Source organism: Rhinolophus hipposideros, assembly GCF_964194185.1.
Source record: "Rhinolophus hipposideros genome assembly, chromosome: 22".
In the NCBI taxonomy this organism is placed as follows: Eukaryota; Metazoa; Chordata; class Mammalia; order Chiroptera; family Rhinolophidae; genus Rhinolophus; species Rhinolophus hipposideros.
In genome coordinates, this window is record NC_138068.1 from 25,838,660 (window position 1) to 25,910,584 (window position 71,925).

The 71,925-nt window shown below is 46.1% G+C and overlaps 1 protein-coding gene across 2 annotated transcripts; it reads right to left on the minus strand.

Annotated features, from left to right (window-relative positions):
* Nucleotides 1-4,264: 4,264 nt before the first annotated feature.
* ADRA1D (adrenoceptor alpha 1D) lies at nt 4,265-31,932 on the minus strand. 2 transcript variants are annotated; one of them, XR_013992271.1, is made up of 3 exons: nt 30,304-31,932; nt 9,096-10,441; nt 4,265-4,315 (listed from the first exon to the last, which is right to left on the minus strand). XR_013992271.1 is itself a non-coding variant. In XM_081033709.1 (2 exons), exons 1-2 carry the CDS (start codon nt 31,418-31,420, stop codon nt 9,840-9,842), a joined length of 1,719 nt encoding a protein of 572 aa, XP_080889835.1. In that variant the 5' UTR covers nt 31,421-31,932; the 3' UTR covers nt 8,977-9,839. The 2 variants fall into 2 exon arrangements, 1 of the variants encoding a protein (XP_080889835.1); XM_081033709.1 differs by lacking the exon at nt 4,265-4,315 and having other exon boundaries at nt 8,977-10,441.
* Nucleotides 31,933-71,925: the final 39,993 nt, after the last annotated feature.

Sequence of the window (71,925 nt, forward strand, 5' to 3'; positions counted from 1 at the left end):
TAGAGTATCACTTATTTTTAATTCTTAACAGTAAAGACCTTTGCCCCCAAGATGAGATATTTTCTTTATTAATTTGTTCATTCACTTATTCTTTTGATCATTCCCCAGACTTTTAGTGATTTTCTTTTGCATGCCAGCCTCTGTGCTAAAAAAGTTTAATTACGCTTCAATAAATAAGTCTAGACAATAAATAAATAAATAAATAAATAAATAAATAAATAAATAAGAAATGAACTTATTTTGTTCCCCAAATGAAGCTGGACTGTATGGTTTAAATTTTTTGATGTTTGTTTTATGGCCCAGGATAGAGTCCATCTTGGTAAATGATCTATGGTGCTTGCAAAGGGTATGCATTCTGCTATTGTTGGGTAGAGTGTTCTATAGGTGTTGATTATACCTGTTGGTTGATGGTGGTGTTGATTTCTTTTATATCCATGCTGTCTAGTTCTACCAGTTGTTGACAGGATAGTGTTGAAGTGTCCAACCGTAATTGTGTATTTATTTATCCTTTTAGTTTCATCATTTTTTTTATCAGTAGACTTTAAAAGAAGTTTTAGACTTATAGAAATAGTAAGTATATAGACCCCTCCCCCATTTTCCCTATTATTAACATCTTACATTAATATGGTGCATTTGTAAAAACTAATGAACCAATATTGGAACATTATTACTAACTAAAGTCCACAGTTTATTCAGATTTCCTTAGTTTTTATTTAATGTCCTTTTTCTTTCCAGAATTCCATCCGGGATACCATATTATGTTGAGTTATCATGTTTCCTTAGGTTTGTTCCCTCTTAGTTGTGACATTTTCTCAGCTTCTCCTTGTTTTTTATTCCAAGTAATAAAAATAGTATTCTATGTTTTAAAATAATTCTTAAAGTTTTATATATTTAGATCTTTAGTGGACTTGTGGTAGGAGGCAGGGATCCAGGTTTATGCTTATTCCTCATTGTTGACTGGTTATCCCAATGTTACTTGGATGATTTCCCTTTCCCCACTGATTTAAAGTGGCATCTAGTGATTATTGCTGGGAAATAGGAATGATGCCAATTTTTGAATATTAATTTAGACTTGGCTAAATTGCAAACTCTTTTATTAGTTTGAATTATTTATCAGTCACTTTTCTTGGGTGTTCTAGGTAGATCACATTACTTGCGAAGTTTGATAGTCATGTTTCTTCACTGTCAATATGCCTATTATTTCTTTTTCCTTTTTTCTTGTTGTGTTAAATATAACTACTGGTACAGTGTTGAGTAAAAGAGTGATATGGGTATCGTAGCCTTGTTCCTAACTTTAATGGGAATGTTTCTAAAGTTTCTAATAAGTATGCTGTTTGCTCTAAGTTTCTGGTGGGTACCTTTTATCAGGTTAAAGAAATTCCCTTCTATATTTAGTTTGTAAGTGTTTTATTAAGAATGAATATTGAATTTTATCAAATGCACTTTCTTCATCTATTGGGATGATCATAAGGTTTTTCTTCTTTTATCTGTTAATGTGTTAATTACATTGATAAAATTTTCCTTGTATTTTGGGGGCAGTCTTTGCCTTAGCTTAGGCTAGGTTCTGCTCTGACAGCAAACAACCCCAAATCTTAGTGAATTACAACAGAAGTTTATTTCTTGCTCATGTCACATGAACACAGAGGATTGATTCCATGACTTATTAATTTTAGTACCCACATTGATGGAGCATCTCATGGTAGATGGCAAAGAGAAATACTGGAACATCTTAATGTTTCTGCTCAGAAGTAGCATGTGTTACTTCTATCCACATTTCATTGGTCAAATCAAGTCAATGCCTGAGCTTAATGTCAGTGAATAAGCAGGCATACACTCCTCCTGCAGAAAGTGCCTCGCAGGTTGGGGCAGTGAATGTTTTGTCAATAATATAATCTATCACACTGGTCATGATATACTCTTATTTTAATGTGTTGCTGGATCTCATGTGCATGTATTTATTTAGGCTTTTGCATCTATGTTCACAAGTGACCTAATATTTTTTCTTGGGCTTTTTCCCCTCTCTCTTTGGCTTTTAAAATAATTTGGGTAGATTTACATCTTTTTACTATATACATTGAATAAGTATGTATAAAATGTTAATTATCTGTTTCCTAGAAATTTAAAGAACTTAATGCATTTTTTGGCAGGGAGGGGGAGGAGTAGATATTTGACTATTGTTTTAATTTCTTTTAATGTTAATACTCTGAAGATTTTTTGCTTTCGGGGGTGAGATACGATTTTGGCAATTTATATTTTATTAGAAAATTGGCCTTTCCATGTTGGTTTAAACATTTACTGGTCTAACATTGTTCACAGTATTCTCCTTTGTGACTTTATATATATTCAATTTTTGTTTCAAATTTGTTCTTTTTCATTGTATTTACATTGATTGGGTTTTGTCGGAGGGTCCTTTTTTAAAGAAGAGTTCATGCATATTTGGGAATATCTACCTTTTTCCTGTATGTATGAGTAACACCCTATTTAACTTAGAAAACCAGCCTCTCCTTAGAGCTCCCTCTACTCTTCAAAGTACATGTACAACAGGATCTCATTTGATTCTTACAAGAAAAGTGTGAGCTGGGCCCCAGTGACAGCAGGAAACCTAGGCTACAGGAATGGCTAGTTTAGTCTGGGCCAGTGCTCGTTCTAGCTCACAGCAAGCACTAAACTGGTATTGCAGTATGAGAGGTGATGGCAAAAGTGACCTCAGTTCTCCACTCCTTCCTGTGACTGCATGCTTTGACATATGACCTTACCTGTCCTCACACTAAAGAGGTTGTTGTGGGCTAAATTATGTCGCTCCTCCCCCAATTCATATGTTGAAGTCCTAATCCAGCCTCCGTGAGATAGACTGGAAGATTATTCAGCAAATATTCAATCACTTCTCTTTTCTTCTGGGAGAAGAGTATATTTTCCTGCCCCACTGACTTTGGGCTTGACCATCTCAGTTGTTTGAATAGTTGTGATGTAATATGAGCAGAAGCGTTAAACATGCTTGTACAGTTGGGTTTGGCATCTTATGTACTTTCCATTTGTCTCGAGAAGAACATATCCCTGATAAATGATGTTTCAAGGAGAATATGGAGAAAGTGGGAATAGATCTGAGCCCATAGAAGCCTAGAATCAAACCTAGGACCTGCAGACAGACGCATAAGCAAGAAATACAAATGTTGCTCCTGTGAACTGTGAATTTAGGGGTGGTTTGTTTTATAGCATTGTCACAGAAATAGCTGATTGACACACCTCTGTTTGGGGGTGTCACCCAGCCCAAGAGGGATATTTCTGAGCATTAGTGATAGAGTGAGTGATGGACCCATAGACAGGGAAACCACTCAGGGTACAAGGGTGGCTCAGTCCCAGCAGAGGGACCTGGCAGGAATGGGCCAAGGGATTCAGGTCTGAGGAGGATGCATTTCGTGGCTGGGCTCTGGCTCAAGGAGCTGGAGGAGACAGAAACCATCGGGCATTCTTTTAGTTCTGTTCTATCAGACTGAAGAAAATCCTCTTTGCCCCCCTACTGCCCAGTTCTCAGATAATGAGGAAGAACTTTGTTCTAAAAATTCAGAGCTGCTGACTATTCCTTTTTCATCAAATGGAGCACCTGAGAAACTATAGTGTCCTACTCTGCTCTCAAGGTCCCTTCTGACTCCAGATCCACAAGCCTGGATAGTCCAGCGAAATAGAGTCTTTCCTGACAGTAGAAAGTTACTTCAGGGAATTGGGAGGATGGGGCCATTACTGTGTCCTCAGCTACTCAGAAAGCAGTTGTCGGGCAGTAGGACAGTGGCTGGAGGTTAGATGACTGGGCAGACTCTTCTTGGAGTTAAGGGTGGGGAATGTAGCGGGGGGTCTGCAGTGGAGAGGGTAAAGCCTTTCTTTACCCACCTCCAAGTCAGGGTGTGTTTGACGTGGAGGCAAAACTGTGGCAGGGCCTCTGAGTCCGTCTTTTAATGCAGCTTCCCCAGCTCTGGAGTCCCCATTGTTTGCAAACGGTTGGTTGATATCCTTACTCTTCAGATCTGTTTTGAATTTCTATCCTCTTTTTAGGTCTTTGTTGGTGTTTGAAGGGGAGGGGTTTTATAAAGGGCTTGGCGGGGTGTCATCTTAAGTTGAAAGTACCTGTCCTTGATGACAAAACAAAAGGACTTTCCTACCCCAGTAGCACGTATGAGCTTCAGTATTGAGTCAGGAGGGAATTTGTGTGTGGACAACCAGAGTCAGCTCTATATGTTTTACCAAAGTAAATCTGAGGTAGGGGAGATGGTGTTGGTGCTGGAAATGTGGGTTTGAGACATGGTTGCTCCTATGGGTGGCACTGGAAGAAAGAACAGAAAAAAGAAGGAAAGAAAAGAAACCTGAGAATAGAACTTCAGGAAATGCCTAAATTTAGGGGGACGTGGGAGAAGGGAAAGAAACAAAATCTTTCCTGAAGTGATAAGGGCGTCTAATACGGCAGGCAGTTTTTGATGGTAGCTTGGGAATGCTGAGCATGGGTGGCTCATGTATATGCCACCTCCAAAATCTCCAGAATCTAGCTCTTCTCATCCTTTATCTCCATCCTCATGGCCAATGGCCAAGTCTCCACCACCTCTTGCCTGGATTGTTGCAGTCACCACTCTCTAACTGGGCGCCTGCTTCTGCTTTGGTCTCTTTCACTCTCACACATGACAGCCAGAGTGACCCTATTCACCCAAAGTCAGGTCCTGTCACTTCTCAAGCCCTCCTAAGGGCCCACCTCATTCAGCGGGAAACCCAGAGTCCTGCCATGATTTACACAGCCTCGTACACTTTGGCTGCCATCACCTCCTACATCTGACATCTTCATCCTCTACTCCCTTGATCTGCCTTATCTGCTCTGGCTACAAAAGGCTGGGATCGAAGCATGAGCCATTTGGATGAGAGGATGGAGTGCACCAGGCTATGGGCTTGGTCCCCAAGTCACGGCTCCACATCCCTGTGTATTTTGCCCATTTCCATGGCACGTCTTTCTTCGTGTTGAATAGCCCATGTTTAAGCAGCTGTTGATCAGCTTCCTTATGACTTGCAGCTGTAGAGTCAACAGATCCAGCATGCTGGGGAGATCAATCATTACCTGCCCCGCCCCTCTTCCGTCTAGGAAAAGCACTCCACCCACAGACACTGGTATCCAGACAGCTGGGTTTTGTACTGCACGATCTGTCCCATTCCCATCTGCCAGCCCAGCTGTGCTGACTGGTCCCCAAATTAGACAATCCATAGGCTCGCCTGTGACCAACCTATGTGGCTTTGTTCAAAGATGAGTGGGACCTGCATGGGTCCCTCTCTCTCTCTTCTCTCTCTCTCTCTCTCTCTCTCTCTCTCTCTCTCTCTCTCTCTCTCAGGAATGGGAATTGGGACTCTTTCTTTGGTTTCTGACAGGACAGAAAGAGTTGGACACAGATATCATGGTGGAGTCACATGAATGAGAACCCTTGGAAGGAACGTCCACGGGTGTCACGGGTGAGGCCTGGAGCTACATTTCTCCCTTTGGCTCCTGGCTCTGAAAGCTCAGCCTGTTGTGGCCCCAGTTCCTGGACATATTCTTGATTCCAAATTCTTCCTGTAATTTCCACTTCATTCTCCCCCAGAGCCCCAGACAAGACCAATTTGAGAATGTAGGCGGGATCCTGTTCAGAATTCCCTTTGATTTCCCTGTTCCTGCTAAGGGGAGGGGGAATGGGGTGTTGGCGAGGAGAAAAATGACAGCCTGGATGGACAGGAGAATGAGTGCAGCCAGTCTTTCCAAAGGCCTCACATCCAGCACCACCTGGGTCCACCGGGATTGCCAGAGAACTATTCCAAGCGGAGAGGCTGCGGGACCGGTTTAGCCTTTACAAGCATCTGGTTTTGTGCTTTGCTGGAGTTATAAGAAGAAGAAAAAAAAAAGAAATAAAGAAAGAAAATTCTTTCCAAGTAGACCATGAACATGTAACCCCCTGGGGGTGTAATAGGATGGGAATAGAAACAGGGTCAGGAGGGCACTAAGGAGTCTGAGCTCTGACAGGTCACTGAGCGGAGGGCCACGGAGGTTCCGAACGTTTCCTCAGGACCTATCAGCATCTGGAGCAGTGGCGGTGAGGAAGGACCTGCAAGGGATGGGGCTTCAGGTGGGAGGGTTTGCTGGGCTGGGAGACATGTGGAGCAAGTGTCCCTGCTGAAGTCCAGGGCACAGCTGGCTCTCTGGCTGGGGGAGCATGGAACCTCTAGCCCTTTGAGGATTGGTGGGACGAGCTGGGGTGACGGTCTCACAATGATGGTGGTGTTGAGCCAGCTACCGGGGGGCACTGGGGTAGTGTCCCAGGGAGAGGTCCCTGGATCCACAGATCCAGTACTTAATGAACATGTACGTCCAGTCCTGAGCAGCCCTGGGGACAGAGAGCCCTCTCCGCCTGGTGGACACAGATATGGGTCCTATCAGTGGACTCTAAGTGAGGGTGACCTTGGTATGTGAGCTACCAGGGATGCTGAGGGACATTCAGGGCTTAGGTCTGGGCAGGGGATCTAGGAAGGGGGTCTTGGGAAGATGATGGAGTATGGAGAGGATGGGCAGCTCAGGGCCTCAGGGAGCCTGAAGCCCCAGCATCAGTGGCCTTGTCGTTTCCACATGAAATAGAGGAGATGGCTTTGCAGGTGATTGGGCTTGTATTTGCAGTGCTGGGGGTCACCCAGGGGGATAATGAACACACATTTGGAGCTAGACAGACACTTGGGAGCCATTTATGTACGAGACTGAGATGATTTGGAGTGGATGAGATTGTGTGGAGAGTTGAGAAAAGGAAAAAGAAAACCCTGGGGGACATTTAAGGACAGAGAGAGGCGCTTGCGCAGGAGTCGGAGAGAGAATGTGTGGTCAGGGGACCAGAAGAGATCCCAGGGGCGTGGCTCGGGCAGGGAGAGGAACATTTCAGGAAGCAGGAGTGGCCACCAGTGTGGACTGCGGCAGAGACAGAGGGGAGGAGATCGGGGAAATGTAATGTCCCAGGTGACTTGCAAAACCAGCCCTGTGGGATGCCGGGGACAGAGGTCCCGAAAAGAGTGTGGGAAGCAAGGCAAGATGGGTGGCAAGAGCCCGGCTTGAGAGGGAGGGTGGACTAGAGCCGGAAGTTTTGGGTAGGAAGCAGGAATGAGGCTTTCTAAGGATGGGGGGGTGGGGCGTGGTGGCAATTGGGCAAATGCCAATGAATTTGGAGGCTTGCTTTTGTCTCTGTCACATCTCACAGGACCATCATCTTCCCACTAACAAACTCCTTTAGGCCTCACCCCATTTCTTGAGGATTGTGCAAAGGAACTCCTACTCCCATTTTGATGGGCGCTGGGAGTCTTCCTTATTCCCCCAGTCACCTTGACATTTCATAGATACTTCCTAGAGACAACAGCCCCATTTTTATATGCACTTCAGGGACACTCTTTAATGAGATCAGTAGGCCAGGCTGCGGGGCTGGGAAAGCCAAGGACCCAGGAAATGGTGCAGTGAATGCACTTCTTCCAAATTCCCCCAAATCACTTGCAAGCCCAGAAGGGCTGCTACTATTCCTTCCATTCCTCTTGGCCACTCTATGACTTGTTGGCAGGTCCTGAGACCAAGGTCAGCAGCTCAGTGCTTTATTGATGATTAGAAAAAGGCCCCTGGATGCCCTGGCCGTGGCATGGCCTCTCTGGGGACTCTGCAGCCCTCCTCCATCTCCTGAAGGCTCTGCATCTGGTATGGGGGGTACAGGAGGCGGCAGCTGTGTGCAGAGGGCCCCTGTGCAGGAGACAGAGACTGAGGCTTGAACAGCAGACATGTTTTGATGACTGATGACTGCGCCTAGAGAAAGTACTGGGCAAGCTGCCAGCACTGCCTGCCTCCGCACCCGCTGTTATAGAGGGCAGAGAGGCCCCCCGAAAATCCTCCTGATGAAGACTCCCTTGCTCCCTTGCCCCTCTTGTTGACCTCCTGTGGGTTCAACTGTCCTGGCCTGTGGGAACCAACATTCACCCTGCTCAGGGACTCTCCCCTGCCGCTGAACCCCTTCTCAGGAACCCAATGTTTAATCCTCTGACATGGGGGTCTGCCCCCCTCACTAATCTGATTTGACCGACAGCCCCCACTTCTGTGAGACCACAGGGGCTGTCCCCTAGAGTCCCCAGCTTTAGGGTGGACAATGTGCTGCAAAGTGGGGCCCTCTTTGGGGTGTGCCACATGTTTCCACACCTGCCTTAAACTGCCCTTCCTGTTCCCTGGGGGGATGCCAGGCCAGAAGTCCAGGACCTGTTAAAGACTCAGGTGAAATGGCAGTTCCCGAGCCCCGACATGGGCTGCCTTTTTACCCTGTAAAATTGGGATGAGGGGTCTGAAATTGTAGTGACCTTTTAAACAGACTCCCAGTACACGATGAAAATTTTGGCTCGAAACACTGGCCCATGTTGGCTCCCGCAGCTGGACCTTCCGGTTTTGGAACACTCCCACTCCAAACACCTCACAGTTTTGTCTAATCAGCCCTGCTTCTGAGGGTCCTGTTTCTGGGCCACAGTTACCACTCTCACGCTGGTTGGATGTACGTGATTGATACTATACAGCTGAAGACTGAACTACCTGTAGTCTCCTGAAGTGTTGGTCATTTTACTCAAAGCTAACAAACATGGTTCCCAGGTAGGTATTCTCTCCCTCACCATGTACATCTGTCTACTCGGGCTTGTATAGTTTTTGTTGTCATGTTGCACCCATTCAACTGATGGCTGCCTTCCTCGTTGAGGCCTTCAGAACAATTACAGATACATCTGGGGAGACTGACAAAGTGTAAATTTGTGCTTATGATTCCTCTTTGGTTCCCAAGACTAATCATGTGAATTTTAAAAGCCAACAACCCTCCCTCCCCCAAGTCCTTTGGTCATGCCGAAAATCCCAAAGGACAGCAGCCATCAGTTAAAAAGATAGTTACGTTGAAACTGGAATGGTGAACACATACCCAATCTATCCTGTTGTGGGCCTTTAGTACTTGAAGAATTTTAGAAAAAGAAAAAAAAGTAGTTCTTTACGGGTTATAAGCTAAAGAGGGACAGTTTGCACAGTTTGGACAAAATAGAAGTACTCTTACCAATAAATATGTCTCAAAATGACAAATAAAGCTCTCCCCATTTGATGGCTCTGGATCCCAGCAAGAGGTGACAGGCACAGGCACAATGAGCTATGTACAGAGTGTAAACAGTAAGGCCCCTGGGGGACGTAATAAAGGCAGGGCCAGGTGACGCGGTGTGCATGGAGGACCATCTGTACCGGGGACTGGGCCAAGGATAAATACAACAGGCTTGTAGGAGGGTCATCCAATCTGCCACCAAAGCTTATGGGTGGCCGTGGCAGGCCCTCTGGGTTCCTCCAGTTGGCAGTAAGGAGCAATTATGTTCATTGAGAAGCCTTAGTCCCAATGGCTTTTTGCTAGGGAGGCAGCCATGCAGTGCCTCTATGCCACTTCCTCCGAGAGGAGGGGCAGGCCTGCCTTGGCCATACTTGGGGCTGTCTACCCAGGGTTCAGGGAAAGGATGGGGCAGTGTTTCTCAAACAGGGATTGTGAGCAAATGGCCCCACGGAGTCTGCAGCCCCTCCCTCAGAAAGGAGGAGCTCCGGGCAACTGTGTCCAAGAGGGGGGCCCAGAACTTTCCACCCTTTCAGGGCGCCATTCCCGCTTCAGTTCCTCGGGGCTGCCAGAGAGCAGTTGTCCTAATCATTTTCGAGTCCCTGATCCGCACCGGCCTCTTGACCAAAGCCAGCCTCCCTTCCAGCCCTCACCCGCATCCCATTGTATACCCCTCCTCCAGCCACACCCCGGCCTAGCTCGGGGTCCTTAAATATCAGTCTCCCGGAGGTTGCCATAGTCCGCCAGCTCGTAGGCCTGGCAGGTGGCGCCCTCGACCACTTCGTGGGGGACGCCTAGCGACACAGCCTCCACCTCCGAGCGCAGGGCGCACGCGGCTTCTGCGCGCTGCGCGCTCCCGGCGCGGATCTTGTGCGACAGGCTGGAGACCTTGGCACGCAGCTGGGTGGTGGGTCTCCGGAAGGGCCCCAGCAGCCTCCACTCGCGAAAGGCGCAAGGTGGCTTTCGGCGGCCGGCGACGGGAGCTTGCGACTCGGGTGTGCCTGGGGAGCGTGGGGCCGAGGGCGCGGTGAGGACCAGCGGGGCACCGGGGGGCGCGGCGACCGGGCCGGGGGCGCAGTCGAGGCGAGGGCCTCCAGCCGAGGCCCGCCAGTGGTGGCCATAGACGCGCCAGAGGGGGCGGCGGCGCCGGCGACGCCTGCACTGGCAGCGCAGGAGGCGGAGGAAGGCACGCTTGAACTCGCGGCTGGAGCAGGGGTAGATGAGCGGGTTCACGCAGCTGTTGAAGTAGCCGAGCCAGAAGATCACCTTGAAGACACTCTCCGAGGGCTTCAGCTGCGGGAACAGGGAGCCTGCAGGAAGAAAAGACCTACGTGGATTAGATGCTCTGGAAAGAGGAGGAGGCCCGGGCAGCCCCTGGGTGCAAAGGGGCGACCCTCCCCGCTCTCCAGGGGCCCTGGCTGAGTTATCAACTAGCTCTCAAGGTGTCTGTCCTTAAGGGGTTCCTGATATAATTTGCTGGTGTCCATGAACTTGGATGGGGGAAAAATAGTCATCTTCAGTTTTACTTACATCTACCTGAAATTGATCATGTCCCTCAATGATGAGTGTAGGCAACAAAGCAGAGTAGAATTAGGCAAAACTATACGAAACCATCGTTTTTGTAGCTCAAAACGGGTGCAACATTAGCAGGTTCGTAAGGTTCAACCTAATATAGCAGCAGGTCCTGTAGATAGTTGCAGATGTGGCAAAAGAATTGTCTATGCTCTTCACTGTTCAGAGATGATGGTCCTTAGAACGCACCACTAGATCTTATTTCATGCTTTAACTTAGAAGCACATTTATTACTACATCAAATTTCATCTAAAAATATTTTGACAAAGAGTTTCAATGAAATAGATTTCAGTTGCAGTCCTTTGTTTTGTATTTTATTTTGTGCCTTTGAAAGGATGACACTGAGAAGGGATCCTAAGTAGTCCCCAGTACAAAAAGGGATAAAGACCCTGAATTAAATGTTGAGAAAGGCTTGCCCATGCCAAGCATTGCACTGGGCTCACATCAAACAGCCCTGCTCCCTTGCTAGCAATGTGGATCGAATATCATGGGAACACAGGTGGGGTGGGGAGCTTCCAGGGGTCTTAGAGGATGGACAGGAGCCAACCAGAATGAGGAGGGGGAGAGGGACAGATGGGCAAGAGGATCACAAGTCTGGGACCTGGGAGTGTCGTATAGGATGTGCTCAGAAAATTTCACTGGGACAGATGGTGAAAGGCCATAAATTCTGGGAAGTTCGCCTTTTAGTCTGTGGCAGTTAGGAGCCAAGGATATTTTTAAGCAGGAGAGAGATAGTGCCTAGAATGAAACCTCAATAAACACAATATCCATGGCTGTGGGAATGCAGGACAGTGGGGATGTCTCAGTGGAAGTGGTCAGGGAAGTCTTCTGGGATGGCTTTAGGGAGAACTGCCAGGCAGGAGGGGGCGGGGGCACTGGGATCTGAGCTGTGCCAGGAAGACCTTCCTCCTCACAAACCTTTCCCCTGCCATTTCCACCATGAACTGGAAAGGAGTCATGTCTCCAAAAGCACCTGGCAAAATGCAAAGGCATTATTTAAGAAGCGGAGGTCATCTCAGCCCCATTCATCCTCAGCCAGTAGCAGGGGTAGAGGGTAGGTGGCAGGAGTGTCCCATGCTGGGCAGAAGCTGCAAGTGCCCAAGAGGCTGAACAGGCCAGGGGTTGGGGTCCTTGGCAAAACATGGGACCTGCTCTTCCCTTGTCCCCTAAGAAATAACGGGGTCCCCTACTGAGGGGGCAGAGGAACCATGCCTTCCTCTTTGATCTGCATATCACCCATCTCCCCCTATATAGAGAATTCCTGGTGCTAAGAGACACCCTGGAGGAAAAGGAAGGTCATGCAACATTGTGTGGCACAAGCCATTCAAACCTTAGTCACACAGTCCTGAACAAGTTATTTTGCCGGTCATCTACGTCTCACCTTTTTGTGAAATAAAGACAATAATATTTCTCTGGCAGGGATTTTGTGAAGATTCATAAATTTCAGGGTCTAGCACTTGACAGGTTCTTAAGAAATACTGCTGTCTATTCACTTCTCCTCTCCTTATTTCTGTGGCTTTTGAGAGAGGAGACCTCAGACCTGGAAGGGACCCACTTCCTACCTCTGGAGAGTGGCCAGAAACAGAAACAGAGACCTGGTGGGTTTGGGGGAGGCTGGTCATCAGTTAGGGTGTGTTGAGGAGATGATATCCCTTGAAAAAGAAGTTGGGCAGTTGTCCCTGGAATGTGGGGGCCACCAGGGTTGACCTCAGCCTCCAGGAAGGAGGCCTTCTGAACAGCATCTCTCAACGGCTGCAAAGTAAGACAGAGTGCTGAAAATAACTTTCTGACTCAGCCCACAGGTTTTTATATTTAGCCCAAATGACAAATCAGCGGACTATGCTTTCAGTGACGAGCCTGAAGCCGGCCAAAGGGCAATGTTATCAGTACAGTTTTGATTCAGATTAGTGGGCGACATGGCACATTGTATGGTCTGGGCCTTGTTGTAAACATTAACACTCGAATTTATGCTCAGCCAACCTATTGGGAAGCCTGCTGCCAGCTGGGAATTCCTTACACACAAAGGAGCTGGGATTCAAACAGCTTTTCAGCCCCCAAATTTTCTACTGTGTCCTGCTGATGTTCTGTCTTACTTTGGGCTCCCCCAGAAGCAGACCCTGAGACAAAGATTTAAGTACAAGCTGTTAATTTGGGAGGTAAATGAAACACCAGTAGTGGAGTGGGAAAAAGACAGGGAAGAGAAGGAAGCCGATAAAAGGTGTGCTATTGGAGTTGTCACCACTGGGGGTAACTGGGGTTTAATACCTCCCTGGGGAGCTCTGGGAGAAGGTGAAGAACAGGAACTTCAGAGTAATCTGCCCCCTAGTGGGGTGAGGCAGGTGGGATATCTATACACCCACTCCCATCAGTCATTAATTTTCCACACCTCCTGCCTGCTGCATGGATAGACAAGGAGGCAAAGAAAGCCCCTGGGGCTAAGTGACAAAGGCAGGTGCTGGGGTGGAAGTTAGCCCACTAGTACAGTAAGGGAGATGGGTGAGGCACCAACAGCATCTGCCAGAACTTTGTTTCATTTGCTCTCTGCCCACTGCTCAGACATCTTGCCTGGAAAATACAGATGTCTGTGACTTGGGCTCCAGCTTCCAAGCAGCAGCTCCCAAGAGACGTTTCCTGTTTCTTTCATAGATGGCGGTCCTAAGCCTCAGACCTAGCTCTTTCAGAGTGTTGCAGTCTTCTTCTGCATCTCTCTGCACCCTGCTTCTCTGTCCCTGCAGCTCCACGTCCCCCACCCCACAACATTCTCTCATTGCCCCATAGCCTCTTGCAAGGGTGTCTGGGGGAGGGGGGTGCAGGTGCGCACTTCCCTCCCTTTGCATGTCATGAGGTGCGGAACTGCCCTGAGACCCCTGGCGATGGGCACTTGGCTCACGGACGCGGTCCCTGCAATGCTGCCCTGCTGTGGGGGCATCAGTGGACAAGGTCCGTCTCAGCCACTCCTAGTTTTCTCCTCCCCCAGCCACTGAGCTATGGCTACTCCAGCTGACCAGTTGCCTTGCCTCCTCATCCCTCTCCAGCTGCCCAGCACACACCTTTGTCAGCGCTTATAGCCCAGATACAGGAAAGCCTCAATGGGCAGCGAGGGCTCTGAAACAAAGCCACTCTCTCTCAGTTCCAGGCACCCCCTTTTCTGCTCGGAGCTGGCTCCCTCTCCCACTCCCCATATTGCCCACAGCCTTTCTTGCAGGCGTGAAGCCCAGCTGTGCTAACTTATCTTGGCAGCTGTCCTTGGAACCAGAGGCTCTCATGGGAAGCCCTCCCTCAGCCTCTCACCTCTCCACCCAGGCACTTAGCACCACCCTTCACTCTCTCTTGTGGCTCCTACTTCTCTCTGTAGCCCTACTTCTGTCTTCATGTGAATCAGCTAAATGGTCACTGACTTCTTGCTGCCCTCTGGCCACAGCAGGCTCCCCAGTCTTGCCTTTAGGCTTTTGCACATGATCATTCTGGGTACCCGTCCTTTTTCCTCCATTTAGTAGTGCCCGCTCCAGTGGCACCTCCTCCTGGAAGCCTTCCTCACACCATCCCCTCCAGCAGAGTTAGTTGTACTCCCCGCCCCCCAGCACATCTACTTACTTCTATGTGCCAAGAACCCTGTAGGTAACTATTGGTTTCATGTCTATCTTATCCTTAAAAGCTGGCTTTCCACACCATGCTTGGCACATTGTAGGTGCTTGATAAATTCGGACCCCTCTCTTTCTACCGCGCCCTGCATCTCATCATCACCAACTTCTATTGGTCCCAGTATCCCCTCTTTGCACGCTGGTCCCAGCTACCATCGTCATCTACCTGCAGTATCCTTTCAAGTGGGTAACTGCTCCTGTGCCCCCACACCTTGTTCTCTACGCAGCAGCTGGGGGATTCTTTTAAAACATGCATCTGAGCATTTCATTTCTTTACTAAGAACCCAATTTCCACCGCTGACTGCAGCCTCCTGTCCTCTCTCTATCTCATCTGTACTTTGATCTTCTGCCAGTCCCTTTGTTTTCTCCCATCATTTCCTGTTTGCCTCCTTCTCAGCTTGGCTGAAACTCCTACTCACTCCCACCTCAGCCATTCTCATCCTATATCTGCATCCTTCTGGATTTGGGTGGAACTTCTCCAGCCAGACGCACCAACTCCTGGAACACGTCTAGGATCCCTGACCTCAGCTCAGTGTCCTGTGTTTCCAGCAGTCTCACCGTCCACCTTCAGCCTGCTCTCCCCTATTCCTGCACCGGCTCCTTTGAGCCTGGATTCCTCTCTACAAGCCCTGCACCCACCCCTTCACCTTTTCCAGAGCAGTTGACCTCACTTCCTGTTTCACGGAGGAAACAGAAGCCAAAGAAGTTAGGGACTTGCTCAAACCTTCCTCACCTCTTTCTGCTTGCTAAGAAAAGAGTCTGTCCTGCGACTCCAGGTCAGCCTCCCTGTTTGCACTGTGGAACCCGGGAGCTTGCCTCTACCCCGGGGGCGCCCTCATTCTCTTCCTCCTTTTCATCCACACCTGCTGTCTCCGTTTCCCTATCTGCTTTTCCCTCCACTGCTTTGCCCTGTAGCCCATCCCAGCTGGGCCCCCAACCTGTGGACACTGCGCTGGGTATCTGTCACCTCACTGTGGCTTCTAAGGCGCCACTCCCTTGGATTTTTGACTCTGTGTCAGTTTCCTTTGTGGCTTCCTTCTCACATCCTCAATGCTACAAAGATACAGGAGTGCCCGATAAGAAGAATCTTGTAATTACAATGAGCTCTCCCGGTTCCCACTTAAAATCGCTAGGTGCCCCCATCCCGTGTTCCTCATCCCCCTCACCTGGCTCTACCATTGTTCCCAGCACTTACCACTTTCTCCTGTACGATTTGAGTTATTCACTGTGTCTATCATCTTTCTCCCCGCTGCCCTCCCATCGCTCACAAAACCTCATGAGCACACTGAGCATACAGCAGGCACTCAGCATTTGCTGAGTTTGCTGAATGAGTCCTTCTCTACCCACATGTCCAACTTGTCACCACATCCAGTGAATTTGATTTTCTCTCCAGCAGGGTCCCTCCCTTCACCTTGTTCCTGAAGCCTTTGCTCAGTCTGGCATCTCATTTTGTTTGTATGGCTGTGACAGCCCCCAGTGGTCCCCTGTCCTCTCCACTCTGCACACAGATGCTGGATGCTTTTATCAGAAAATTGGTTTCTCTCCTTTCCCCTCTGAAAACCATGAATGGCTTCCAGTGGCTCCAAGGAATAAGCCCAAACTTTCTTGCGCTGCATTCAAAGCCTTTTCAGGACCCAGTGCTATCTTTGTCATGCCTCCCTCCAAATTCAGCCACACGAAGCCATAAGCAGGTCTTCCCACAGGAGCTAGGCTCTGTCCTCCTTTCTGCTTGGCCCTTAGCACTCCCATGGTGCTTTCTGCTTCCTCCCACCCACCCCTCCAGCCTCGGGTCAGGCATCCTCCTCCACTAAGCTGGATTAGGTACCCTTTCACGAGTGCTTCCACTTTAATAAAATTTATGATTGCTCTATCTACTCTACTAGACTCTAGGTCTCTTGAAGGCAGGAATGGGATTAATTGTTATTTCATCCCAGCCTCTAACACAAGTGCCTGACCCAGAGCAGGGACTGTAAAACATCTGTTGAATGAATGAATAAATGGTGTCTGGGTAGGTGGCCTCTAAAGTGAGGAGGAGGGAAATGGGAGCTAATGGTTTCTGAGTGTTTAGTACCTCCTAGGCTCCATGTTGAGCCCTATAAGCACTTCTCATTTAATTCTCATGGCACTGGCATCCCACTTTGCAGAAAGATTCTAGTTATCTCCAGAGGGCAAGTGGCAGAGTCAGGATTTGAACGTAAGTTAGTCTAGTCCTAAAGCACTTGATTTTCCTGCAGCATAATGTAAAGATAAAAACAGAACTTTCCCTGATATTCCAGGGATCCTGGTGGCCAGGAGCTTTATTCCTCCAGTAGCATTCCCCCAAGCAGCATACCCATCCCCACCTCTGCACTTTTCTACACTGGCCGGGCCAGGAAGATGCTTTCCCCCCATCCCCGCCCCACAGCAGTTTTCTCCCCTTCTTCAGACTCAGGTCTGGAACCACCATCTCCAGGAGCTTTTCTGTGATGAACCCCACTCCCCTGGGCATCTGGGGAAGAGGTAGTAGTTTATGGAGTGTGTGGCCTTGAGCACCTCTTAATTCTGCCTGCACCAGGCTAGGTGGCATTCGTTGCCCTTCTGTGTGGCCTCAAGGGTGTCCTGTGGGCGTTGCCATGTCTGGTTCAGTTCCTGTGTATACAGGTCTATCTAGAACACCCAAGAGGGCTGGGTTGTTGCCTGCTTGTGGGAACTGCATCTCAGGAGAGAATGGCAAACAGACCCCCACTTCCTGGGAGAAGCCCCAGAGCTGCTTGGCCCTCTCCTTCCCCTCCAAGTCTTTGCTCATGAGTTACCTCTAAAGTTTGAAGTCGATGCTGTTGGTGCCCACAGCCCCCAGCTGCTGTGAGTATTGGCTGCTAAGGCTCATAGTTACCCTTTCTATGGAGAACTGCCCTCGGCCAATGGGAGCTGCTTTGAATGGGAGATGACACCTCCCCACCAAGGGGCAGCTCACAGCCAATAACAGACTGACAAGGGGATAGAAAAGGCCAGCCCCTTTGCCTCCATTTAGTGCAATTCTCTGTGCTGATCTTGCTCCAGGGCTCCAGGTGGGGCCAGGCTGAGGCCAGACTTTGAGACCACATCCTGGGTTAGCTCTTCCCCCGCCCCATCCCCCTTCCCTCGCTCCCACAAAGGTGCCTCCTGAGAGTCTCTCTGGGTCCATCACTTGCGTAAGAACTCCTGTCTCAGGCTGTGTCAGGGACCTGACCCAAGTCACTCTTTGTGTGGACATGTCTTTTTTTTGCTCAGTCCCCATAATCTAGGGATTACGCCTTTGTTGCTGTGGCAACTCTTCTGCCCATTGCTGAGAAAGGCAGGGCACAAGTGTGTACATCAGTGTCCACTTCTCCCCACTCAACAGGCAGGTTGGAGCAGGGCAGTGGCCACATGTACTTGCTGATGAGAGGTGGTAAGGACGCAGGAAGGAGATAGCTGCACACACAACTATTGCTTGCTTCTCTCTGCTCCTTGACCTTTTTCTTTTATGTGCGTCCCTGTCAAGCTTGCTCCCACCTGCCTCCCCCCATTCCCTATATTGAGGCACCTCTGTTAGGAGTCTAACCTAATGTCTGGGAGGTGGATAGCCACTGATCAGAAGAGGCTGACCCTCTTCTGTATTAACAGGTGAGCCCAATCTCTGGGATGGGCCAGTCTGGCCTACACATTGTTGGGGAAACTCAGGCATCAGCCTGTGAGGTTATGGGGGTGGTACTTGCAGCTGAACATCACAGGTCAGGCTTCTCTCCTAAGGAACAAAAATGACCAGGCCCAGGATTTCCTGCAGAGATGCCAGTTATAGCTGGCAGTGACCAATCTGACCAAGCCTTGTTGAGGAGTGACAGCTCTGAAGCCAAGGGGCGGATTGTGTGATTAACAGCACTCTTTTGGCCTCAACAGAAGGGAACTTGTTTCTTTTTGGCAGAATGTCAGAATTCACAGCCAGCCTTTCTCATAACTTGCAGCCAACCATGAAATATCAGGCTGTACCCCAGCCTTCCCCTTTTCCCACCCACTCCATCACTAGTGGGGGGTGAGATGCAGCTCCTAGAGTCACAGAGACTGCCTGGTAGAGAGACGAGTCATAGACCTGCCCCAAGTCCTACACTGGGCCCCAACCATTTCCTTTAACTCTTTTCTCTCCCCTTCTCCCTGCTAGCTTTTTCCACCTTTCTTCTTTGTCCCCCTTCTTTCTATGCTTTGTTGTCACTTCTTAACTCATTATTTCTTCGTCTGTGGCGTTGGAGTGGCTACAACCCAAACTCAGTGCCCAAGGCTGAAGTCCTTGCCAAATGGCCTTTGTGCTCAGCTGAACCGGACCTTGATCCGAGCTTGAGCCTCTCAGCTCTGGGACCACACTGACAAATGGCTCACAGATATATCAGTGCTGATGCTAGAAAAGAGAAGGTCCTTAGGCAGTGGTCACTCTGTTTGGGAGTCCCAGCACTGAGCTGCCAGGCATTGCTCATGAGGCCCCAATGCCAGCTCTTAGGGGTCTAGGACCCTGTTCTTCTGGGTCACCACCAGCAAAGCGACGGCAGGAAAATCCTTTGACATTCACAGGAGACCTTTTTTGGTGGGCATATAGTTCATGAAACAGGGCGAGGAACGGCTCAGATGGGGCCAGAGATGAGCTCAGAAACACAGAAACTTCCCCTTGAGGGGTGGGCTCAAGAGCTCTAGGGGTCTTCTGGGGTCTGTGAGAGGATCAAGGCACACAAGAAGTGGTCCTGTCCAATGGCAATGCTCAGGATCCCATCATGGCCTGGATCTGGGGCATAAGGGAACATGAAACTGAGCCTGGATGATGAGCGCACGGCCTGAGGTGTTCAGTGAGATTTAAAGCTTAAAACATGGCTGCCGACTTTTGGTCAAGATAGTGGAGTCGTAAACACTATGCTTGCCTCCTCTCATGATCACATCAAAATTACAGCTAAACTACAGAACAACCATCATTGAGAATTGCCTGAAGTCTAGCTGAAAGGAAGTTTTATAACATCATGACAACACTCTGTGTCACACATCGCTTGTAGTACAGCAATTTCTGTCAAATGAAACATTATGGTGTGTCCTCATCCACCTCATTCACCAGATCTGGTACTAAGAATATATATAAGAAGGCACATCGAGATTGGTAGGAGGGGCAGAGATGTGGAATAAGCTGGTCCCACACCTACATTGGTTAACAATTGGAAGTGGTTAACAATTGGAAGGCCTATCTCTGCTGCAGAGGTCCCTCCTGAGGAGCGAGGGGTCCCAGCTCCACACTGGTCTTCCTAGCCTGGACCACCAGGGCCAGGAAATGAAGTCCCTATAACTTCTGGCTGTGAAAACCAGCAGGATTTGTGGCTAAGGGGGTTCTGTCTGGGTGATGCCGAGGGCTGCTGGAGTTACAGGCATTCCTCTTAAAAGGCTCATGCACAAACTTACTCTCAGATGGACTCAGCACTGTGGCAGTTGCTTGAAAAATGGCAGGGTCATACAGGGAGGACCTGAATTGTCTGGCTGCAGAGTGAGGGCTGGAGGGGCAGCTCTCTCCCAGACAAAAATGCTGGCAAAAGCCATTGTTCCTTTGTTGAACCCTCCCCTCATCCAGCCTGGAGGCATCATATCTGAGACTCCATAAACCTTGCTAACACTGTCCATCCTGCTCTAGTGATTCCCTGAGACCCTGTCCCGCCCAACTTTTGGGCACACCCAAGCTGCTTCCAGTGGCTTTTACAGATAAATGGCCTGCCTTGGCTTGTGCTGTGGAATTTCCTAAAATCTCTCAAAGGTTCACAAACCCCAAACAGTCAGCATTTGGCCTCTTGCTAAGTGGCCCCAAGTCTGGCACTAGTGACAGCCAGACTCAGTTCACAGCTTAGTCTCTCCCAGTTACTTCCAAGCCCAGGAGAAGCAGCAACCATCTGCAGATCACTTTGTAGCTCATACCAAGTGGCCCTGGGCAGGGCACAGGCAGCGGCTGATCTTGACCTGAACTAGAGCCCTCCCAAGAGGCCCCAGAAGCAACACACCCAGTGGCCAGCTTCAGACCACACCAGAGCACCACCCAACCACCTCCACAAAGGACACACCCAAAGGGTGGACTCGGCAGGTGCCAAAGCCCCACGAAAGTGAATCCTGCTCTACAGGATCAGCCCTTGCATAACAGCTCCTCCATGGTAGTCACAGTCGGTCTTCACAACCAGCCTGAGAGGCAATCCTACCCATTGATGTGCCAACAGCAATCAAGACTTAACTACAAGAGGGCACACACAACCCACCCAAGGAACACACCTGGAGCACCTGGCTCAAGTGATCATGGAGTCTGTGCCACTGGGCCCCACAGGACACCTACTACATAAGGCCACCCTGCCAAGGTTGGGAGATGTAGCAGATCTACCTAATACATAGAAACACACACAGAGAAGCAGCAAAAATAAGGAGACAAAGAAACATGCCCTAAATGAAAGAACAAAATTCCAGAAAAAGAACTAAATTAAAATGGCGACAAGCAATCTACCAGGTATAGAGTTCAAAACTCTGGTAGTAAGGATGGTCAGTAAAACTAAGGGGAGAATAGATGATCTCAGAGAGAACTTCAACAAAGAGACAGGAAAAATAAAAATGGAGATAGAAAACATAAAAATGAACCAGTCAGAAATGAAAACTACAAAGGTGTGATAAAAAAATACAGTGAATGTTTAAGTTAAAAAAAAAAGCATTGCAGTAAAAGCCACATTGCCATTAATCCCCCTCAAAATACTCCCCCTCACTTTGAACACACGTATCCCATCGTTCTTGCCACTTTCTGAGGCAGTTCTGGAAGTCCTCTTTCATGAGTGTCTTTAGTAGCGCTGTCATGGCTGCCTCGATGTCCTGAATCGTTTTGACTTTGGGGAAGAGCCAGAAGTCATATGGTACCAGATCCAGTGAATAAGGTGGATGAGGACACACCATAATGTTTTTATTTGACATAAATTGCCATACCAGAAGCGATATGTGACATGGAGTCTTTTTGTTGTGATCAAAACATATGGTGAGTGCTGTTGCCGAGTCCCATCCAACGGAAAGGCAGGGATCTTCAATACAGGAAGAGGCCTTAGTAACAGGGTATGACCTTGGTAACAGGGTGTGATAAGTTTCAGCTTGTTCGGTGCAGTCAGTTGGGTGTGCGTTAAGATTGAGAGAAGGTGTGTTTTAAAGTGTGCCTTAAATCATCCTCCATCATGACAACGCTCCGTCTCACACATTGCTTTTGTTATATGGCAATTTCTGTTAAATAAAAACATTATTGTGTTCAATGGATCTGGCACCGTGCAACTTCTGGCTCTTCCCCAAAGTCGAAATGACCATGAAAGGTAAATGTTTTGAATCAATTCAGGGCATGGAGGCAGCCATGACAGTGCAACTAAAGACACTCATGAAAGAGGACTTCCAGAACTGCTTTAGAAAGTGGCAAGAATGATGGGATAAGTGTATCTGAAGTAAAGGGAAGTGTTTTGAGGGGGATTAATGACAATGTCTTTTACTGTAATAAAATGTTTTAAATTTAAGCATTCACCATATTTTTCGATCATACTCCAGATTAGTCGACCCAGCAAAGCTATGATTTAGAATTGAAGGACAGATGAAGAGTTTCCTAGATAAGAAAAAGCTAAAGGAGTTCATCACCACCAAACTAGTATTGCAAAAAATGTTAAAGGAACTTCTTTAAGAAGAAGAAAAAAAGGTCAAAATATGAATAATAAAATGACAATAACTACATACCTATAAATAATTACTTTAAATGTAAATGGATTAAATGTTCCAATCAAAAGATACAGGGTGGCTGAATGGATAAGAAAACAAAACCCATATATATGCTGCCTACCAGAGATCCACTTCAGATTGAAAGACACACACCAACTGAAAGTAAAAGGATGGTAAAAAGACATTTCATGCAAATGGAAATGACAAAACAAAAGGTGTGGTAGCAATACTTGTATCAGACAAAACAGACTTTAAAGCAAAGGCTATAACAAAAGATAAAGAAGGACCCAGCAATTCCATTTCTAGGTATTTATGCAAAGAAACCCAAAATACTAATTCTAAAACCCTGTGTTCATTGCAGCGTTATTTACAATAGCCAAGATACGGAAGCAAACTAAGTGTCCACCTACGTGTATATATGTGGTGCATATACACCTAAGTGTATATATGTGGTGCATATATACAAGGGAATAGTACTTGGCCATCAAAAAGAATAAAATCTTGCCATCTGCAACATGCTGGATGGACCTAGAGGGTATTATGCTAAGGGAAATTAGTCAGACAGAGTAAGACAAATACCATCTGCTTTCACTTATACATGGGATCTAAAAAACAAAATAAATGAACAAACAAAACAGAAACAAACTCATAGATACAGAGAACATTTTGATGGTTGCCAGATGGGAGGGGGATTGGCGAGTTGGGTAAAAAAGGGGAAGGGATTAAGAAGTACAAATTGGTAGTTACAAAGAAGTCTTGGGGATGTAAAGTGCAGCATAGGGAAAATAGTCAATAATACTGTAATAACTATGCATGGTGTCAGATGCGTACTAGACTTACTGGGGTAATCACTTCGTAAATTATACAGATATCTAATCACGATGTTGTATACCTGAAACTAATACAATATTATATGTCAACTGTAACTGAAAATTGAAAAATAAAAGAATTATTAAAAAAAGAAACATGGCTGCCAACTGACCTGAATCCTGGCCCCAGACTGACCTCTGACCCTGACAGGAAGACACAAGAAATCTGGAACCAGAGTGCTTGAGTTCAAATCTCAGCTCTGAAATTTAGGATTAAGATTAATATTGGAATATTTTTTTAAAAGTAAGTTACAATAAGAAAGCAAGTAAAGAATATTCTTGCAAAGTAAAAAGGAGGGAAGATTATCGTGAGAAGGTGGGGAAGGGCCACAAGGTTGAGGACAAATCATTTTTATGGGACGCTCAGGCCACGTCCACATGCTGTGTGTATGGACAGAGGAGAGGTGGAAGACAGGGAGGGCTGATGGAGTGAGATCCCTTAGGAAGAAAGGGGATTGAGAGAGACTCAGAGCCAACAGGGAACATGCAGGACTTCTGGGTCACCCTGAGGCTGCCCTGAGGAGGAAGCCTGATTATGGAAAGTGTGATTTTCTTTAGCAAGTGCTCAGCTAAACACTGGTTTGCAATGGCTCACAGAGCAGATTGTTTAATTTTCAGGAACTTTGCAAACAGGCGGATGTTTCCTCGGTAGTTTAGAGTTGATCCAGTGGAACTATTTACACCATGGGAATGGGCAGGTGCTATAAATTAGTCCCCACTCCAGAGCCAATTATTAAACATTTACCAGCGACACTGCATTCCACTCCACATGAAGGAATGTATGAATTCAGGTTTTGGGACTCACAGAAGCAGGTGAAGGCCAGGGAATTCAAGATGGCAAGAGAGGGTAAAGTGACGGATCATGGTAGTAGCTGGGAAAGGAGGGCTAACTAACCGGAGGGCAAGGTAAAGGCAGGGAGGTGAAGGCTTGGTCAAGGTTGGGGTCAATGAGCAGGTGTAATGGAAGCCAATGAGCAGATCAACTCAGGTGGCAGAGATTCATTGAGGATGTGGGGGGAGTTAGATCAAAGTGGGTATGGGGGCTAGGGTACGGCCCTGGGAGGAAAGGATGAGGGGGAAGTCACCGCAGTATCCAGGTCAGGGTACCAGCATGGGTCAGCCTCAGAGGAGTCACACCGATGCCAGGGTAAGGATGAGAGAGGAGGAGAAAGCATGTGACCCCAATATCCAAGTCTTTAAGGAATGATGCAGAATGATTAGCAGTTTATTGGATGTTTGGGACTCACATATCAGCAAGAATTGGGCAGAGGACAAGACCCTCAGAGGAGGGATCTGTGCCTAAGAACAGAAGTTCACCCCCATCAGTGGTGTGTTTTTCTTTTACAAAAAAAAAAAGAGAAAAGAAACAAAGTATTTCCTAGCTCTGTCCACTAAGTCAGTGACCGGCCCACTATCAATGAACAGCTGAGAGCTCAGATCGTGGTCTTTAAATGATCATTTTCCACTAAAAGAGACCAGAGTTGTTTAGAGAAATGGCTGCTTCCAGGTCTAGCACCCCCCTCCCCCACCACACACACAAAGTACAAGCTGAACCTGAAATACCTCATCAGATCAGAAAGTGAGGAAGTGGTTAAGATGCCTTGGGTTGTGCCAAAGGTTCAGGAGCCAACTTGAAAGGGCGCCCGTTGGCCAACCCCAAAACAGTGATGTCTGTAGTATGTGACAGATTTAAAACTCACTGTGTCATGGTGCTAAAAAATCCTATTGATCCCCCTTGAAAAGAATGTTGGAGAATTGACTCTTCTGATAAAGGGGAGCACTGAGTAGCTCTCCTGCTTTTTCCATACATTCTATTTCAAGTAACCAAACAGCTAGTGGCAAATTCTTTTTAGAATTTTAGCAAACAAATGTAGAAGGAATGACAGAATTTGGATATCACCATTTTAGTCCTGGTGATGTAATGAGTCCAGGCCATGGTGAATGGCTGCTAAAACCAGCAGGTGAAAGGCTGATGGGACACATTATAATGGATGATCAGGCTGATGGCACCTGAACCCCTTCACATCACAAAAGATAATTTTTGCCCAAACACTGAACCTGAATCTGATCAAGCCATTTTATAGGAAGTACAGGGAACAGAGGGATATATTAAATGGCACTATGGGGATGCAAATTACAGACCATGGGCTACTCCTTGGGACAAACAAGCTGGCTTCTTCACAAAATAAATTGAAAGGGAAAAGGTAGAGGGAGAAGGATCTTATCGATTAATGAGACCCAGGAGGCAAATTAACCACATGCAATGTGTTCACCTTTTTTGGATTCTGATTCAAACGAACAAACTGAAAATTTAAGAGGCAATAGGTAACATTTGAAGACTAGGTTGATACTTGATGATATTAAACAATTATTTTAATGCATTATAATGGGTTGTGGTTATGTTTTAAAAAGTTCTTATCTTCCAGAAATATATATTAAAGAATTTACAGATGAACTGATAAGCTGTCTGGATTTTCTTCAAATTAATCTGCAGTGGTGGAAAAGTGGGTGGGGCATGGGATGAACCAAGATTAGCCTTGGATTGATACTTGTTGAAGTTGGATCACGGGTACCAGGGGTCATCATACTGCTCTGACTACTTATGTATGTGTTTGAAACTACCCATGATAAAAGAAATCCCAACCCTAGCTCATTGCCTAATCATAGTAACCACTCAATAAGTGTTAATTTTTATGTTTTAAAAAGTTTTTAGGTCACATAAATGGGGGGCCACTTCCAATACATCACTAATAAGGATACTTGGCTTTACATAGAGGGCTCTTATGCTAAATGAAATAAGCCAGTCACCGAAGGACTGCATGATTCCATCTATATAAGTTATCTAAAATATAACACAGGCATTCCTTGCAGATATTGAGGATTTGGTTCCAGACCACCGCAATAAAGTGAGTATTGCAATAAAGCAAGTCATGATCTTTTTGCTGGTGGAGGGTCTTGCCTTCCATTTGTAAAAACAAACAAACCAAGAAACAAAAACACAAAATGCAATATCTGAAGCACCAATAAAGCAAAGTGCAATAAAACGAGTTATGCTTGTAGTTGAATTCATATAGTCTAAGAGGGAATGGGGGGAAGGGGAAGTGCGGAGTTGCTAATCAACAGGCATAAAGTTTCACTTAGACAAAACGAATAAGCTCTAGAGATCTTATTCAACATTGTGTCTATACAACATTGTGCCTATAGTTGACAATATTGTATTGTACACTTTAAAATCTGTTAGTAGACCTCATGTTAGTGTTCTTACCACAATAAAAAAAAAAAAATAAAGAGGACTGTACTTTGCCACCCAGACCCTTGGAATGGCAGGATGTGAAGAGGCCAGGGGTTCTACCACTCCCTCCTTCTACACACATTGACTGAGCACCTACTATGCGCCAGGTGCCACAAAGGCACAGATAGAAAATGTAATGCCAGCCCCTTCTTCAGGCTTTTGGGCCAGGGGACAGAATTGCCATTACCGAGGACCTGAAGCAGCCTGTCTCTCCCCCTGCATCTGCAGACCCTTACATGAGACCCCTGCATGACCTCAGGGAGCCTGTGGAGATGGGTTCTTTGACATTTGGCCAACACTCTCAGACACACACGCTGAATCAATCCTCCTAGCCAGCTGCCAAAGTGTGCTTTCCAGTCTGGACACCAATTCCTCAGCATGGATCACAGCTTTCTCCTGCTTTCCCTCTCTTCATTAAGATGCTAAAAGTCAAGTTTATAAAGTGCATACATCGTAAGAGTACAGATTGATGACCTTACATATGCATACACGGAAGTAGTCACTGCCCAGATCAAGATATAGAACATTCCTAGCCCTTCAGAAGGTTTCTTTGCACTCTCTTCCAGTTAATAACACCCCCCCCACACTCTCTCACACATGTAAACACCATCCTGATTTTTATCATCACTGATTAGTTTTGCCTGTTTTTGAACTTCATATACACAGAACCACATAATATATGCAAGCTTTTAATTTCAGATCTGGCTTATTTTGCCCAGCAGAGTGTCCATGAAACTCATCCACGTTGCTGTGGGCATCAAGTTTGTTATTTTTCCTAGCTGTATAGCAGTCCGGTCAATGAATACACCACTATTTATTCATCCATTGATGACATCTTGCCTCATCCTGTGACCCCTCTTCTCAGACTCTATATTCCAGGTCTCCCAAGCCAAAGGCAACCTGCAAAGGCCTCCGTTCCTCTATGCCTACATATGTGCAGTTTACTCTGCCCTCACGCTTAATGGTATGTGTAAGAATATTGGCAATTACAGTGCACAGTACATAAAGGTATATGCAGAGTGTTTGGGGAGAATGAGGGGGCACCTAACTAAATCTGGGGTGGTCAGGGAGGCAGCAAAGTCACAGAACCTAAGCTGACAGTACGGGAGGACACCCCTGGGTCCCCATGCCAGGTGTGAGGAGCAGCAAGATGGAGGAATTGAGAAAGACCACTGTGTGCCAGCTAGGGCAAAGGCCATGGACATTTAGGGATGAGTTCGTGGAAGAGGGGGACATGTGATCTTGACCTCAGAAAACAGTAGTAGCCTTTTGCAGTGTTGATTGTAACAGAGAAATTAGGAACAGTCAGCAGGAGACTGCATCAACAAGCTGTGGAACACTCTTAAAGAGAATACTACACTGCTGTAAAATGAACCAGCATGGATAAATCTCAGACACACGACATTGGGTGAAAAAGGCAAACTGAAGACTGATACACAAGGCACGGTGGGATTTACATAAATTCTAAAGACACACAAAACAATACTTTATATTATTAGTGGTACAGATGCTTGTGGTTAGAGTATAAACATATGTGGGGGAGTGATAAACACCAGATTTGCTTCTGGAGAAGAAGGGAGCAAACAAGAAAAGGATAAGAGCAGGACACTTAGTTGTGGCTGTGTTCTATTTCTTTGAAAAGAGAGAGGAAGGGTTCCGAGGCAAATATGGCCAAATGTGACCATCTGTTTAATATGGATGATTATGGGTACGTGAGCACTTGTTATATTATTTTCTCCTTATCTGTGCAGTATTCTGTAACCAGAAATTTTAAAAGAAATTAAAAGACCATAAAGCAAGGTGGCATTCTACACACACGTTGCTCATTCCCCTTAGGAGGCCAGTGTGAACGAAGGGGCAGAGAGAAGATGAGGGCACCTGGGACGGGGCACAGCTGACCAAGGCTGGAGTAGGGGTTGGTTGGCAGGGCAAGGATCCCGGTGGTGGACTTCCGGGCTCTAAATACTGGGTGGGTGGGTTTCTAAAGGAGGGCTTCTCCTGCCCGCCTATTTGCCTCCCCCCTACGCCCTCCATCCTTCCCTCTACTGCCTCCATTCCTCCCACAACAGCCTCTGGCTGGGTGATTTTCAAGTTGGTGATTTATTCATTCACCACCTGCCACAGTTAAAGTCACACATACTATCTCACTGTATGTGTGATATAAACCACACCCCAATAGGTTGGCATTATAACCATCACCACCATTCTTATTTCACAGATAAGGAAACAGAGACACAGGAAAGTTCTGGGATTTGCCAGAAGTTACACCGCTAGTAAAGGGTGGAGCTGGGATTTGAACCCAGCTATCTGGTGCCAGAGCCTGTGGTCCTTGCTGTTGTGGTTTATTCCTCCTCATACGCCAGGTACTATGCTGGGTGCTGTGGATTCAGTGACGGCACAGATAGCACAGCGCTACCCCTGCAGAGCTTCTGGGTCAGTGAGGGAAGTCAGATACCAAACCAAACAACACACAGATGTGATTACAGTTAAGGAGCTGGTAAAGGAAGAGAGCCTGTGTCCCTAGGGAGAAAATGCAGAGAAGGACACACTGAGACCGAGGCATCTGGGAAAGCCTCTCTAAAGAGGGGACATTTATACTGAGACCTAAAGGACGGGGAGTTGGTCAGGAGGGGCTGGGGAGAACAGGAAGGACAGAGGGAAGAACAAAGGCAAGGACATCCGCTCTGGGTGTGGATAAGGAACTGGAAGAGGGTTAGAAGGGCTACAGCACGCAGTGAGCGCAAGGCTTGGCAGCCAAGCCATGAGGCTGGAGGGGAGGCAGACCCTCAGGCCCCTCCTTACAGGAGGGGTATCACATGTCTGGGTTTGCCCCCACTGCCCTGGTTCACGCCTACGGTTCCATTGTAAATATTCCTAGTGTCTCATTTTGGTTTGGACAATAATAAATTTGAAGGTCATCCTTTCACAGGCTGTGGTGTAGAGTTTGGATTTTGTTCCCAGGGCAGTGGGAAAGCATTGAGGGGTTTTTGTAGAGAGCGACACTAATTTATAATGTATAAAGGTCACTATAGCTGCTCGGTGGAGAGTGCCTGCAGAGGAGCAGGAGGGAGGCCATTGTCTCTTCCTGACTCAGCTGCAGAGTGTGGAAGGAGCAGACCTGGGAAAGGCAGGGAGGCCCCAGTTTGGGCTTGCTAACGTTACAGCCATGGGAGAAGTGACTCAGGGCAAATCCATTGCCAGAAATGCTGTACCCCTTCTCCTCCCTGTGATGACCAGCCCCAAGGCTTCCAGGAGGAGCCTCACGTGTGGGGGTGGGGGAAACCCCTGAGAACAGCTGCTGGCCTCTGAGGAGTGCAGGAACCCTTGTGGAAGAAATAGGAGAGTTCTCTGGAAGAGCTCAAGGGCTCAGTAAATGTAAGAAATGACGATATTAACTTTTCATTGGGTGATCTGCCCTTTCCCCTTTCCTTCTCACCCTCACATAGCCCCCTTCCCTCCCACTCCAAGAGGAGACTGCAAAAGTGAGAGCCCAGGGTATTCACAGATACCAGCTGGGGAGGGTCTCTGAATGGGGCCAGCTTCCAAACTGGGAAGTGCTGGGAGAAAATAGGTGGGTTCTGGTGTCTGCTGATGTACATGTTGGCCAGGGCTTGCGGCCCATAGATGAATGTTGGCCGATCCACTCTGTGTACCACCTCTGGGGGTTGGCATGTATATCTGGGGGTGGAGTCGTGGTGATGGTTAATATGTGGAGGCACACATACACTGCTGACCACATACTGTGGACAGATACTTCCACAGATTTCCACGGACCTTTATGTTTAGAGGGGTCAGGAGCATAAAACAAGCCCAGGGCTTGTAATGGCAATGGCTTGGAGGGAAGGACAGAAGTTAGAAGCCTGTAAAACAAATCCTGCAAGAGCGAAGCGCCTCTTGTTTGTCCCCCACAAAGTGCACGCACCTGCCGAAGAGACCAAGGAGGTTGCTAAGCGCACCTTCCGTATTGAGGTGGAGAGTCACCGTTCACCTGGGAGGACCATCCAAGTCCAGGTGCTAGGAAGGCACAGGGTAGAAGGGAAGGGACTTGTGGGAGAGGGGTCACTCACCCAGCGGCAGGACAAAGAAGAAGGGGAACCAGCAGAGCACGAAGACGCCCACGACGATAGCCAAAGTCTTGGCCGCCTTCTTCTCGCGGGAGAACTTGAGGAGGCGCACGGACAGCGAACTGCGGAAGGTGTGGCCCTTGGCGCTGCGCACCCCCGCGTGCGCCCCGTCTGCGCCCGAAGCGGCACCGCGGCAGTGGATACGCAGCACCACCTCGGAGGCCTTGCCCCGCTCACGCTTGACGCCCGCTTCCAGGCTGCGCGTGGTGCTGCGCGCTACCACGTACACGCGGCAGTACATGACCACAATGATGGCCATGGGCAGGTAGAAGGAGCACACGGAGGAGAAGACGGCGTAGCCTGCCTCCTCGGTGATGCTGCAGAACCGCTCATCAGGGGGCACCGGCTCCTTCCAGCCCAGCAGCGGCCCCACGGACACCACGAAGGCGACGACCCACAGCAGCGCCAGGATGGCAGCTGCCTTGCGCTCGGTCATGATGGAGGGGTACTTGAGTGAGTGGCGCACGCCCACGTACCGGTCCACGGAGATGGTGCAGAGGCTGAGGATGGACGCCGTGCAGCACAGAACGTCCACGGCTGCCCACACGTCGCAGAAGGCGCGGCCGAAGGCCCAGAAGCCCAGGACCTCCATGGTGGCCGAGAAGGGCAGCACCGTGGTGCTTAGCAGCAGGTCGGCCACGGCCAGGTTTACGATGAAATAGTTGGTGACCGTCTGCAGGTGGCGGTTGCAGGCCACGGAGAGGATGACAAGCAGGTTGCCGGCCACGGCCATCAGGATGAAGGCTGCCAGGAAGACGCCCACGCCGACGCTCTGCGCGCTCACCACCAGCCCCCCGACGGCCGCCGTGCCGTTCACCTCGCCGCCCGCTCCCGCGGCCCCCGGCTCCCCGGTGGAGCTCCGGTTGTCCTCGCCACTGCCGGCGCCCACCACGCCGCCGCCGCCGCCGCCCGCGGCCCCTGGCACGCCACCCACCGCCGGGCCCTCCGAGGCGCCCGCGCCGCCCGCGCCGCCCGCGCCGCCCCCCGCGCCGGAGCCCGCGGCGCCGCTGTCCCGGCAGGGTCCCTCGAAAGTGACGCTCAGTAGATCGCGGAAAGTCATCTCAACGCTCGGCCGTCGGGGGCCGGGCCCCGGCGCAGGACACACGACCGTCAGGGAGCGGGGCACCGGGCATCGCCGCGGAGCTCCAGTTCCGCCCCGCGCGCCGGTCCCGTCGGGGTCTTGCCCAAGTTACCGTGACGCGGAGCGCGGCTGCCCGCGAGCCACGCGGGGCGGCGAGGACGACAGCTGGGGCACCTCGCCGACGGCGCTGAGTCTGACCGAGGAGCCGGACCAGCGACGGGCGCCGCTCTCGGAGCGCGCGGAGGCTCCCGGCCGGGGCGGTGCAGGCGGCGGCCACTGCGGTGCTCGCAACTCGGCGCGTGGGGCGGGACGGAGGAGGGGCGGCGTCCTGAAGGAGGAGGCGGAGGCCGGCGCCAGGGGTTGCGGGGTGGCGACGCCGCACTCGCGGAGAGAAGGGCCTGTGCGCGCCCAGCCAGCGGGCGTTCCGGGGTCCGCAGGGTCTGCGGCGCTGGCTCGCGCTCGGGCCGGGCGCTGTCACCCCCGCGTCGCCGCGGGTGCCCACGCTCGTCCGCTCTCCTCGCGGTCCGCTCCGCGCTCCCTCCTCCGCCCCCGCCCGTTTCCCCCTTGGCTGCGTCCCCCTTCCTCCCGCCCTTTCCCCAGCCTCTCCGTCACTTGCTGGTGCCCTTGGGTGCTCGGAGCGTAGAAGGCGCGATTCCCGGGTCCCCGGGCTCCCGGCTCCGGCCGCCAGAGAGCAGCAAGCGCCTGGGATCTGCAGACTGCTGGCCGGATCGCGCAGTGCCGCGGCGGGTCGCCTCCTGGGACTGTAAGGATGAATCTGCCGCACCTCCTTCCTTCTCTCAGGCCACTGGCCAGGAGAAGGTCTCAAACACCTCTGTCCAGTGCGGTGGCGTGGAGAGAGCCGCTGAGGAGGTCAGATGCTTGTGCTGGCTTGGGATGGACGAAGGAACAAGATATATGGTGACAGCTCCTGCCCACAGCATGTCAGTTTGCATATACTAACTTCTGCACTGTTACTTTACTCCATATCAGAGGCAAAATAAAACTTCCATGCCACACTAAATAAGTGGCTTCGTTCTGGGGAGGGCGAGTTTAAGTGCTGAACGTTGGGAAAGGCCGCTGCTTGGCGGCACGGTTAAGGGGTGGGGCAGAGAGCCTGGCTCCAAATCTAGACTCCACCCCGTATCAGCTGTTTGACTTCTTTGTGCCTCAGTTCCTCATCTGTAAAATGAGGGTAAGAATAATATCTGTTTAATGGTGTCAAGGTTAAGCGAGTTATATGTGTTAAGGCCCAGAACAGTGCCAGTGGTTATTAGCTGAGTGGGACTTGGCAAGATTTAAACAGAGAGAATAGAGGGCAGAAAGGGTGTGGAGCTGGTACCAACGGTGGAGCCAGATGGAGGGGAGGATTTGAGAAACCTTTTGTTGACTAGGTAGGACCGGGTAGAGACAAACAGAGATCATTCATTTGACCAAAATAAGAATACTAACCAGCCTGCTGTCATGTGGTGAGCATGGTGCTGGACACTCTGGGTGGCAGGGAAAGTGGGAATTGCAGGGATGACGCACCACTGTGTATGTGCAGGATGAAGAAGCCCTATGCCATTCCAGGGAGATGAGAGTCTGTTTGGAGAGGTGTTGGGAGTAAGTGGAGAACTCATGGCCTTGGTACCCATTGGCTGTGGATAACACAGAGGTAGGATGTCTGTGAGTTCCAGATGAGAAGGTGCTTTGGAGAAAAAGCAGAAAATGGGAAAAATGTTGAGAGATGGGTAACCACCCCCCATATTCCTTCCCCCTGTCCAGAAAGCCAAAGCTGTTATAGTCATAGCTTAGAAATAGCTCTTCCAAGACCCTTCCCAAGCTTGCTCATTACATCTTCCATGTTTCACTTGTCTTTGGTAATTCACCATAGAGGGATGAAATAAAAGAAAGGTGAGCCTTAGAGACTCCACTGGTCCTTGGAAGATCCAGTGGCATGGCTTCTATTTAAGATGGAAAACTAAGCACCTGTGTTTACCTCCACTCCCTCCTGAGACCCCCATTAGAGTGAGAGTAAAGAAAAAAGGAAAGGTTCATCCTACAATTGAGAAGGTAACTCCTAGGCTGATAAACCTGGCCCCTAAAAAGGAGGCTTGAGAACCCTATAGAAGATCATGAGGGGTTTGAGGAGGTTTGGACCTACTCCTCTCTGGTGAAGATGGAGCAGGTGGTTGTCATTTTCAGAATCAGAATGCTGCAGAGGAGAGAATGCTGATGGAGAAGGAGTTCCTGACCTCCTGTTTGGAGGGATGATCCAGTTAACCCCCAGTTTCTTTCCAGCCCACCAACCTGGGCAACCTTTATTATTTATTCAACAAGTTAACTAAGCACCAGCTATATGCTAGGAACTGTCCCGGGAACTGGGGATATGACTTTGAATTAAGCAAAGACTCTGCCATCCTGGGGCTCACAGTCAAATGCAGAAGTGATACCCCGAAGAGTTAGGAGAACTTTTCCATTGCTATGAACAAAAGTTTTCTCTGTGTTTGCTATCTGGGTCCTAGAGACTCTCTTTAATTAAATCTTCAAAGAAAATTCAAATCCAAACTCTTTTCCAGTACCTCCCCACCTGAGAATAGCAGTGGAGCCTGAAAGGGTACGAAATTATGCGTGTCATTGGCAGACATGGCTGAAGTTGCCACTTCCTTGGATTGGTCCCTATGAACAACACGGACTTCCATTCTACTCTTCAGCTGCAAAAAGATCTGTGGCCCAGTCTATCTAAGCTTACCATGCCCTGGCCCTACACTGGGCTACAACCTGACTCATAACCCTGACTGACCAACAACCTAAGCCTACCTGATCTCCCTAATTATGTCATTCACTCCAGGTGCATATTGTGGTCAGCAGGGGCACTGGGTGAAGGGGTGAGGGCTCAGGGCTACCCTCTTCCATCATCAGGACTATAGAGTTTATTACTCAGGGCTGGCCACCTCTCAGTGGTCACTGGTTAGGGTGTGACCATCCCTATATCAAAGAGGCTGGAGGGGACTTGAGGCCAGTTATGGTTTGATTATTTATGCTAAGTTTTGCCTAAAATTAATGGAGTTAGAAGTTAGTGACTATATCTTGCATCACAGTAGAAATGGTAGAGGCTGGGAATGGGAACCAATGGAATGATATTCCTACTCAGACCCTGGCGAGCAGCCCATTGCTCTGGGACCCTTGGGGTAGTTGTTTGGTTTGCAGCTGTGTTTGCTTCTGCTCATGGAGATATTCTTTTGTTTTTTTATTTTTTTCTTCAGAGGAAATAAGCTGGGAAGCATGACATTGGACAAAGTTGGAAGACCCACCAGGGTGGAAAACTCAGAATGGTGCACTAGTTATGGTATGGTTATGTAATAAACACCCCCGTATTTCAGTGGCTTAGCACAATGAAACTTTGTTTCTCATTTACTTAACATCCAATGTGAAAGTATCTGTCTGGGAAGCTCTCATGGACAGAGCTCCATGGGGCAACTCAGGGATCCAGGCTCCTTCTAATGTGTGGCTCTACTGTCTCCTAGGGCCCTGGAGACCTCCTTTAGATTGTCTACATCCAGTGGCCCAAAAAACAAAGGAGAAATGTGGAGGATTACGTAGGCATTTTAGGAGCCAAACACAACACCTGTGTCCAAGCCTATGCCACCCCCCCCTTTAGATGCAAGGGGGAAGTGTGGTTCAGCCAAGTGCCCAGGAAAAGGGAGTGGGTTTGATGGCCACTGATTTGATGGCTATGCTGCAGGACAGCAAGAGTCCCAGGAATATTCGATTTAAGCATTAGTTAGGTAATGCTCAATGGATGGATTGTGAAAACAGCAGATAGATTGGCTGCTCTGAATCCCTGGCTAACACTCTATCCAGGCTCCGTGGACACTTTTCATCTGGTTATTCCTTCCAGACCAGGCCCAACATTCACAAGTCCAGCATAGCTTACTAAAAATTGGTTGGAGTTGGGAATGCCATTTGGGGTGAGCTGGTGACAATGACAATTCCAACTCACTTGGCTCAGGGAATGAAAAAGGAGAATTAAAGTCGGCAGCAGAGACTGCCTTATGCTTCATGGAGAGTAAGGGAATCTCTCACCTTCCTTTAGTATTGCCTGAAATTCCACACTTATCTGGGTCTTCTAACTCCAAGAACCAGTATTTTTCATTACGTCACAAATTCTTTTACATCCTAGTGGAGGTGACATACAAGGTTACTATCTCCACTAGCCCCCGAGATCTGATTACCCAATGTGAGATTAAGAATTGGGACAAGTGGGGAAAATGTTCCATAGGGATATTCTGTGGTAATGAAAAGAAAGATGGGAAAGTTCTAGGGATAATCTTTGCTAATCTGATAAATTCTCTGACCCCTAAATAGAGCAGCAAATGCTAATGAAGGAGATTTCCTACCACACAATTAAAATAAGCCAGTCAACTCAGGGGAAGTGGCCAATAATCAACTTGAGAGGCTAGGCAGAGTTGCATGACTCCAATCCCAATTAGGGAAGCTGAGACAGCTCCTGCTGGGATATCAGCCTTCCAGCTCACAAATGAGATGGCCCAAAGCCATTTTCCATTTCCTTTCTTCTGGGCCCAGATTCAATCTCTGGAGAAGACAGTGAAGAAAGGAGGATTTCCTTTGATAATAATTCCTTGGAGGAATAGAAAGATGGAGAAAACAAAAAATCCCAAGTATTTCAAGAAAAAAATTAGGAGGTGAGGCTGGCCTCCCCACTTTAGTGTTCTCCAAGCCTTGTACTTGACCAATTCTCCCTTCCTTTCTCCATTGTGGGTCCATCATTTAATCTGTCTGATCCTCCATTTGTAAAATAGTGATAACTCTGTCCCACATGGGATTAAGTGTCTGCAGAAATCCCATTTACCTCCTCCTCTGGGTCCCCTTATCTTTGACTTATTCCTCTGTAGTGTTTTGTAATTTCATTCTTTACCTGTGATACCTGGAGATAGTGACCTTCTTTACCTGTGATACCTGGAGATAGTGATGAATGTCACATATTTGTGTTTTTGTGCTCAGCAGTTAGTGCAGTGCTAGCCTCTTGAAGTTGCTCAGTGAATGTTTGTTGAATCAGTGGATGAAAGTATGAATCAACAAATGAAGAAATGAATGAAAGCACGAAGAGACTCTGTATTTCTGAGTGTTACTGAAGGTTAGAGTATATGTCTGTCCCAGATTGCCAGCTTTTTGCAAGAGCTGACTAGGGATGGCTTTCATACATTCCAGGGAGCCTGGGCTGTCTAGGGCAGGAGTGGGTAACTTTCTCTCTTCTGACGGGCACTGGCAGGGAGCTGGATTAGAGTCGTACATGCCCCTGATCCCAAAGAGGGAATAGGAAGTTCTCTTCATGTACCCTGTTCATGTGCCCTCTTCATGAAGTTCCCTCTTCATGTGCCCATCACATGCCTATAGTTCTTGGCTTGGCTGCTGTCCAGGGCCTCAGGCTTTGAAGGCAGGTGGTCATGAAACACTGCAGGACCCTGCGCATGCTCTGATTTGGGGAGAGGGCTGCTCTGGGTTTGTATATCCATAGCAGGGGCGCACTGATGACTCACTCAGCTGATATCCATTTGAAATCACCTGGCTTCACCAACTGGCCACCTTGAGAGTGCCAGAGATCATAAGCTTGTATAGTGGGTTGCATGGTGGCCCCCCAATATATATGTCCACATCCTAATGCCTGGAACCTGTGCATATTAGTTACATTATTTACAAAAAAGAGTCTTGGCAGATGTAATTAAGGATCTAAAGATGAGGAGATCATCCTGGATTATCCAGGTGGACCCTAAATCCGAAGACAAGTATCCTTTAAGAGTGAGCCAGAGGGAGATGAGACCCAGACTCACAGAGGAGAAAACGATGTGAAGACAGGCAGAGATTGGAGTGGAGGGACTGCAAGCCAAGCAATGCCAAGGATTGCCAGTAGCCACCAGGTGCCGGAAGAGACAAGGAATGGATTCTCCCCTGAAGACTTTGGGGGCAATGGGGCCCTGCCGACACCTTGAATTTTGGACTTCAAGCCTCAGAACTATGAGAGAATAGACTTCTGTTGTTTTAAACAACTAGGTTGTGTTAATTTGTTACAGCACCAACATGAAACTAGTACCCCTTGGTTGAGATTGCATGGTTGGCACAGTGATCTGCCACAGCATTTCCTTTAGAATGCCACAAATGGTGTCAAGACCTTTTTCGGGTGTGTGCTTCAAATATATTGGAGAAGGTAAAGGTAGATCCACAACAGACATAACTTGATTATGGGTAGAGAAGTCCTTTGGAACCTCAAGAAATAGTCTCTCTGGTGGATATTTGAGTTACAGTAGTTCCCCCCGCCCCACTGCCCCTTATCCACCGAGGAGAGTCCCAAGACCCCAGTGGACGCCTGAAACCGTGGATAGTACATACCCTAAGCAACCCTTGAGTTCTGCTGGAAATGTGGCAGCAGCTTCTTCATCTGCAGACACAGCCTCTCCAGTAAGTTTTATGCTTTTCAGTCTAAACCTATTCCTGAATCTGTGTAGCTATCTTTTACTTGCAGTAAATGCCTTGGTGTCACTGGTTTCAGGGACTCCCTTGCTGATGTCTTCATACAGGCTCCATGCTTTGTGGCACAAAACGTTGCCAATCAGAACACGTTTTCTGTTCACGTTTTCCATCTACATATTTAACTTTGCATATTTTTATTTATTTATTAGTTTCAGGTGTACAAGACAAGGTAATACTTAGACGTTCATCATTTATATCCCTCACACTGTGAACCCCCCTCCCCCCATCCACTATCCCTCCGACCTCACACTGAACCATCACATTAACTTTGCATCTTAACTAAGCACTTGTCATGCGTTGTGGCCATAACTTTATAGTTTAAGGTGTGACAGCAAAACTGGCAGAATTTTCTTGGTCCTTCTCCACAATTTCACAAATAAAAGATTCATTCTTACCTTACAATAGATCTTAGCAACCTCAGCATGTGTTTTTCCCCCCTTTCCTCGTTAAATTGAGAACTTTTACCTTTTCACTTAAAGGTAGCACTTTATGGCTTCTCTTTGGTATATCCGAATTGCTAGGATCACAACTCTTGCACTTTGGGACAATTATTAAGTAAAATATAGGTTAACTTCAACACAAACGATATGATGCCAAGACCGTTGATCTGATAACCAAGCTGGCTCTTTAGTGACTAATAGGCAGGCGTGTCAACAGTGTGCAGACGCTGGACAAAGGGATGAGTCATGTCCTGGGCGGGAGGGAGCGGGACCCGAGAGATTTCATGACGCTTCTCAGAATGGCATCCAATTTAAAACTTATGAATTGTTTATTTCTGGAACTTTTCATTTAATATTTTTGGATCACAGTTGACCACGGGTAACTAAAACTGTGGGTAAAAGAGGACTCCTGTACATTTGCAGAGTAAGTCTTTTTGTATTACATTTGCAGGGGTGATATCAAGGAGCAGGAAGGAAAAAAATGCAGTCAAGGGCCCAACGGTTACTGTTATGGGCTGGGAGATAGGAAAATTCTGTGATCTATTTGAAATACCTGCCATCTGTGTGGTATGTTTACTATGAGGAAGAAGTTGAACAATGCAGGGCATATTGTAGAAATAGTAGCACCCATATCTACCAGAAATTGATGAGGGTGACCATCTGTATTTATAGTTAACTTACCTTAGAAGTTTATGAGTAAGGCAGGTTATTGAGTGCTTTTTCCTTCTTTGGAGCACCCTCATTGATCTAAACGGAAAGACTTTTCTTTGTCTGGTTTTCTTTTCGTAAAATGGAATGATCTTTCACCAGTGTGCCTTCTGTTTACAATATCTACAATTGAATTGTTTTTGTTGATAAAGGTAGTCAGTTGGGAAGTGAGTCATCTAGTATTTCGATCTGCAGGGCTGTAACAGTCAGGTTGCTGTTACAATAGATATGTGTGTGTGCATACATATGAATGTATGTATATATCTAGTTTTAAACTTAAATTTTAAGAAAATGGCTCGCTCAATTGTGGGGGTGGCAAGTCCAAAATCTATAGGACAGGCTTGAAATTCAGGTAAAAATGGAAGTTGCAGTCTTGAATCTGAAATCTATAAGGCAGGCCAGCAAGCTGAAAACTTAGGCAGGATTTGTATGTTATAGTCTTGAAGCAGAGTTCCTTCTTTCTGGGAAACCTCAGTTTGTGTGTTCCTCGGGCTTTCAGTTGATTGTGTGAAGTCCACCTACGTTATCGAGGGTAATCTCCTTTATTGAAGGTCAACTAACTGTAGATAGTAATCACATCTACAAAACACCCTCACAGCAGCATCTAGGCTAGTGTTTGGCCAAACAGCAGGGCACCATAGCTTAGTTTTTCTTCTTTTGCAGGATTGAACTATGGTCCAGTCGATTTTTATTGGAACTGTTTTATGTATGGCTTTTAGGAGATTTTGCTCTACTTTATGAGTCTGTTTTTGATCTTCGGGTTTATTGTGGAAAGAGAAATCCAGGTCAGTTCAATCAGCTTTTGTCATCTGGGATTTGTCATCTGAGGTTCTGAGCAGCACATATCAAATTGATATATGTCAGGTAACCCTGGATCATATAAACTCAAAAGAATTCTAAATTCTTCTATGAATAGTTGCTGGTCTTGTCTGGATTTAGGGAAATCCTTAATTATAGTTACTAATTCAGCTCTGGTCCAAGGTTTAAATTTTATAGTCGTCTGCATGTCTGGCTCATGAAAGGGATGTATCTTTAGAGGCAACTGGCATTTAAAGATCTTAGGAGTCACTGGGAGAAAATAGGGACTGGACAGAGGAAGAGGAGGGCAAAGTCAACTGGGATTTGGAAGGGGAGCAGTTGGAAAGATAATGGGGAAGAAGCAGGCCTGGGGTTTGGGGAGCATATGTACCCTTTTCTGGTTGGTCCTTAGTTAGAAGCAGGCATGAAAAATAAGGAAGTTGGAAGTCATTGACCAATTCCTGACTATTCTGGGTTGATTGCTGCAGGGGTTTGGCTTCCTGGACTGGTTGCTAGATTGTGGGTCACAGTTCTTTTTTTTTTTTTTTTTCAGGAATAGGAATATGGTTTGATTTTATTTTATTTATTATTATTATTTTTATTAGTTTCAGGTGTACAAAACAGTGTAATAGTTAGACATTTATCATTTATATCCCTCACACAGTGATAACCCTCCTCCCCCAATCTACTACCCCTCTGACATCGCATACAGCCATTACATTTCCACTGTCTCTATTCCTTATGCTGTACTCCACTTGTAAATATATATATAAACTTGTAGTTGACATTCATGATTGTTCAGCTTCAGCTTCAGGTGTACAATGCAATGATCAGGCATCTACATCATCCCTGAGGTGGTCTCCCTAATGAGACAAGTGTCCATCGGATACCCTACAAAATCTTTACAACATTATTGATTACATTCTGTGGGTCACAGTTCTATTGTCATATACGATGTGGCCATTCTATGTTTGTGTATTCAGTCTCTGAGTTCTTATTGGTGTCTTGACCCAGAAAGTTCATAGTTGGCTAAGGAAATAACGTGTACATTCAGGGGCAAGACTGTGCCTGGGATTAAGGGGTCCATTGGGGGCCAGGCTGAGGGGTCAGGCTGTGGGTAAAGTGAGGGTCAGGTTGTGGAGGAATGTACTCAGTTGGAGAGTGCAGAATTGGGGTTTACTCAGTTGAGGGTTGAGGGGTTGGGCTGTGGGCAGGGCAGGGCAAGGAAGGGAGTTAGCCAGAGGCTTCTATCTGAGTGTAAGGGGCTGATTCAGTGATGCAGGCCCCATCTCCGAGCGGCTTGGATTTAAGGATTTCCTACTTTCCTAACACCTCCTTTGGCATTAAGAGACCTTTCCCAGATGCACCTGGTACCTTGCAGGGAGTACTTTTAGGTATATTCTAAGGTTGGGAGGAAGTGGTATGGCTTTGATGATAGGGGACCAGGGCAAAATGATAGCCTGCCATTTCTCCCTGCTATGTGAGAAAAGTGTCATCCCACCTGCACATAAAGACGCTTTGACAGTCACATCCTCTGACAAGCCAGGACTGCCCCTGTGCCATCGTGTTAGGAATCAAGATGCTGTGATGCCACAGATATCCTGGTAGGGGTGTGGCTGGTAGGGAGGAGGAGATGTCAGGAAGGATAGGGGCTTTGCTCCTTTCATTGTGCTGTTAAATGCATTTCCTTCTGTTTAAAAGATTGGCTCTGGGAGTAACTATAATTAAAAGTCTCCAGTTATTGCTTATCTCGGGGGCCACAAGATTTTGTCAATAAAAACCTCACTATCTGGCCATGGTGACAGAAAAGCCACATTATCGCTTCATTCATTCCACAAATATATATTACAGATGTACATTATTTATCAATCACTTTACTGGTCACTAGGGATAAAATGTTGAGTACGATATGGCCTTGACTGTCATGGATCTTACAGCCTATCATGGGAGACATAATAAAGACAAAAGCGCAATGAATCTAGTGCAATGAAGAACACACACTGTGATAGGATCATGGAGGGGACAGGGCAATTTAGGTGGGTTAGTGAGGGCATGCTTGTCTGCAAGGGTGGCATTTCAACAGATTTTTAGAAATACCAGATTCATGAGGAGCAGACAAATTCACCTCAGGCAAAAGAAAAGCATATAGAAAAATCTCAGGCCAGGAAAATCATGGCATCAATGAAGGCTGGTGCGCTTAGAGCATAGAGAATCAGGATGAAGGATGTGAGTTGCAGCTAGGGAGGGAACTGGGGGCCACAGAGAGATGCAGAAAGGTATCTGTGTTTAATTCCAAATATTCCACACAATGGAATATTATCAAGTAAACGTCTTATTAAAGTATGACATATATAGAGAAAAATGCACAAATCATAGGTAAATAGTTTGCTGAATATCGTAAACTCACCTGTGTAACCATCATCCAGATCAAGAAACAGAATTGCCCCACTCCTGTCCCATTGGAGACCCCCAATGAGCACCTGGACCTTCTCGACTGCTCAGTCCTGGGCAAGGAGAATATCCCGCATTATCCAAGTGGGTCCAATGTAATCACGAGGGTCTTACATGGAGATGAGGCAGGCAGAAGAGTCAGAACCACAGTGATGGCAGAAAGATTAGGCTGGCTATTGCTGGCTTTGAAGCTGGGAGGGGCCTATAAGCCAAAGAATATGAGCAGTGTCTGGAAGCTGGAAAAATGCAAGAAAACAGATCTGTCCTAGAGCCTTCAGAATATAACCCTGCTGACACCTGCATTTTAACCCAGTGAGACCCATTTCAGACTTTTGACCTGCAGAAGTATAAGATTATAAATCTGCGTTGTTTCAACCCACTAACTATATGGGTATTTGTTATAGCAGCAATAGGAAAAAAATACACCAACTTTATTGCCAATAATAAGACTACTGTGCACAGTTTAAGATTTCTTTGTGGTTCGTTTTGTCCTTAGGCTATAATTCACGAGGGATACTAGGTCAAAATATTTTTTCTAAGTCATTTGAAATAATTATCCACTGTATAGTTATTCTACCAACTTTATATACAGTTGGTACATGTGTTTCAGCATATTTTTTACTTTAGACATGCTTCCCCCCCTTTTCTCCTTATTTAAAAAAATTACATGAGACATTTACATGATTCCAAAATTCCATTCCATCTCCCAAGTTCTCTCTTTCCCCTTATTATTAATCATTTTAAAAATTAGTTTTTTGACTTACCTTCTGCTATGGACTGAAAGTTTGGTTACCCCAAAATTCATATATTGAAACCCTTATCTCCAATGTGATGGTATTTGGAGATGGGGTCTTTGGGAGGTAATTCATTTATGAGGTAGGGCCCCCATGGTGGGATAAGGCTCTTATAAGAAGAGACATGAAAGAGCTTGCTTCCTCTCTCTCCCTCAGCCATGTGAGGATACAGCAGGAAGACAGCTCCCTACAAGCCAGAGTGGCCTCTCACCAGAGGCTGGCTCTGCTGGTACCTTGATCTTACACTTTCCAGCCTCCAAAACTGCGAGAAATAAATACCTGTTGTTTTAAAATGATACTTTTCTATTTTAAGGTCAGTTGATTAACAAACTTAAGGATTATGGATTGTAATACCATACATTCTATGGTATTTTCATTATAGCAGCCTGAACTAGTCATTCCTTTTGGACACACCCACACACCCACATACACATACACACTTTCTTTCCTTTCTTATACTTTGTCTTATACAAAGGTAGGTAATTACACACACTATCTTGTATAGCAGGTCCTTGAATAATGTCGTTTCATTCAATGTCATTTTGTTATAATGTTGATGAGAAAAAAATTGATTTCTGGCTGGGGCCACTGACGGTGTGGAGTGTGCATGTTCTCCCACCTCTGTGCGTTTTCTCCAGGTATTCCAGTGTCCTCCCTCATCCCAAAGACGTGCACGTGAGGTGAACTGGTGTGTCTACATGGTCTCAGTCTGAGTGAGAACTGGATATTTCAACATAGCCTGGTGAAAATTTCACATTTTGGGTATACCGAGAAAAGTAATTCAGTCTGGACTCAGATTTCTCCCTGATAAAGAAAGTGGGGTAAATGTTATAGCAGCATATCTTGAGTGGATGTTATGTCTGTCATTGCCTTGGGCGTCTGTGATGGATATGCTCTGAAAGATAGAGGCATGCTTGCAAAGTGCTATAGACTATCTACTTCTTTTTGAATTTACAAAGCCCATTCGTTTAGTAAAAAAACAAAACAAAAAGTTTATCTTTGTTTACCCATTATTTCTCAATGATAAATGTTATGCCTCTATTAATAGTCACGGATAATTTCTACTACTTTGGGAATTATTTAGCAGCAGAGTTCTTGTTTTGAAAAGTTTATTGGGGTGACAATTGTTAGTAAAGTTACACAGATTTCAGGTGTACAATTCTGTATTCCATCGTCTATAAATCCCATTGTGTGTTCACCACCCAGAGTCAGTTCTCCTTCCATCACCATATATTTGATCTTTTACCCTCATCTACCATCTCCTTCCCCGCTTACCCTCTGGTAACCATTAAACTATTGTCTGTGTCTATGAATTTTTGTTTCTTCATTTGTTTGTCTTGTTCCTTTGTTGTTTTCAGTTTTATAGCAGCAAAGTTCTAAGATTGCAACCCAAGAATTCTTGGCTTCATTGAGCTATTGTTCATATGCAAAGGTAAAGGGAATACATTATTTATAGCTTAGGTATGCAGTCTTAGGAAATGTATCATTTCATACAGCCCTCCTGTCAGGACACTGCCAACATGGACGTTAGGGCCACATTATAGAGCAGAGTTTATTTAGACAAGGGTAAGACCAGAGGTAGTGTGGTGGAGAGAGCATCAGACCAAGAGGTAGCAAATAGAACATTAGACACAACCCAGGGTATGTCAGTCACTTGATATGTGAGCTTCAGCTGGTTACCTTAATTTTCAGGGTGTCTATTTCATCATCTGAAAAATGAGCACAATTCCTACTTCCTTAGGCTGCTGGAAAATTAAATAGGGTAAATGTCACGCGGGGGACCCTGCTCGCTGCGCCATTTGTCGTGCAGGGTCTCAGCTCCCACTCCCTGCCCAAGAACGCAGGACATGGTAAGGCCAAAAAGGAATACCCACGGAGCCATAGATAGGGGAGTCAAACCAATATATTCTCGCTGGTGGCTGGGCTGGAGACACAGGAAGCAGGATCTACATAATCTGCCTAACAGCAGTCCGCGCTTGCCAGCCACCATCTTCTTGCTAGCCCCCATTCTTTCTGCTAGCGTAGCCACAACCGTTACATTAGTGGCCAATGGCTTACGGGTTACAGCTGACGGCCAACTAGCCACAGCTGCTGGCAATCTGATCACAGTTGATGGCCATTTACTACCCGAGCCAGCACCTTTCTTTTGTGAGGCCGAGCGCCTGGAAACTGTTTTTTGGGGCTTTGTCCCCACAGTAAAATATATGAAATTAAACTTGAAAGGATGATAGAAATATATGTAGAATTTCAATTAGAGTTCTCCAAGAAGTAGACCCTAAGACAAAGATTCCAGTGCAAGTAGTTTGTTTGGGATATGAGCGCAGGAATCACTGGTTGAGGAGTATAGAAGTGAGATAGATTAGGGAAGGCAGCCAGTAAAGGTGAATTATCAAACCACTGTGGGCAACTGGGGCCTAATCCCTCTGGGAGCTCTGAGAGACTGCGGAAGCACAGGAACCTCAGGTCTCCCATGGGTGGGGTGAGGGAGGTGAGTTAGGTATCTCTACACACATTCCTATCAGTCATTGGTGTGGTTGCTGGGGTGGGTGTTAATTCTTTGTCACTGTAGCCTGCCTTCTACTGCAGGGAGAGCTCCAGCAGCCCAAGGGAGCTTCCAAGAAAAGGAGTTGTAGGTGCTGGCAGGTGGAAGTTGTGAAACAGGTGGTCCTAAGGGGATACAGGTGGAGCACAGACAACATCTACTACATTAATTATCTTTTGAGTCTCATTTCAAACAGTATGCTAATAATCATCGAGGTATATATTTGGATAGAGACAATTTAATGTTTCCCCAAATCTCATTCCAAATATTATCTGAAGATCTATTTTGTCTGTGGTACAGTTCCAGCCTTGACTCTGAACTCCTACCACCCTATGGCATGGACCTTGTTTAGCCCTTCTCATACTTGCTGCTCTTTCACTCTCCCCTTCCTTTTTCCCTCCCCCATCTCCCACCCACCTCTTGTAAAGGATTGGGAATGCATGGAAGCTCAGGGAAAACTTGTTAACTGATAGAATTAAATTCAGGATGCCACTTGGTTTTCACTCATACACCTTCTCTATTTCCATTCAGAAAGTTCATTTTAGAGGCAGATACCTTCTGATGAGAATGGTGTACTGGAGAGGCCTGCATAAATAAAACTCAATGGATAATAGCCAAGCCTCTTGAAAATGAGATTTCATTTTTCCCCCCAGCAAAACGCTAGTGGGATTGCTCACAGGGAGCAAAATTAAATGGCTTGAGTTACTTGCCATTCTGAAACAACCCTCTTGGGACAGTGATGTTTAAAAACATGTTCTTATCTTAGACTCTTCTCTCTTCCCAGATGCCAAGCCCTCCTACCCCTGGTCTTTATCTCCTGGATGCCAGACCTCGTGGTCAGGACCAGGGTTCCTTCCGCTTTTGCTGGTTTGACTAACTGTCCAGGTATCTCCTTCTTTCTCCCTAACCCACGTGAGGACCTTCTAAAGTTGCTTCTCAGCTGGAGAAAGTGGCCTTGTCAACAGAAAATAACCCATTGGCCTAAGACCTGCTGTGAGTGAGGTCAAGATGGCTCTCCCCTGCAAGAATTTCTGTCTCCCCTCCCTCCCCTAAGTCCAGTATCTTGAGGCCATACGCCTTCCTGGGAAACAGCTGAGGGGCTTGATTTTTTTCATAGTCATTTTTTTTCGGTTCATAGGAGGTGAAAACCCTAGAAAAACTCAAAAACGGTGCTGAGAAAACCCACTGCACATTTTCAAAAACACCAGTGATATGCTAGTGGCTTTACTTTTTGATAGCATGAACAGAGCTGCCTACATTTTTTCCCACTCAATTGAGTGACTTTTTGATGGATTTGACTGGTTGTTTTGGCATCGTGTAGGCACAAGCTTGAGCTGGGGCTCCAAAGAGGCGGCGAAATCAGACATGAATAATAATCATAATAAACCTTCGCAACATTTGAAAGTTTCCAAAGAGCTTTCTTGTGCATTTACCTCATTCCATCATAAAGCGCCAAGTGACATAGGCAGGGCTGGTGTGATGGCTCCCATTTTTCTTATGGAGGACATAGAGGCCCAGAGGTGGGTGCTGGTGTTTCCTCAGCCCTGATCAGAACTGGACTCCTTGTTTGGGGCTTTTTCCACGTTGGGGGGGGGGGTGAGAGAGAGAGAAAGAGCAAGATGTCTGATGGGGCCTTCATGGCAAGAGGTTGGGGCAGAGATCCTTAGAACATTTGTTTCAGTAGGGCCAGTTAAGTTTCAGGATATCAGGTTCTGAAGAAGAAAGCAAACATCAGGGCATTTGATGCCAGCCTGAGACTGAGACCCTGATGAGATCAGAATTAGTCACAGGACTTGCAGGGGACCTATGACTCTGGGCACGTTATAAAGACTTGCTCATTTCTTAGGTCTGGTGGCTGGCACAGCTGTGAGGTGGGCACACATGGTCTTCAGGGTCCCTTCTGGCTTCCTGTTCTGCCATGCCAACCTTTCCAACAGCTCCCATTGGCCTCTGGGCACATTTCACCTTCTCCCCGCCCCTGCCAGCTCACTTGCCCTGGCTTCATCTTGCTGGCTTTTCCCTCCCCCTGGCCCATTATTTCCATCCTCTTCATCTTCACCTCCCCTCCCTGGGATCCAGCTCTTTGCTCATGGATATAAGAAACTGATTGCCAAAGATCACCTTCCCGGGCCTCGCTCTTCTCAGGTGAAATGCATTCATTTTTACTGGAACCTTTTTCAGACAGTGCTTCCTCTTGCTTTGGCCCCGGATGTCAGCCTGAGATGTTTGCTTTCCATTCATATTCCCTTAGAGGACTGCTCAAATCCTGCCTCCTCCAGGGAGGCTTTTTTGACTGCTCTGGTCCACCCTGTTCCTGGGCCTCTGTGACCTACTGGGATGTTGGGTTGATTGGGCTATGGCTCCAAGCTTCTCCTTTCTAATTCTCTGGAGCTTTCTTTCCTCCACCTTTCTCCACACACCTTCCTGCCCTCCTCCTCTCCTTCTATCACTGTCATCATCCACACACATTGGATTTCGTGTCCTCATGATCACACCTTATTCTTCTTACCAAAACCTTGCAGGGAACTGACATGCCCATTCCCCGGGGGGTTTTTAGACCTAAGCTCAGTGAAATGAAGTTCTCACGGTGCAGCTCCACACCTTAGTTGGGGCAGGTTTGGGTGAGGTGGTGAGTTCATTTGGGAGCTCCTGAAATTTACAGGAGGGAGTGGGTCCTGAGTTTATGACATGCACTGAATTGACTACTTTTTGGCACAAATCTTGTCTCTACTTCTTGTCTCCCAGGAGACAGAGAGCCTCTTCCCCGTTTGGAGGGACTTCAGCCTCGATCTAAATGGGGTGCTGTTGAGTGTGGAGTGAGATGGGAGAAGGGAGCAGGTGTGGGCAGAACAGAAGTTGAGGCTCCTGTCCCTGCAGCTTGCACTACCTCTCTGCTTGGGGAATGGAAATTCTCTCCTGGTCTCCTCAGTTTATGACCCCCATGCTCTCAGGCTGCAGGCTCCCCCCCCCCCCCATATTCAGGGTGCAGGAAGCTGGTGTGAGGTCAGCACTGGTTGCTCAGCTGGAAAGTGAGGGCAGATGGTACTGGCCACTGTGGCCTGACACAAGGCACAGCCTCTAGGGTGCCCCCGGGGATCTGTGCTTATCCTCCTGGGGATCGTGGGGGTTCTGGGCCCTCCCCTTCCCACCCCAACCCAATTTCCTTTTGAAGGGCCTGACAAAGGCGAAGTCCCTCTCCTCTTGCCTGCTGTGCCAAATGTGAATCATATTTCATTTATGACATTTTCTTTCAGTGAAAAACACATAGTTTGACCAATTAAAGACTCTTATGGACTAAGCCCCTGACAGAATTGGAGAGGCAACAGAAAAGGACGTCCTGTTCCTATGGTTTTCCTCTCTCTCTCTCTGTTTTTCTTTTTCTTTTTTTCTTCCCCGCCCCTCCCCCACCCACCCCCTTCTTCATGGTTCAGATTTGGAGGGAAGCAGTGATAGGAATAAACTAGGTCTATTCTGGCCTCTTGGCGGCTGTGGGGATCCAGCTCCCAGCTGCACAGTTAGAGTCCTGGGAGCCAATGCCAGGCCCGAAGGGCAGAAAAAGAGGTCTGGGCTAGGCCTGGAGTCCAGGAGAAGAAGGAGGGAAAGGGGCTACCTGGAGCTTATGGGCTGCCCCTGCTGGGAAGGCCATGGGCTGTAAGGAAGCCCCACAGAGGATGTGGGAGGAAGGGGCCTAGGTGGGGGAGCAAGGAAGACAGGATGGACAGGGCAGTGTGGTCTGGGATTCCCCTCACTGGCTGAGTCTGAGGGGCTGTGAGCATTAGCGAAGGAGCATTGAGACAGCGCTCTGGGCAGAGTCCTATGCACTGTCCCGTGAGTCTGGGAGACTGGCTCTGTGGGTCCTGGAGGTGGGGCTAAGGCAAAAGAGGAAACACATAGCAGATGTGATTCGGTGAAGATAGGAGATGAGTTGGTTTGTAAGACTCTCTGGGGCCCCTCAGGATCACCGAGCAAGAAAGGTGAGAGGGGATGTCCTTTAGGAGCAGGTGGGGCCAGGCACCAGCAGCATATACATCCTTCCGGTCGAGGGCACCCCACTTGCATGCACAGGCTCCAAAGACCAGGGGAAATTGACTGACAGGAGAGTGGAAGGAAGAAATGAACGTTACTTTGTTGGGTAGTTAGGTACCTGGCATAGTATTGAGTAATTTACACAGGCTTATTTTATCACAGCGAGAACCCATTCATTCATCCATCCATCCATCCATCCATCCATCCATCCATCCATCCATTTATTCATTCATTCATTCAACAAACATTTACTGAGAGCCTTCCACGTACTAGACACTTTTATAGACACCAGGGATATAAGTCAAATGAGATGTGGCCCCTCCTTTCAAAAGCACAGTCTGGAGGGAGGACACTCACGCTCTGTCAGACTGGGTGTCATGGATGGCTTCCTGGAGGAGGTCATCTTTGAAGTAAGTTTCAAGGATATAACTAAAAGGAAAATAAAAAGGTGGTGTTGGGAAATGGTGGCAGTGTTCCATGTAGAAGGAATGTGTGTGCAGACAGAAATTTGAAGCGTTGACATTTTCGAGGAAATATAAATGGTTCTTTGTGACTGATTCCAAAGCTTTGAGACAGGTTCAGAAGTGTGTGGCAAGGGTGGAGGGCCTTTTGGAGGCCCTAGGACTATAAAAGGGTCTGCACACAACAGTGAGTCTCTGTGATAATTTATTTGTTATTATTATTTATTTGGTGGGTGACATGATAAGATGACCATTTTACATGTTCCATTCTGATGTCAGTGTCCAAGGGGCCAACCTGGACTTAGGAAGTTCTGTTGGGGATGGTGGCTATGATTTCGGGGAGAAGCGATGAGGCCTGCATTAGGACAGTGGCTTCGGAGAAAGAGAGAAGTGAATAGTTTTGGAGCTAGTGGGGAAGTTGAATGGATGGGACATGACTGGACATGAAACAATGGCCACATCTTTTAGCTTGTGCAGTTGGTATGTGACCCCCTACTATCAGATCCTACTATCAACACAATGAATTTAACACAAAAAAACACAGAAGTGGTCCCTCTTCCCATGGGAATTCCAGTCTCAGTGGAAAGACAGTGAACAAGAAGTGACGAGAGTGGTGCATACTACAGAGGGGCAAGGAAGCTGCCTCTAATGGGGGTTTGGGCATTTGGCTATGTTCTGGGAAGGTCTGACTAGTGCAGGATCTCTAGGGAGACCACGGAAGCCAGATGGGAGAGGGGGAAGTTTGAGACAGAGGGTAGAAAGCCTGACTTGGAGCAGTTTCTCTTCTCACAGATGGCAATGCCACTGAGTAGGCATCTCTAGATGAAGGCTGGAGCACTTTACTGAGACCACAGGTGGAGGACCAGGATTGCAAGTTTGGACATGCTGAATTTGGGTGCCTGTGGGACTTCTATGTCCAGGGGACGGTCAGATAGATAAGTGTGGCATTCATTAGCTCAGCTGAATATTCAAGCTTGGGCCCATTAACATATGTGGCAGTTGAGTCCATAGGATTGGGTCATTCAGTGAAAAGAACAAAGGGAAAAGAATGTCATAGAAATCGTTGGCTTTCCCTCTTCTCTCTCTTTCTCTCCCTCTCTGTTTCTCTTTGATGCAGTAGTAAAACTCTAATTGACGTTTTGGGAAGATAAAATATGCACATGGTGACCATTCAAACAATATAAGAGTGTATATGATGAATGGCGAGCCCTCCCTTACTCCTGATCCCTAGCAACCCAGGCCCCATCCCCAGAGGCATACCAGTTTCCTATATATTCTGGAAATGTTCTAAGCTGATAAAGCAATTGTATATAAATGTTAGCACATTATGTTTACCTTTCTACATCTTTCTTTGAAAACTTAGTTAAATATGTTGGCGACTATTCCTTATTAGTACTAAAAAACTCCCCCATTCTTTTATACAGCTGTGTAATATTCCATCATATGCGTATCCCATAATTTAATTAACCAACTCCTTATAGGTGGGAATTCAGTATGTTTCCAGACTTTTGTTATATGAGCAATACTGCAAAAATATCTTTGTACATACAAACATCATTTAGGGATTAAATTTGGCTGTATGTAAGAGAAAACTCAAACAACAGAGATTCAAACCATATAGAGATTTATTTTTTGTCATGTCATAAGAAATTTGGGATAGGCAAATGCTGGCATTAGTTTAGTGACTCAATGATATCAAGGCAAGGTCTCCATGTCCTTTTGTTTTATGATTACAAGATGGCTGCTCCAGATCCAGCCACCACATCCACATTCCAGGCAGGAGGCGGAAGGGAAGACAACATAGGTGAGAAGGGTACCATTAGCTGAGTCTGTTATTCTTTTAAGGGGATTTTCTTGGAAACCTTCCCAAAATTTTCTTGCTTACATCTCATTGGTCAGACTTGTGTCAAGCAACCATCCCTATCTCAAGGGAGTCTGGGAAATGTCTTTTAGTTTGGCTCATTGCTCTGCCAATAAAATCAGATTCTGTTGTAAAGAAGGAGAGAATGGGTATTCAATATATGTCTGGTAGTTTTATCTCTAGTACGAATTCCTATAAATGGAATTGCTGGATTAAATCCTTTCATGTATTTAGCCTTTTGATTGTGTCAAATTCCCCTCTAAAGGGTTTTTACCAATTACACTTCTACAATGCACAAGAATGCCTGTTTTCCTACATCACTGCCCACAGATTATTGCCAAACTCTTCATGTTTTGCTACTCTGATGGGTGAGAAATGATCTCTCATTGTTTTAATTTGCATTCCTTTTATTATGAGTGGGGTTGAGCATCTTTTTATGTGTTTAAAAATCTCAGCATTTAAAGGGTGACAGAAGATGCCATAAGGGAGAATGAGAAAGCAATGACTGGGGTTAGAGGAGAATGCCAGGAAAGGTTAGAGATAAAGAAGGGGAGAGAGAAGGAAGCTTCAAGGAGGAGAGGAAGATGTAAGGGACACTGTCAGATGTTGCAAACAGGTAAGAGTGCCCACTGGGTTTGGTAACATGGAGGCCACTTGGGATCCCAGACAGAGTAGGTTGAGCTGGAGTAGAAACCAGGTAGAAAACCTCACCATTGAAGTATTACTTTTTCTGTTTACATCAGTAAATGAATTCAGAGGGGTTAAATAACTTGCACATGGTCAGAGCTTGTAAGTGGGGAGCTGGGATTTGAGTCTAGATGTGTTGGACCCAATCTCTGAGTGAATTTCATCGAGTCTGTGGTGGAGGGAGAACATTTGTTTAGAACTATTGCCTTACGGACCTGGAAGGGGCCTTTGAGATTATAGATCGATTCACTTGCCCCATTTAACAAATGAAGGAATTGAGTACCATTAAGATGAAGAGATTTGCTAGAAAGTGTGAGAGTTTTGCAGGGACCCAGATCCTGCTCTGATTAGAGCATTTTGTGAGATCACTGCTTTCTCCAGCAGGGGACGCTAGTCAGTATCTTGGGCTAAGTAGAAGTTACTTGAGTCACTCAGAATCTTGGACAAGGCAACTACTTGGTCCCTGGGGGTAACCCCTAGCACCTTGAAGGAGACATGGATCCAACCTATGTCCTCAAAAAAGATCAGGCTATTTTAAATTTTGGGTCCTATAGTAGCCCTTTGGGATGGTCTGGGAGCTTAAAACAGACACTGTGCCCTTCCGAGAATTGCTGTTTCATCTTCTCTCATAGCAGAGCCTCTGAATTGTTCCCATCTGGGGTCACTACCATATGGGTTATCATCTATCCTTAGTTCTCAATAAAGCCAACTAGATGGGCATACCTCTAGCCTGTTTGATAGTTTATTCACCTATTCATTTAAAACATTTTTACAATTATGCTTAAAATAACTGATTGTTATTCTAATATAATATGGATCATCATCCAGATAATTCCTATTGAGGAGTTTGTTTAGGGTGGCAATGTGGCTCAGCCTCTGAATACAAATCATGGTTAACTAAGCCAATCATGGTAATATGTTCCTTTTTTGCTAGATATCCACTTTCCCAGAAACCTTGCAACTGGATGGTAGAGGGGTTCATGTGACACAGTTCTGGCCAATGATTATAAGAGACAGACATGAGAAGCGCATACCATGGCATTAAATCTGCCTTCTCCTTGCCTTTCATGTGCATGTGATGCCTAAAGCAGAGGCAGCCATCTTGTAACAGAAAGGGGCAATAAAAGATCAAACAGCCTGCGATGGAGGAGCAGAAACATAGGTCCTTGATAAGAGGTTTCTTGTTACCTTGTTTCCTGGAAAATAAGACCTAGCCAGACCATCAGCTCTAATGCATCTTTTGAAGCAAAATTAATATAAGACCCGTTCTTATTTTAGTATAAAACCTGATCTTATATAATATAATACAATATAAGACTGGGTATAATAATAATATAATATAATATAATATAATATAATATAATATAATATAATATAATATAATACTGGGTCTTATATTAATTTTTGCTCCAAAAGACGCATTAGAGCTGATGGTCCGGCTAGGTCTTATTTTTGGGGAAACACGGTATATTAGATAATTAAATGTGTTTATTGCTTAAGCCACTGTTACTCAGGTTTCTGAGTATTTATAACTAAAAACACTCCTGTGATACTCTCAAGGTTTTTATTTATGTAAAAACTCACTCATTATTTAGTGAATTGCATTCTTTACTTAATATATCTTGGAGACTTATTTATATCATTACACATTAGGTCTGCCTAATTCTTTTCTTTTTACAGGCATGGAATATTCTGTTACAATAAATACACTACAATGTATTTGCCCATTTCCCTATTGATTGAAATTTCGATTGCTTCTAGTTTTTCGCTTCTACAAAGGAGAGCTGTAATGAGCATCTTGAACATATGTATTGGCCACTTCTGTTTGTATATCTGGAGGTTAATTCACTAACAGTGGAATTGCTGGATCAAATGCCATATGAGTTGTAAAATTTGGTGGTGCTGCCAAATTGTCCTCCAGAAGGGGTCCATCAATACACACATCCACTAATAGTGTACATGCATGCCTGTTTTCCCAAACTCCCATCAACTGGCTCCTGTTAAATATTTGCATTCCTGGTAGTACAGTCATTTAAAAAAGATATCGTATTGTTTTCATTTGCATTTACTTATTTATAATCGAGGTGAAGCATTTTTTCTTATGTATATTGGACATCTGCGTTTCTTCTTTTGTAACCTCCTGTTTTTACACTTTCCTCCATTTTTTTCTGTGAGGTTATTAGGCCCTTTCTGATTTGCACAATTTTTTTTTTTTAAATCAGCCCTTTGAAAAATATGTTCTAAATTTTATCCCTAGTTTGCTGTCTTCCTTCCTTCCTTCCCTCCTTCCTTCCTTCCTTCCTTCCTTCCTTCCTTCCTTCCTTCCTTCCTTCCTTCCTTCCTTCCTTCCTTCCTTCCTTTCTTTCTTTCTTATTCTTCATGGTATTTTTCATCCCTCAAATGATTTTAATGTTTAGGTAGTTGTATGTATCAATCATTTCTTTCATGGCTTCTGTTTTTTTTCTTTTCTTCTTTTAATTTCGTTTAGAAAGGACTTTGCACTTCAGGGTTATAAATACATTAACCATTTTTTTCCTTCTATACTTCCGTGGTTTCTTTTTTACACTTAAAAATTTACTTCATGTGGATTTCAATTTGGTCGAAGGAATAAGATAAGAATTTGCTTTATGTTTTTCTCAGCAGTCCCCCTTGCTACTGGCTTCGAGGAGCCAGACTTGCATTTGGGGATCTTGATAAGTCATGATTATCTTCCTGTTTCCCTTATATCTAGACAGGAGGTTTGAAGACACCAGGAAAGACAGTGTTGTGACCCAGGGAAATGAAGCTCTGTGGGAATTTCAAGGTCTAGGGTAGGTGGGGTGGGGGAGGAAACTGTAGAGTGGAGGGTCTGTCCTGAATCCATGACCTTCAGGGTGATGACTCTGCTTGGAAGGGTCTGCTCTTCCAGAAGCGTACTAGTGGAGTCCCGGTGAGAGGGACTCTGAGGATTTCCTTCTTACAAAATGCTGACCAGAACTGTCAGCAAGGAAACATCAGACAGTCTTGCAGAGGCTTTTCTAAGCGCTCTCTCTGACCGGTACAAACATAGCCTCATGCCCCACATGGCCTGAAACAACTCTTTTCACTGCATCTTGTTCCTGGCTTCCTGTCATAATTCTCCTCCCTTACTGGCCTTGCGCCTCTCCCACTTCCTCATGCTGTGCTAGTCCCAACTGAGGAAACTTCCTGCTAAAAATTCCAAGACAGGGATTTTCCTGAGCTCTAGTGGGGTGGAGATAGATCAGAGCTCTCAGCCCAAAGGAAAATGGAGTTATCTACGGATGGCATCTGCTCTCCACAATTCCCAGGAGCATAGATTTTGCAGACAGACTTGCTTTGAAACCATCTTGAAGATTCTTTGAGAGACTAAATACAAGGGAGTGGTAATACTAGTATTGGCAAAAGTGTGGAGCATCCAGACCTCTCATAGGTTGCTCGTGGGAGTGTACAACGACGTTATGAAAATGTTAGGCAGTAGCTACTAAAACCAACATACTCACACCTTATGATGCAGCAATTCCACTCCTGGGTATATATGCACTGGAGATGAGCACGTACGTTCACTGAAAGACGTGTGCTAGAGATGTTGATAGCAGCAATGTTTGTACTAGTCCCAAACTGGAAATAATCCAAATTATCTATTGATAAGAGAATGAATAAATAAATTATGGTAGAGTCACACAGTGGAATACAATTCAGCAATAATAATAATAATAATAACAATAATAATAGTAATAACTAAAACCAAACAAACCAGTATTATATGTTTTATGGGCTGAATTATCTCCCCCTCTCCAAATTCATATGTTGAAGTCCTAGCCCCCAGTACTTTATGTGACTCTTTGGAGATAAGATCTCTTAAAGAGGCAATTCAATTAAAATGAGGTCATTTGGGGGCCCTTAATTCAATATGACTCATGTTCTTATATGAAGAGGAAATCAGGATACAGACACACACACTGAGGGAAGCCCGTGTGAAAGCATAGGGAGAAGACAGCCATCTACAAGCCAAGGAGAGAAGCTTCAGAAAAAACCAACCCTGCCGATACCTTGATCTCTCCAGCCTCCAGAATTCTGAGAAAATAAATTTCTGTTGTTTAAGCCCCTCAGTCTGAGGAATTTTGCTATGGCAGCCCTAGCAAACTAATATAACATGTGACTGCATGAATGAATCTCACAGATGTTATGTTGAGTGAATGAAACAAAATGTCAAGCATACATACTGTATGATTCCATTCATACGGAATTTAAGACTAGGTAACACTAATTGGTTAGATTTGGGAGGTGACAGATTGGGAAGCGGCAGGAGGGAGGCTCCCCAGCGTACTGGAAATGTTTTCTGTCTTGATTTGGATGGGAGTTACATGGTTATATACATCTATAAAAATTCATCAAGCTGCATATATAAGATTCTTAAGATTTGTGCACTGTATTATTTGTAGGCAATATCCACTCAAAGGAAAAAAAAACACCCAAATTCTTGAGAAGAGACATGAGCATTTTGGGGTTGGTATCACCTCTGTGTGGCCTGTTCCATCTACTTTTACCCAAAGAGCGATGGGAATGCAGGCTGAGTGTTCAAATCAGCCCCTTCTAAATCTGAGACAAAAATAACCACGTCTCAAGTATGTTCTTTTCTTTTTTTCCAAATGGGAAAGGCACAGGCTTTTTTCACATCCCCAGCCAGAGGGAATCTTTCTCAAACTTTCCATAGAGATTCTCCTTTGGGCAGACACCAAACATGGACATTTTCCACCAGGGAAAAACTGCTGGGGAGCTCCAGGCTTCTGAAAAGTGATGGTTGGGAAGGAAATGATGGCAGAGCCCCCCTCCCCCACCTGGCTTCTCCCTAGTCCTCTGGGAGCCACCCTAGAGCGGCTGTGGGTTGTCACCTCCAGGGCACTGATCAAAAGGACAGTGATGCCGCATCCAGAGTACAGAGGTGGGAGAGTGCACTGGGTCACATATCGGTCAGGCTGCAGCCCTTCTTAGCACAAGGCCTTTCCCGCCTTGTGGGAGTGAAAGTTTTGATTCTCTATGTCCCACAGAAAGGAAAGGAAAGGAAGTCACAGATATTAAAAAATAGAGTGGAATGCAATATATAAAATGTGGACAGTGGATGGAGTTTCTCAATTTTGTGTGGCTCTGTCCATCTGTCAGATGTGGAGAGGGTAGAGCCTGACTTTCTGGCTGTGAGGCCTCTCTCCCCTCCCTGAACCCCTCACTCTGTCATCCCCTCTGTCCACCCTCCTCATTTTCCTCCTCACCACTGGAAGTACTCAGGCTGGGGACAAATCTTTGGAAATCACCTATGTGGGCCATAGTGACACAGTAGGGCACTGTGACAACTTTGCCAGAAGGGATTTATTTTTCAGGCGATGACACCAAGTTTAAGAGAGTGACGTGAACAGCCTGAGATCAGACACTTAAGAGAAGTTAGAGACGGGATTTGAGTTCAGGCAGGTGAGACCCAGGGCTTGGGCTCTATCCACGGGACTCACTGCCTTAGGTCTCCTTTTCTCAAGAAGGACGTGGCTGGTGTGTTATATTTTTTCTTATGTCTTCAGATAAATAAGGTTTTAATGAAATGTTTTTTAAAAATGAAAATCAATACAAAAACCTATGATGAATAAAATATAAAAATTTTAAGTAAAGATAGCATCAGTATTCCTGATTTTTCCTTTTATTTTAGGTTCTAATACGGCACTGTTATATTGACTTGTTCCTGGGGTTCTCACCCCTATACTCTGCCTCTAGTATACGATGGTGCTTTGCTCTCCTTGGCCCACTCTCTTGTCTTTGGAATTCTCAAATAGATAGTATTGTATGCCCTCAATTTTCGTCTCAATGTGTGTGACTCTAAATTAAACATGACCAGCTCTGGGCACACCACTTCTCTTGGGTTAATATCATGTATTTCCATGGACCTGTTGGAAATCTGAACACTGCTGACCTCCTAAAGTCAACTTGTCCTCAACTGAACTCACCCTTTCCCCCATCCTGTTCTCAGGTCTTCTTTTGACTGTCCTGTCAGTGTCAGCTGCAGCCTTCTGGTCACCTGGTTCCCCCCCGCCCCCCGCCATTTCTATTTTCTATGTCCAGTCTGCTATTAAGCCTTGTTGGTGTTCATTCTCAAATACCTCCTACAGCTGCTCTTTCTTCTTCAGACAAACCACACCTTGAAGTGGCCACTTGCTGGGGGGTCGGAAGATACAAAAGAGAGGACATAAACATTGTCATTTGTCCCAGGACCGCAGCTGTAGTAGGGAGTGTCAGGAGAAATGGATGGGTTCACTTCGAACTGTGTAGACAGAGCAAGTGGAATTTGAAGGTAGAAATAAGCTCCATATTGCTGAAATATTTTCTCAGTTTTTTATTTTGTGAGTGAATTTTGAAAACCTGCTATCTTCTAGGTACTTTCTAGATGCTAGGGAGGCAAAGATTGAAAATCAGTTCAGTGCTGGAGAAGCTCACAGACCATTGGGAAGATGGACCCACAAATAAACCCCACAGGAGCATGCCATTTTGTAGTACTGAGGAGGGAACAACCAACTGTGCCTGAAAAGATGGGCTGGAAAAGTTGCCCAGAGGAGAAGATACTGAGCCAAACTTCAATGTTGAGTGGAATGGGGGAGATGATTGATGTCATTGGTGATGACATTTCTCATTATGAAGGGGAAGCAAATGATGAAACTCACCAAGGTGATAATGATGCACCGGGAGAATCCATCAGGATGGATGGTGATGATGGGGTTGAGGAATGCACCCCACCTTGGTACCTTTGATGGTAGTATATTGTACAGAGATATCAGCCATTTCAAACCCGTCCATGGAGCCTCATTGCCTGATTTCAGGTGTTCTCTTACAGTCATGGCTTATAATTCAAGGTATAGCTTATCTGTGCCATTTTGTTCTCTAATGAAGAAGCATTCAGAACTTAGAAATTTACTTGGCTTTCAAGCAGAACACAAATGTAGTAATTTTTGGGGGGGTTATTCACTTAGAGAGACTTGCCTGCACTGGGATCATGAAGAAATATTCTTGCAACTGGCCTTGATTTGATTTTAATCTGAATAAAAAGTCACTAAGAACCGAGGAAAGGGAATTTCACACTAGTTACTAGTTAATCAGCTGGCACAGATGTTGGACATCTGGTCCCCATCCTGCTTCTCCCTATTGCAGAGTCCTCTGATTCAGCCACCACAGCCTGATGGGTCTGGGTCTCAGGGGAGCATCTGTGCTATGTCCGGAGAGCTTGTAGAAGATTAAAAAGGGATCTGTACTTCCTACACTCTTCCAGTTACAGAACCACTAGCCCTGGTAACTGATAACTCCAGAGGGATTTCCTCACCCCAAACTATCTCTCCCCTTGGGTGTCATATGCTCAAAGTCTTGCCATGAACAACACATCATTTCCTTGGCTTAGGTCTTATATCTCCAGGGAAGGATGGAAGGAGGAACACATCAAGACCCCAGCATAACAGAGTTTAGCTCATGGTGTCCTGGGCCACTCTGTTTTAATGGTAGAGACGAGGGAAGACCTGCTTAGGCTCTGGGCCAACTGTCAATGAACAGGATAGGCTGAGGATGTGTAGCAAAAGGGTTGGCTACTTTCAGACCTCTGAGACCTGAGGATGGGGTCTGCAGGTGATGGGAGGTGGGAAAAGCCCTACAGGTGGCCCAGAACCTTGGGTTGAGCAAGGTTTAGAAGTGAACAAAAGGGGTCCCAGTTTGCTTGAAGGCTTCAGTTGGGAGGCCCTGCAGAGGGAAAGATCAGAGACCCTGCAGACATGCTGGAGTCCCAGCCTCTCCCCTGAGCCCTGCTGCCACTCTCCACAGCTAACTCTTCGGCAGGTGGGACCTAAACCCATGCCATGATTCATGGCAGACATGGCCTCCCAGGGGCAGCCAGAATGGCGGGTGACAAGACTTCTCCTTCCCGATCACTGTAGAGACTCAGACCAGGCCTGGGGTGCTCCAGGCTCCTCTGGCTCCCCACCTCCCACCCCCAGCTCTCCTTATCTCAGAATGCTGTCAGTGCAGAGACACCAGGATGCTTTGTGTCCTAGGTGATTGATGTTCCAGAACACACAGAAGAAACCTAGGCGTTTCTTTCATTTTAACGATTTCTTAAAAAGGTTTTATAAGACCTACTTGTCTGCCACCCTAGAGGCAGGCTAACTTGTTTTTTCTTCCAGTAATCAGCCACGTCCCCTAACTATCTCCATATGAAACACCTTATTCTTACCCCCTTTCTAGTGGGAAGAAGCCAGGCCTTGCGGACTTCAGGTAACAGAAAAGCCAGAACCGGAAGTTCCCAGGGGCACACCACCTGGCTGAGCCAGCCGTGCAGTTGCAGAGAGTGGTATCTACCTTGGAACCTCATAACCACATTCAATCAGATTCTAATTTTAGGAAATTCTGAGCACTCATTAGGTAACTCTGAGTTACCTTTTTAAAAACATGAAATATAAATTGGGGACCAGACCTCAAGCATTATGACTCTAAGACTGAGTCTCCTAAGTCACCAGGCGTGCCTGTCATTGGTTTGCTTGCAGACCCAATTCATACCCTTCTCCTTGGTCTGCTCTGGGTCATAGAGCTCTACATTTCCCAAGCTCCTTGTGCTCAAATCCACTTTGTGTACAGAGAATAAGTTGGGAACCTACACTCTTATTAGGTGTGTCAATAACCTGAATCTCCTGTCCCTGATCAGCATGATTCTGGGACATAACCTGCAGTATCAATCCAAAGTTACTCTCCTGGCACTTTGGTTGATATCATACCCTTGCCTGGCCCTCTTCTCATCCTACTCCCACTTCCTCAACTTCTACCGGTCTTCCCAGCCCCCATCTGGGAACATTGCTAATAAACCACGTTCATAGGAATCCTCATCTCAAGAAAAGATAGGCAATGGCTCTGACACATTCTTTTCTTTTCTTTTCTTTTTTTTTTATTAAATTTATTGGGGTGACAATTGTTAGTAAATTTACATAGATTTCAGGTGTACAATTCTGTATTACATCGTCTATAAATCCCATTGTGTGTTCACCACCCAGAGTCAGTTCTCCTTTCATCACCATATATTTGATCCCCTTTACCCTCATCACCCACCCCCCACCCCCTTACCCTCTGGTAACCACTAAATTATTGTCTGTGTCTATGAGTTTTTGTTTCTCATTTGTTTGTCTTGTTCTTTTTGGTTTATATACCACATATCAGTGAAATCATAGGGTTCTCTGCTTTTTCTGTCTGACTTATTTCACTTAGCACTATACTCTCAAGGTCCATCCATGTTGTCACAAATGCTCCTATATCATCTTTCCTTAACGCCGAATAGTATTCCATTGTGTATATGTACCACAACTTCTTTATCCATTCATCTATCGAAGGACATTTTGGTTGTTTCCATGTCTTGGCCACCGTAAACAAAGCTGCAATGAACATTGGCGTACACATGTCTCTATAGAGAAATGCTTTTATATTTTTGGGGTAGATACCCAGGAGAGCGATTGCTGGGTCATATGGTAATTCTATTCGTAATTTCTTGAGGAACCTCCACACTGCCTTCCATAGCGGCTGCACCAGTCTGCATTCCCACCAACAGTGTATGAGAGTTCCTTTTTCTCCACAGCCTCTCCAACACTTGTTACTATTTGTTTTGTTGATGAAAGCCATTCTGACTGGGGTGAGGTGATATCTCATTGTGGTTTTCATTTGCATTTCTCTGATGATTAGCGATGTTGAGCATTTTTTCATATGTCTATTTGCCATTTGTATGTCCTCTTTGGAGAAATGTCTCCTCAGGTCCTCTGTCCATTTTTCAATTGGGTTGTTTGTTTTTTTGTTGTTGAGTTTCATGAGTTCCTTGTATATTTTGGATATTAGCCCCTTATCAGAGGAACTGTTTGCGAAAATCTTCTCCCATTCAGTTGGTTTGACACATTCTTTTCTTTCTGACTTCCTCCAGTCTGAGCTAATCGGGCACCAACTGGGCATACTGTTGTTTGGGCCATGTCTGAGAGCCTTGCCTTCCTGATTCTAGTGTAAGTCCCTGGAGAGGATCCTTTATCTCCCTGAGATGGCCTGCAGGCACTGGGCCATCCCTAATGTCACCTCTTGTCAGAGGTGGAAGGCTGTGGAGGTCACTGAGACCAGAAGAGGACATGGAAGCCCAGAAAAGCTAAGAGGCATGTTTGCTAAATGGTGCTTTCTTTTTTTTCTCTTTACTGAGATGTGTAGAGATACATTGTGTCCTCATGATAGTCAGTTCTTGGTTTATTGACACCATCACCACCATCATCATCATCATTCCTCTTGCTATGTGGTGTCCCGAGGGGTCCCAAGTCTTTGGCACATGTAGTTGGGAAACTTCCTGAAGTTTTTCTGAGGGAGAGACCCTATGTTCTGGGTTTTAGGCAAGCTCTGCTCTCGGCTTAGGATTTCAAGTAGGACAGGGAGATGAGAAGTAGTTAGCTAAATAAAAGGAGAATCACAGCAGGGTTGGGGGCACGTGTGTGGGGTCCAGTGGGGGCTTGAACATTTTAACCCAGCCATCGAAGCCTGAGCTGAATGTTGGAGACAAATAGGAGTTTGCAAGGCAAGACATTAGGGAAAGGTAATTCCCCTCCAAATTCAGTATATAACCCACAACATTGGACATCAAGATGATGCTTTTTTATTTAGAAAGAGTTTTATATGGGGGTGTGAAAACAGAATTTGGGGTCAAATGGGATTCAAATCCCAGCTCCATCACTTTCTTTGTGACCTTGAGCTAGTTCCTAAAACTCCCTGAACCTGGATTTCTTCACCTGTGAATTGGGATAATAAATCCCAATGGTCTCACCAATGATCACCCAGCTCAAGTGAAAAGAACAAATTCCTGACATGCAAAAACCACTGGAGAAACAATAGCTATAATGTTCCCATATTGAGCTTTTTACCTTTCATCATCATCATCAAATGAATATGGATTATTCTACCGTGTTCAAGTGCTGAATGAACCTCATCTTGTCTTGTGTACCCTCGTTAGGAAGGACAGGAGATTATCCTGGACTAGAGACTCTGAGAGGAGAGGGGACCTGACCACTCTTATCTTAGGTTGGGTTCCCCAAGAAGTAGGTACTCAGGTGAGGATGTGAGTGCTAGTACTTTACTTGGAAGGTGATCCCAGGAAACACTGGCTTGGGATCAGGAAGTGAGACAGGGACGTCAACTCACACAGGAGTATTTTCCATCCAGTTACCACTGGGGGCAGCTGGGGCTCAGTTCCCCTGGGGAACCCTGGGGTCAGTGTAGAGCACAGGCCTCAGGGTCATCCCCATTTGAGGGAGAGGGAGCTGCTTATTTATCCAACAGCTCAACAGTCTCAGTGGAGAACTGATCCCAGGGTTCATTGATACTGCTAGCCTGTGTTGCAGGCAGCAAAGTAGACTCTGGTGGCCAGAGAGAGGGTGCTGGCCGCTGGGTGTGGGATGTTGCAGTGGTAAGAATGGGGCTGTGAATGGGGCACTGTATTTCTTTTCATGGTTTTGTGGTAGCAGGTTGGACGTGGATGTCTTGACTCCCAGACCTTCTCCCACGAAACCATCGAGTGTGGATTCCAGGGAGGGAATGGTGGGTGTTGGCTGACTGTGGGGCAGACAGGAGTGTGGACGTGCAAGGAAACTGAGGAGACTGCAGAAATGGGGGTGGGCAGAGGGTGGAGTCTGAGGACAGACAGAAAGGGGCGCTGTGTATGTGTCAATTTGTGCTCTGCCTCAGTGAACACTCTGATTTAGTGCCCAGGACGTGTTCTTTTTAAGATGCTCTTCCCTCAACACAGTGATTTACGGGAGGTGTGAGTTGTTTTTACCACTTGCTGCGTCAAAAAGAGGAAAGAAAATATTCAACAATCCCTCTTAGTGTTCTCTGCCTTCAGCCCCCATTAACTTGTTCTTAAATCCTGCCGGTCAGTCTCCTCAGGTCTTGAAGAGTATTAAATGTTTTTACTCCCAGGCAGTTCTCATATTTGAGCTTCATGCATCACATGTAGTAACCTGACCCTGAGAAAACAATTTGGATCCAAGGGGTTTATGTGGGAGGAAATCCCAGGAGTCGCTATGAGGTATGGGGAAGTGAGGAAACACCAATGAAGAGTGCATTCATGGGCGGGTGGGCAATTGGGGCTTCATCCTGCTGGGGGTCTCTCGGTGAATATGTGCCTCAGGCCTCAGGACTGTCTCCGTGAGGGGTGAGGTAGTTGGGGCACTGCCACCAGCTCCCGCCTTCACTAGGCACTTCCAGCCTAAGCTGAGCTCAGGGGCGCCCTCCCCTGGTCAGAGACTGCTCTCAGGTAGAGACGCAGGGGTGGGCTGTGGAGAAGCAGCTGTGGAAGCTTACTGGAGGAAGGAAAGAGATGCTCTGTCAGGCATAAAAAGGCGCTGGACGACACTTTATTTCCTCTGAGGAGGGGCACAATCACAAATTTAAATAACTCTCATCATGCTACTCTCCTGCGCCCTAGCACTTATTCATCCAATCTAACTTCCCAAATCTCGGCCAGTCTAGCACTGCCTGATAATTGTTTGCTCTCTAATCCATAAATAATTATAACAGAATGCATAATTAATCAAACCCACATCCCTGATTTTTGCACCATGTCTGCTGTGGGAGCTAATGCACATTCGGCTGATGGATTAAATTGTTTGCGACCTGCCTTGCCAGCCCAACACACAGCTAGCTGTTCCCTAACTCCCTGCCTGCTCAGCCACCTCCTTGACCTTGCTCACACCTCACCCCTTCTGCGCCTACATCCCATTCTTCTTCTGCTGTCTGTCCAGGTTCTGTGCGTCACTCAAGGCCCGGTTGTGATTACACCTCCGTTGGATTTTCTTTCCATCCTTGGTCCCCTATAGTGCATGTTTGTAAGGGTCACTTGTCAGGCCCCATGCCACTGGCCATCTGATAGAATCTAGGAACTTGCAGCCTGTGTGAGCCTTGTCTGCCCAAGGTGGGGCCACGAGTCTCCTCTCTTTCCCTATGGCATAGCTCTGCGTCGGTTCTCAATCAGTCCTCAGTGAATACTGGGGTGCTGGTGATATGTTCATGAGGACTGTGGCACATGCTGTCGGTGCCCTGCCCATATCCCTGCAGCACTCACCTCTGCACCCCAAAAGTGGCTTATAATGATCAGTTGTGACTGTCTGCCTGAGGGCTTCCTTTCCTGGCTGGGGAGTGGGTATGACCTGTGTACAGAGGAATCAAGAAGTGCCCAAGAGCTACTGAGAAGGAAAGAGCCTGGACAGTTGAGAACTTCTCAGCTGAGATAATGCTGACGGGTGTTCTACCTGGTCTCCTAGCATTCCTTACCAGGACTAACCAATAGCTCAGACTGGTAACTTGCTTGGTAATGTACCCTGTTTTTGGCTGCCTTCTCTTCCCTTTTCAATTCCCAACTCTCCTATGAAGATGCATCTGGGGTAACACGAGCCAAGTGGGTGACCTTGACATAAATCAGTTTGGGGTCCCTGAATGTTAGAGGATCCTGAGTTTGTTGGGGCTCATTGTGCTCTCAGGCTAGGAGTCAGTGAGTGTTGAGGGCCATGTGGACCTGAGGGGCTGGACTTGGAAGTAGGTCTGAATACAAGGGGAGGGTCAGGTGGGCCTGGGGAGGACGGTTTCCCAATGTAAGCTCTTTGACTAAAAACGGGAGAGATTGCAATGAACTTGGAGTGACCCTGAAGCTTGTTAGGCACTGAGTATTTCTGAAAGACATGCCTCGATTTGAAAGATTATTATAAAGTGGTTTGGATATTGTGAGAAAGTGCCACTGCCACCAGCCAAAACCCACATCTTCTTTTTTCGTTCTGAGTCAGAGTGGCTACTCGGGTATATTTTGTCATGGCATCTGCATACCTTCGTCCTGACGCAGTATATTGGATCTGCTTCCCACCAAAGGAAACTTGTTGGTTTTCATGGATAGACCTCTGACCCCATGTCAGACTGATTTCCAGTCCTGGCTTCAGAGGACACCTCATTTTGGCCATAGATTTATTTTCCCACCTTTTTAGACCAACCTGTAAATTCAAGTTCAAGTACTATTCCAGAAACAAGTGCTATCACCTCTAGGAGACCAGCAAAGAGAAAGTGGGTACCTGAATGCAGCGCCCACCCCCCATGGCTGGAGCCCTGAGGGCATATGACTCCCATGTCCCCTATGGGGCCGGGAGTTTCCTATAGTTTGAGTTCTAGGGGATTCTGTAATCTGACCTTGGCACTGAGGACAAGGGCCTTAATGACTATGTGAACTTCATTCTTTGTGTATCCATCTGTTCATCCTGAATCTGGAACACTTTTACCCATTGAAGGAATTAAACAGGAGTTGGAAAGAGCTCAGCAAGACCAGCCAAAGACTCAAAGAACATTTGGCTCAAGGAAATTCCAGAAGAGAAAGCTGGTGAAAAGGGAGGCTTGGAATCCTGGCCGCCACCTCCCCCCCAGAGCAGGGAGGGCAGAATGGGCTTACAGGAATGATCCAGGCCAGACTGGGAAGCTGCCTTTGCACACTGGTGAGGTGGGGATTCCATTCTTCAATAGACTACAACACTGGAGCATTAGCTTTGGTTGAGGCTGGTTGAAGGGGACTCTTTTAAGGGGTGCCGAGCAATTTGTTTGGTGGCAAACCTTCTGATTGGCCTTAGTTTTATTAATTTCAATTCTTCAATTAGTGGGATGAATAATTTTTGTCTTTCATTAAAATAAAAAAATCAAACTATTAATATATCATACATTCCAAAAAAATGGGTAAAAGTGTATTTCTTGATGAATTTTCATAAAATGAACTCATGTAACCAGAACCTAATTAGAGAAATAAAATATGATTAGCTCTTCAAAGGTCTGCTACCCTGCACCCTCTTCTCAGCCACTACCTTCTCAAGGGTAACCACTATCCTGACTTCCAATAGCATGGATTAATTTCGTCCTTGAAATTCGTGTAACGGAATCTTGCAGCGCATATTCTTTTATCTCAGACAGTTTTGCCTCCACATTATGTGTAAGATCTATCCACGTTGCATGTAGTAATAGGTCATTCTTTTTTGTGGCTGCCTAGTATTCTATTTATGACCATACCATGGTTTATTTATTCATTCTTCTTTTGATGGACAATGTGAATTTTTTCCAGTCTTTGGCTATTATGGATAAAACTGCTATCACATGCTTGTGCATATCTTGATGGATATATGTTTTCATTTCTATTGCTCATATACCAAGGCGTGGGCTTGCTGGGCCACAGGATAGGCATCTTTATAGTATTTGTAAATAATACAAAGTAGTTTCCCAAAATGTTTTCATCAACGTCACTCTTACCAGCAATGTATGAAATTTCTAATTGCTCCACATTCTTGTTAATACTTGGCACTTTTTGTCTTTTTCATCTTATCCATCCCAGTGGTTGTGTAGTGATATATTTCTTTAAATTTATTTTTAGTTATAGTTGACATACAACAGTATATTAGTTTAAGTGTACAACATAGGGATTCAACATTTATATACCTTACAAAATGGTCACCACAATAAGTCTAGTAACCATCTGTCACTGTACAAAGTTATGATATTATTGATTCTATGCTTTATGCTGTAATCACATCCCAGTGTCTTATTTTAAAACTGGAAGTTTGTAATTCTTAATCCTCTTCCACCTTTCCACCCTCCCTCATTGGGGATTTTAATTTTCATTTTCCTTATGAGTAATGAGATTGGGTACCTTTTCACGTGTTTCACCATTTAGATCGTCTCTTATTTAAAGACGTCCTTGTTGAAAACATTTTCTTATTTTTCTATTAGGTTGTCTGTTGTTCTCTTATTGACTGCACACAAGGGCTGTGTGAATTTGAGCAAATCTCTACACTTTTATAGACCTTTGATTTCTCACCTGGTCTATGTTGTTATTGTGAAGTTAACTCCAACTTCCAAGACTCTGGGGTAGGCACACAATTCTGGACTTTCAAACCAGCTTATTTTTATCTCCATGGCCCTTATCAGGCATGGACAAATAACTCAGGTTTGTCTGAGACCTTTGTTGAAGCTTTTGGGAAGGCAAAGCTTTTTCTTCTGGGATTTCTGGGTGTGAGGATGATGTAAAATGATGTAAGGCTGAAGTTGCACCAGTGGCCTTGTTGCCACTGACCCATGAAAGCATGAAGATCTGCTCAGAGTGAAGCTAACATTAAGGAGAGAGCAGGGGGCTGGGGGTGAGGGGGAGAGAGAGAGAGAGAGAGAGAGAGAGAAAGAGAGAGAGAGAGAGACAGAGACAGAGACAGAGACAGAGACAGAGACAGAGAAATGATGTAGTTATTCCTCACAATTATTTTGTGAGCCAGCCTTTTCTTCATCACTTAAAAAACTAAAGGAAAAAATATTAGTTTAGCAGTTGCTCCTGATGCTCTGCCCTTATCATCCTCTTGGCACTTACTGTTCCCTTAACCACCTAAGGCATTCTGCTACAAGCATGAATGCCAGGGACCTAGGAGTCCTGGGACTACCTCTGAACTAATGGTAGATGCCTCTCCCTCATATGGGACGACTCTGAGGTGTGTTCTACACAGTCCCTAAGAGTTCTTCAGCAGACCTGACCTCCATCTTGTTCACTGTGGTAATCTGTGCACTAATATTCTCTGTATTGGCTGCCTTTTCTGCCCTGTCTCACTTTTCCCCCCTCTCAGGTGCTTCCTGACATCACACTTCATATAAACCACCTACATGTCAAATTTTGTCTCAGCTTCTGCTTTTGGGAGACTCCAAACTAAAATAATGGAGATATTGGACAACGAGCTAAAATTTCCATGAACATATGGAATCTAAATTAATCTAATCCAATCAGGTTCAATTGGAGAGCTCTGTGTAAAGCATGTCTAAGATCCCAAGAGTCCAAGAGTGTAAAGCCACCTCTGTCTTCAAGAGACCTACCAGTTTGGTGAGGGCATAAGATTCCCAGATAAAACATTTGGATAAATATATCTTAGAAGACTGAATCAGCAGGCAGGGGCCCTGCTCTGGGGGTATCTGTCTGATGTGGCTGGAATCCCCAATTTTATGGCTTCTAAGAGTCCAGAGACTTCATACCAATCTCTTTAAATTCCCAACAACAGATTGGGCTCAAAGCCTATATCCACAGAAATTTGATCACACAGAGCATTTTGAAAGTTTGGCAGTTTTAGGGAAGGTTTGGAAAACGATGGAAGTAATCACATCACTCACCTCACAGCTATCTCCCATATTGCTGAAGCTACCCCTTCTTAACCTCCACTTCCGTCCATAGGCCTTCATATTGTGTGCTGCCCCCCAGCCATTGGCTCAAGATTGGTCCTGATTGCTTCCTTCCTGGTGGAATGCCTGCTAGGCTGGCCAACCTTCTCCAGGGCTCTTTGGAAATTTAAATAAATAAAAATTTCTCCTTAAAAACTGAAGTCTAGCTTGGCCTTGAAGTTCTCTTTGACCCCTCTCTTTCTCTCATCCTTCAAATCCAATATGGTGGCAAAACTTAGTGCCTCAACTCTCATATTACATCCCAAATCTCAGCATCTCTCACTTTCTCCACTGCGACCATCCTGGCTCAAGCCACTGTCGTCTCTCGTCTTGATTAGTGAAGTAGTCTTCCAACAGGTCTCACAATTGTCAACCTTGTTTTTCACACAGGAGGCAGATTTATCTTTCTAAAATTGTAGAAAGATCATATCAGTATATAAACTCATCTTTGCTCAAAACCTGCCACAGGTGCCTCTTCTCATTCAGAGTAAAATATAGAGCCTTCTCCTCATAGGCAAGACCATAGTGGACCTTCATCACCACTTTGAACTTAGCTTCTAGTATTCTTCCCCTTGTTTTCTCTGATCCAGCCACACTCCCCTCTTGTTGTTTTTGAACCTGCCAAGGAAGCTTACACCTCAAGGCCTTTGCACTTGCTATTCCCTCTACCTGAAGTGCTTTTCCTCAGATTTCAGCATGACTCATCCCTCACTTTTTTGGGACCCTTACTCAGAGAGACCTTCTTTGACCATTCATGTAAAATAGCACCCCCGTACTGGCACTCTCTAGTGCCTTGCTCTGTTTTATTCTTCCATTTGACATAATATATGCATATAAAAATTTAAATTAATTAAATTAATACATACAATTTACATATAAATTTACATATAAATTTAAATTAATTAAATATTATATATGTATATATATATACACATATATATACATTTTTTAAAAATTGGTTTATTGTTTGTTTCTCCTTAGCAGCATATAAACTTCTTGAGATCAACACATGGAGTATTTGTTGAATGAATGAATGAATGAATGAATGAACGAATGCATGTATAAGTGAATTTCAACCTTGAGGAAGTGTGGGGCTTCCAGGGCCCCTTCTAAACCTTAATCTGCAAAGACAACACAATAGTATTATAATGGTGATGATGTTAAGACCCATTGCTTGACCTGGGGGCACAAGTGAGGACATGTCTCTTTAGTATTTAAATTAATCCTTAGCCCTGACCTACCCAGACTAATGATAATTCAACATCTCTCTTTGGGTTGAATTATGCTGGAGCCCCAGGGATTTACTCAGTCCAGTGAAGCCTGTCCTGCTTCCAGACTCCTTACAGAGAGAATTGAAGAATCTGATTAATCAGTAGCAGATTTCTGTTCCTTGATGCCCTCAACAATTGGCTCTTCCTATAGCAAGATTTTTCAGTGTGAGAATGAAACACAGATGAAGGGAGAAAGTTATGCCTCATGTTGGTGGAAGACAGTAGTTATATTTCAGCTTTCTTTTCAAATATCAAATATGGGGCTCCAGCACCTTAGTTCCAGAGGAGGAAGAGCAGGCAATGGCTACAGCTCGGATCAATGCTGCAGGGCTGTAGGTGCATTGGCCCGTGGGGAGGCGGGAGTGAGCTGCTATGTGCGAGCTGAGAGGAACGTAGGCTGAACCTCTGGTGTCACACCTTTTGGTGAGACAGCAGGTTGGTTAACGGCAGGGAGATGGCTGTTGAACTTATTTATAAATGTCTGTAGGAGCAGAAACTCCAGAAACTTCCTTGAATGGGTGCTTCCTTCTCAGCCTGTGGGCTGCTGTGTAAGCCCCAGGAGCTCTGGGCTCATCTTGTAGGAGGACGTGAAGCCCATGACCGAGATGTCAATTCTTTCTTCTTCCATGAC

Bases quoted from the DNA above. Each gene is read 5' to 3' on its own strand.
- ADRA1D (XM_081033709.1), bottom strand. From the start codon at position 31,420: ATGACTTTCCGCGATCTACTGAGCGTCACTTTCGAGGGACCCTGCCGG. The intron at 10,442-30,303 runs GTGAGTGACCCC...TTCTTCCTGCAG, and splicing joins CTTCTTTGTCCTGCCGCTGG to GCTCCCTGTTCCCGCAGCTG.